This window comes from Lepidochelys olivacea (assembly GCF_965140295.1).
Source record: "Lepidochelys olivacea isolate rLepOli2 genome assembly, chromosome: 6".
Taxonomy (NCBI): Eukaryota; Metazoa; Chordata; order Testudines; family Cheloniidae; genus Lepidochelys; species Lepidochelys olivacea.
Window position 1 is genome coordinate 8231196 of NC_140416.1, and position 64428 is coordinate 8295623.

A 64428-nucleotide genomic window follows, 5' to 3' on the forward strand; every position below is an offset into this window, starting at 1 on the left:
GTTATTACCCTGATTATGGGAACTGTGCTTGGAACTGTACGTGGCCTTTTGTTACGATGGAGGGATTCACCATCATCTAAGTAGCACTCGCTAGGCAAGGGTCATGGGTTCCAAAACTGTGTGAATGGAGAGAGGCTGGGGACAAGTATTAATACTTGGTGGCATGGGCCCCTTGGTGAGGGCCTTACATGCTAATTGCACTTCCTCCTCTCTCCACTGTGGAATATCAGAGCTAATTTTGATTTCATTAGAAGTCTAGTTACAGGCTGCTGAGCTCACTTTGGGCTGACAGTGCACCAGCACTGGGGCTCCCCTATTATAAGCTGAATTCACCTAAGCGCTGAAATCACTGAGTGTTGTGTTAAGTAGTGGGGGAGCCTGAAGATATATTGTGGAGCAGTTTGCGGGCCGGCTGGCGAAGCAGTTCGACACGGAGCAGTGTGTGGATGGCAGGAGCTGCTTGTGGGCCGTGGAGCTGAGCGAAGGAGTTCGTGGGGCGGCTGGCGGAGCGGAGCGCAGCTGAGTGAAGGAGTTCGTGGGGCGGCTGGTGGAGCGGAGTGCAGCTGCGCGAAGGAGTTTTGTGGGGCGGCTGGCGGAGCGGAGCGGAGCGCCGCTATGGAGCTATGGGGCGGTCAGCTTCAGATCACGTAAGGTGCCTCTTACCCCCGTCCCATTTCCACCCAGGTTGGGAGGTAAAGCTCCGCCGATAAACTTTCGAACTCTGGGGCTGCCCTGACCAGGGACAGAGACTTTTGGGGCATTGGACTTTTGGGGTTGCTGGACTCAAGAACCAAAGGGAAAAGGGCATGCCCCAATTTGCCTGGGGTGGGGTTGTTTTTGCTCATGGGTTGTGTTATGAATCCGGTTGGTGGTGTTTCCCCAACATAATGCCACATTGTTTCTCTCTGTTATTAAAAGACTTTTGCTACACTCAGACTATGTGCTTGCGAGAGGGGAAGTATTGCCTCTTGGAGGCGCCCAGCGGGGGTGGTATATATTTGTCCCAGGTCACTGGGTGGGGGCTCGAGCCGGTTTGCATTGTGTTATTGGAATGGAACCCCTAGATATTGAACCCGGCCCTTGTTGCTGCCAACTCTGACGGGCAGAAGGGTTACATATGCTTAATCTGTTGGGGGCAGGAGATTTACACAAACTGGGACTTGTACTGAATTTAGCCAATTGGGTGTGTTTACTGGGGCAGACCCAGGATGGACAGGGCTATACCATTCCTATGGGGATAGCCACTATGACCATTAAAGCAGCACATGCCCTCCCACCACCCCTGGCAGGCTGGGAACACATTCCTGTGTGGGCTAAGAATAACCTGGATTGTGGTATGGGCAGCATGGAAGTACTGCTTGAGGGCGGGGACCCTCCCCCACAGAAACAACATCCTATTCCTCGGGAGGCATTGTCAGAGGTGGGGGCAACTACTGGGGAATTGTAACAGAGGGGATTGATTAGAGCAGTTGCATCCCCTTGTAATGCTGCTATGTGGCCAGTGAGAAAGACAAATGGTACCTGGTGCCTCACTGTGGATTACAGGGCACTAAATGCTCTGGCCAATTCACCAGCCTCAGTGGTGGCAGTGTACCCTGAAATGTTGGCCCGTATTGGACCCCAATTTCAAATTTTCACTGTTTTGGACATAGCTAATGGGTTTTGGTCTCTGCCACTAGCTACCTCGTGTCAGTATACAACTGCATTCACGTGGGAGGGCAGACAATTCTGCTGGACAGTCCTACCCCAGGGATATCGGGGTGCCCCTGCAATTTTTCACAGATACATGAGACAGGTTCTGGAGGGGGTGGATTCAGCAAGGTGCATACAATATATAGACAACCTGTTACTAATGTCAGGGACAGAGGAGGAAGACAGGAAACTAACCGAGCAGGTCCTGCAAGCTTTGGCAAGAGCAGGGTTGAAAGTCAATGGGAAAAAGGCTCAGATGGGACAGACAAGAGTGACCTACTTAGGAGTGGAAGTGTCCCAGATGGTAAGGGAAATCGATAAGGGACGGGTGCAATTGCCACTGCCTACGGATGTTAAAAGCTTACAAAGTTTTCTGGGTCTAACTGGATTTTGCAGGGATTTTGTGGCCAATTATGCAGAAATAGCCCAGCCTCTATTTGACCTAACCCGAGCCTCAATGTGGGAATGGTCAAAAGAGCGTACTGAGGCAGTGAGAGTGCCAAAGGAAAACCTAGCCAGTGCTCCAGTGCTGGCCTCCCTGAATGGGGAGAAACTCTTTTATCTGTACCCTTTGGTATCGGATGCTACCATTGGTTGTGTGTTAACACAGGAGTATGGAGCAAAGGACAGACCTGTGGCCTTTGCCTCTCGACTTTTGAGTGCTGTGGAACTGAAGTGTGGATGGTGTGAAAAGGTGCTCTTGTGCACCTACTGGGGGGCAGGGAAATTCAAATGCCTCCCGGGAATGCAGAAAGTAATAGTCAGATCTCATGGTGACCCCTGCGGCTGTTACATATGCATATGTAACGTATGTTACATACGTTACTGTCTTACAGGGACCAGTGAGTGGGCAGCGTACTGCCCAATGGTTGCTGGCTCTACAAGCAGAAAACATTAAAGCAGAAGTGTTAAAGGAACCCATAGTCTGGGTAGCTGGATTACATCTGGCTGGCACCCCACACCAATGTGAAGCCAGCCCAAGTAAAACCCAACATCAGGTGTTTCGGGCAGCTAACCCCAATCAGGTAAAGGAGGGGACACTGGTATGGTTTTTGGATGGAAGTTGTAGGTATCGAGGGGGACGGAAAACTGCAGGCTTAGCTGTTGTTGGAATCAGAGGCAATGAGACAATCAGCACCACTGGTTTCTCACTAGAAGCAAGGTCAGCTCAGGAGGCAGAACTGACAACCTTGCTAACAACTTTAAATGAAGTGGATCCCAAATTTGAGCCAGAATGTTGGGTGGTGGTAGATTCAGATTATGTATTTCATGGTGCCACATTAATGCTGAGATGGTGAGTGGATAATCATGTCAGGGCAACAGACAGCTCCACAATCAAGCATGCTACCTGGTGGAAGCGAGTGGAGGAGCTCAGTCACAGGATCAATGTGGTAAAGGTAAAGGTACACAAGAAAACAGGACCCCTAAGCAAAGGGAATAATCTGGCCGATGTAGAGGCCAAGAGGGCTGCAACAGAGGCACCCCCATGGCCCTGGGAGCCAGAAGAGAGCGTGCCTGTCACAGTGTTAACAAGAAGCGGGGTGGATACAGATCGGGGAGGGCGAATTTGAGAGTTGCAAGAATCTGACCCAGGACTGGAAGGCATCATGAAACTTGGGGACAGGTATGTGCCAAAGGTGGAACTAATGGAAGGGATTTGGTGTCTTAACAGCTGAGGGACTAGTAATGCTGTGCCCACAGGGAAGCCAGATGGCTTTCTTAAGCTGGGTGCTTGGGAGCTTGGCAGGGGGACACCTGGGTTTGAGGAGACACTGGAAACTTTAAAAAGGTTTTGCTGGTGGCCAGGAATGGCAGCTGATTTAAAATCACATCTGGAATGTTTGGACTGTGCCAGGCACAGCCCACCTCACAACGTGCTAAGGGGAGAATTAATGAGACAAGCCCCAAGGGGACCTTGGAAAAGAATACAAATTGACTACACAGGACCCTACCACCAGATCACAGAAAAAAACAATTCATGGTGGTGGTGGATGCTTTCAGCAGGTGGGTGAAAGCTTTCCCCACAAAGTATCAAACTGCCAGAGTAACTGCTGAAATACTGGTAAATGAGGTATTTACTCGCTGGGGGGTCCCAAAGGTGATTGACTCAGACCAAGGAGTAGCTTTCCAGTCAGATTTGTTAGGGGAGCTATCGGCCCTCACTGGAATCACACAGTTGTTCCATATTGCTTATCACCCCCAGGCTGCGGGGCAGGTGGAATGCATGAACCGCACCATTAAAAGTGAGCTAAGAAAGGGAGTGGAAATGGGAGGAAAAACTGGTCACAGTTACTGCTCTTTGTCTTAATGAGAATAAGGGCCCGAGAATCAAAGGGCACAGGATTTTCTCCATATGAGGCTCTTATGGTAAGGCCCATGGAACGGTGGGAAAATCTACTTACCCCAGTACCTGGAGAAGTCACTACACACGGCTTAACACAAGAATGGATTTTAACTCTGACCATGTAAAACCGGTACAGCAGGCGGTGGCCTGGCGAGACGATCAAGGAGCAGCAAGAATCAAAGCATGGTATGACTTCCCCGGGGAGTGTGATCTACCCATGGTAGGAGATCTAGTGATGTACAAGATCACAGGTCAACACCATCCATTCCCAGCTCCTAAATGGAACGGCCCCTATCTTGTCCTTGACCAATTAGGGCCCAGTCTGCTATTATTGGGTACAGAGAATGGAGGACGGGAGTAGGTTCACTGCACTCAAATAAAAAGGTACAAACAGGGGATTGGGAAAGGGGACGTGTAAATTTTGTTATGTGTGTATTACAGGTTAATTCAAAAAGGAGAAAAGGATGAAAATTCCCTGGCCCTGGAGGGAACAATTACTAGTGCTAATCACAATCGTCACATTTACAAATTCTATTCAGATCCCACGATGTGAAGTGTCAAAAGGAGGAAACACATGGACGGCTACACATGCAACCTGTGGTAATCAAGCTAATGAAGACTATGGGAATCTACCCATAGAAAGATGTACCACTAATACTCCAACAGGAATTTGGCGTGTTGGTATATGGTTTATGGATTAGATGGGGGAATACAACCCGGTGGAGCATATCAAATTTATCAGGAAATATTGCATGGTACTCCCTGGGTGCTGCCATGATTAATGATAGTGGAAAACACAGTTACCCAGCTATGTGGTTGTTAGGATATAAATAGTCAGGCCTGTCTGTCAAGGCCTATACTCTAAGAATTTAGGTGTATTCTTATCACTTAGCTAGTTGTAGAGGTATAAAAGAAAGAATAAAAATCACTGCCTGCCGGTGTAAGTCCTTCTCTTACTGTGACAGTCTGAGGCCCTGTTCTTAGGCTGAGATCCCTGGCTAAGCAACAGAGGCAGCCATAAACTGGGAAGTCTACGGTCACATCCTCACATTCTAAACTAGTCACATTGAAAGAAGGTGCTATTGGGCTGTTAGGAATACAATCCTGTCCTGATAATGCCTATCACCTCCAGAGAAAGGGAAGTGCCTAGAAGATGTAAAAGGAAACTTAGTTTGATAGCATCCTATCTGGCAAGAACTCACTTATCAATAGCTGGGATGTGAAATCCTCATTTCTGTGTTTGTTCTATCACTGTAGTCCCCATTTCCCCATTGTTTGTCTGTATAATCTCTGTCTGGTTCTGTGATTGTTCCTGTCTGCTGTATAATTAATTTTGCTGGGTGTAAACTAATTAAGGCGGTGGGATATAATTGGTTAAATAATCATGTTACAATATGTTAGGATTGGTTAGTTAAATTTCAGGAAAATGATTGGTTAAGGTATAGCTAAGCAGAACTCAAGTTTTACTATATAGTCTGCAGTCAATCAGGAAGTGTGTGTGTGTGTGTGTGTGGGAAATGGGAACAGGGAATGGGGGTGGGGAAATTGGAATCATGTTTGGCTAAGGGCAGGAATGGGAACAGGGACACAGGTGTAAGGCTCTGTGGTGTCAGAGCTGGGAAGGGGGACACTAAGGAAGGAAACTGGAATCATGCTTGCTGGAAGTTCACCCCAATAAACATTGAATTGTTTGCACCTTTGGACTTCGGGTATTGTTGCTCTCTGTTCATGCGAGAAGGACCAGGGAAGTAAGTGGGTGAAGGAATAAGCCCCCTAACAGTGGTTTGTTACCGAGGCTCGAAAGAATATAACCCTCTGGTCTCCTGGAGCAAATGAACCCTTTGGGGAAAATAGGGCCTTACATTTAGGGTGTGATGTTACCATATGTAACCCCAATGATACTTCCATGGAAGATAATCCCCGAAGGTGTGATTGTTTTGTACATATTATACTAGGTGTAAAATCCCATTTGGGACACCGGGGGTACGATGAGTTAACCATTTTACAGACTGTAACCCTACAGGTGATCTGGATGCCAAGTTGGAAGAACCCAAATTTAAAGTGGTCACAGCCTGGAGCCGAGAATATTCCCTGATGAGCAAATGTATGGGAGCCATTGTGGGAGTGGGTGCAGCCAGCACTGTTTAATGTGTCCTTTCACTCTATTCCAGGGGTGGGATGCCCCAAGGAATGGTGGGTGGACAAAATTCATCCTAATGGTAGTATATACATCAAAGGATTGAAACAACAATTCAATGGGTGGGTGAGGGGACACACCTGGAATCGTCATTGGAAAAGGGGATTGTGGGCAGCGGGGAACACGATGCTGGGTACATGGAATCTGGGGGATGAGTGAGTAACCAAATGATTAGTAGCCAAAATGTGAGATTTCAACAACAAATTAATAGCACAGCAACAATCAGCAGTTGCCACAGGGTGGAGGACAGCAGTAGAGGTAAACTTGCAGTTAACTCATTGGGCAGGGGACCTGGTGACATGGGTGGGAGATGGCTTCAGAAGACTAACATGGGGAGAAGTGTGCGTAGATATTCAAAATGCTCAGTTAATAATGTTAATGGATATTATGAGAGAGGCTTGGTCAGAACAATGGTCTTCAGTATTAAATCAGGAGGCTAGCCCATATTTATCCAACAATTGCAAAAACATACCCATCTATCTGGAAAATAACATCCCCGACCTGTGGGGACAGTTCTTGTGTAATTGTTACTATGATACCATGGGAAGGAAATGCAAATAAGGTGGTCCCCTTGAACCCTATGGGAGTAACTAGGGAAGGGGGAGCGTATTGGGAGCCACTAGGAAATAGGTGGGAGGTAGGGTGGAATGGGGTAAATTGGACTGTCATCACATTAAGCAGTTGTATATACAGAGGAGGAATATGGATGTGCCCCCTCCTATGACTATGGAGGAGCAGGATCAATGGCCTATTGCAAAGGGTGGGGGGGCATTTAGGAGTAATGTATATGGGGTATGGTGTACTCTGTTGGGAATGTATGCAATCCTGCAATATAACACTAGGAGGCAATATTTTTTCACTATATGACCAAATTATGAACTTCTATACACTGCCACCTGAACTATGGTGCATCAATGGATCAGTGGACTTAATCGTAGTAAACAATCGAACCAGCACCTACTACCCCATGCAGTACCAAGTAGTTGAATTGGTTTGGACAATACCAAATTTCACTGTGGATATTCAATGGACACACAATATGGACAAAAGTACACAAAGATTACAAGAGCAACTTGCTGCAAGCGCCAACAGTTGGACACACTTACAAAACACTACAGGATGGCACTGACAAAATTTTTACCCTATCAAAGAAGGAAAAGCAGTGTTTTTGGTGGTGGCCAGGACTCTCAGTGTTGCTGTGGATTATCATAGCAGCTGGTGTATTGTTCACTGTATTTGTGTTACGTTGCATATGGAAACCATCAAGGGGGGCAAAACCCCCTAGAGAACAGTCAATAATTATAACCTATAAGTAATGTAGTAAGCCCTCCCCCACAGTGTACTATACAACCCGGACCCAACCTTCTCGGGCACACTATAATGGGAAGTCTGGAACACTAATTGGAATAGGTGTGGTGTGCCCATACAAGAGAAGGTGCAGGGCACGGTACTACACAAGGGGCAGTGGGGCAGATGGAGCATCGACGCCTCCACCTTGATGCCTGGCCCTATCAGGAAGTGTGTCACCATATGCCTTATGCTTTTCCAGGGATACTGTTAGCCGACGGCCAAGGATGTTTGGTGAGGTGCCAGCTATGCCCGTTTATACCATCCGTGACTTTAACCGCTAGGACGCACTGTCCCTTCGCGGCGGGCAGCCCGGGCTAGGCTGACGGATGCCCCAAGGTCCTAACCACCCGTGACTTTAACTGCTAGAGCTCAGAGCTCCTTCGCAGCGGGCAGTCAATACTGACTGACAGGTGCCCCAATGGCAGCACTAAGAGCCTCTCCACACCCGTGACTTTAACTGCTAGAGCTCAGAGCTCCTTCGCAGCGGGCAGCCAGGATTGACTGACAGGTGCCCCAAGAGTTTGCCCCGTGGAGGCAGCACAACTCAACGCTAGGCTCTTAGTACTCTCACCTAATGGCCAGGCTTTAGAGCCAAAACGGCTGAGGTTCTTTAATTGTGTTGGCTGCTTTACAGTAAACCAGAGAAAACAAGTCAGGCTTATGCATAAATGGTTACCAAAATTTATTAAGCTAGATTCTAATCATGTGGTTACAAAATTGCTAGTGCCTACTTATTTAAATGTAGAGATGTTACACACACAAACAAGTTACAAAACTGAAGCCACAATCCCAAAGAAAGAAAACAAAGTATAGAGCTCTATTTCAAAATATGTGTACACTAAAGATAGGAGATCAGGTGTGGGTGCTTCTTACCCTCCTTGCATCTCTCGATTCCAGCGGTGCCAAGCCAGGATCGGTCACTCAATTCCGCGGAAAGACGAATAAGGGACAAGGCGTAGGGACCCTCTTAGCTGCAGAAGCCTTGGGAGGCTGTCACTTATCTGACCAGCAGATAGATAGTGAAAAGCACTCAAAAATCATGGTGCTGTAGGTCCCCTACTTATACCTCTGTACTCCTTTATTCTCTTTCTCCTTTCTTATGCCAAATTGAGGCTGGTCTGTCGGGGTGACGCCAGCTTTTGCAAGAGTAGTTTACACTTGCAAAGGAGAGAAACAATAAGTTTCGACTACTGGACATTTCTTTTATCAGGGTAAATATTTTCCCACCTAGGATGTTGGTGTGTGTGCATCACGCTATTTAGTTGGGGCTAAGAGCCATGTCTGTCACAGGGCCTCTGCCTGCTGTGAGCTTAATCGTCGTATCTGTTCCCAGAGGCACATTGTAGCAGCACACCTGTGCTTTCACAGCTTCAAAGGCTGTGCTGGAATATATGTTAAGTGCCCTGTTCCTGCTTCCTCCTGTGTTTCCAGCAATGCTGGTCTGAGGGGGGGCGGGGGCTGGCTGTCTGGCTACAGATACCTGGGCAGGAGGATCCAAAAAGGAAAAAGAAAAAAAGGGGGTGGGGTGGAGTGTTAGGATATAGATATTCAGGCCTGTCTGCAAAGGGCTATACTCTAAGAATTTAGGTATATGTTTATCATTTAGCTAGTTATAGAAGTATAAAAGAAAGAATCAAAATCACTGTCTGCCTGTGTAAGGGCCTTCTCTCACTGTGCCAGTCTGAGGCCCTGTTCTTAAGCTAAGGCCTCTGGCTAAGCAGTGGGAGCAGCCATAAGCTGGGAAGCGACTGGTCACATCCTCACACATTTCAAACCAGTCATATTGAAATAAGGCAATCTGGGGCTGTTAGCAAGGTGATCCGATCTATCATCTCCAGATAAAGGGAAGAACCTAGAAGATGTAAAAGGAAATTTAGTCTGATAGTTTTCTGTTTGGTAAAAACTCACTTATCAATAGACATAGTTGGGAAACCCTTATGTCTTTATAGATGTAGTTGTGAAATCCTCACTTCTGCATTGTTTTGTCATTATAGTTCCTACTTTGCTATTGTTTATTTGCATGGTCTCTGCCTGGTTCTGTGATTGTTTTTGTCTGCTGTATAATTAATTTTGCTGGGTGTAAACTAATTAAGGTGGTGGGATATAACTGGTTAGCTAATCATGTTACAATATGTTAGGATTGGTTAGGTAAATTTCAGTAAAATGACTGGTTAAGGTATAGCTGAGAATATTACTATATAAATTGGGGGCAAACAGGAAGTAAGTTAAGGAGTACTTGTGGCACCTTAGAGACTAACCAATTTATTTGAGCATGAGCTTTCGATGAAGCATCCGATGAAGTGAGCTGTAGCTCACGAAAGCTCATGCTCAAATAAATTGGTTAGTCTCTAAGGTGCCACAAGTACTCCTTTTCTTTTTGCGAATACAGACTAACACGGCTGTTACTCTGAAACAGGAAGTAAGTTGGGATTTGAAAATAAGGAAAAAGGAACTTGGATTTAAACTTGCTGGAAGTTCACCCCAATAAACACTGAATTGTTTGCACCTTCGGATTTTGGGTATTGTTGCTCTCTGTTCACATGAGAAGGACTAGGGAAGTGGGAGGGTGAAGGAATAAGCCCTCTAACACCCCAGCCCCCTAATCATTTTTGTTGCCCTCCGCTGGACTCTCTCCAATTTGTCCACATCCTTTCTGTAGTGGGGGGGGGGGGACCAAAAATGGACACAATACTCCAGGTGTGGCCTCACCAGTGCCAAATAGAGGAGAATAATCACTTCCCTTGATCAGCTGGCAATGCTCCTACTAATACAGCCCAATATGCCATTGGCCTTCTTGGCAACAAGGGTACACTCCTGACTCATGGAGACCCTACTCCATTGAGAAAGCAGGCTGCTTCTGCTACAATTTCTGCATGGCTTTGAAGAGCAGTCCTAAGCAGAGCATGATACAGTAATCTAACCTGGAAGTGACAAAGGCCTTGCACGTTAGTAGAGAAATTTGCATTATTAAGAAAAGGTTGCATCTTTTAACTACATGAAGGTGGATTCACTGGTACCACGTGTGACAGATACCCTCCAGCCTCCAGGGTGCCACCTGATGTACTGGGTACCACTGAGCCCTCCTGCTCCACCAGTCTGAGCACCCTTACACTGTCCTGCTGAGCCAGGCCCTCAAGCCTCCTCCAGCACACACACAGGTAAGGACACACCCAGCTGCAGAAAGACATGGATGCTAAAATCAGCTCTGCATGGAAAGGTCAGCTAGGGACTTGCCCAGCACTCAAGTGCACACTCCCTCTGGAGTGTAAACCCAAAATGGTATCGTCTTGTGCTGCACAGAGAACTGTACAACGTAAGCTCATGAAATTTGCTCCCTCCCTCAATGTGGAGGAAGATATGCACAGCTTTTTGCCCCCAGTTATGAAGTCCACAAACTGGTTTTAGAGAAAACAAAAACAAGTTTATTAACTACAAAAGATAGATTTTAAGTGAATATAAGGGATAGCAAACAAATCAAAGCAGATTAACCAGCAAATGAAAAAATATGCAAGCTAAACTTAATACTAAAGAAACTAGTTATAACTAAGTTTCAGAGGGGTTGCCGTGTTAGTCTGTATCAGCAAAAACAATGAAGAATCCCTGTGGCACCTTAGAGACTAACAAATTTAAGTAATTTTCCCTCTGTTGATATTCACCCCTTCTGGCCAACTTGAGAATAGGCCACTTCCACCTTGACTGAATTGGCCTCGTTAGCACTGACCCCCTACTTGGTAAGGTAACTCCCATCTTTTCATGTGCTGTATATATATACTGCTTATTGTATTTTTCACTCCATGCATCTGATGAAGTGGGTTTTAGCCCACAAAAGCTTATGGCCAAATAAATTTGTTAGTCTCTAAGGTGCACAAGGACTCCTCCTTGTTCTAGGCTATAACTAACAATTTCTCACCCTAAATGTTGTTTTAGGTTGCAGAGTATCTTGAAGGCAAGCTGCTTTTGCTTGCACCTTAAAACTCCCAGTATTTCTTTCACAGGCCAAACACCCTCTCACCTGGGCTCAGTCCTTCTCCCACATCCCCCTGTGTCTTTGTTTCTTATATGTTTTCAGCAGTCTTCCTGGGCAGGGATTGAGTGAATAACGAACCCCAATCATCTCACTCCCCTGTCTTAAAAGTTAGGAATATTGACTATACATCTGTACTACAAAAATGTTTGCATCTGGGGAAGGCCCACCAGACAGAATCCTGCAGTGTCAAAGCAGCCATGAGTCAAAGGAAGGTGGGAGATTAGCATCTTCAAAGACCTATTGTTCTCCTTAATGGTTCATTGATTTGTCCCCAGCTAACCAGCCAGACAGGTTGCATTCTGTCTGGTGGGTGTTCCCCAGATGCAAACATTTCTGCAGTACAGATGTATAGTCAATATTCCTAACTTTAGATACAAAAATTATACATGCCTACAAATAGGATAATCATATTCAGTGAATCATAACCTTTCCAATGATATCTCACAAGAGTCATCTTGCATAAAATACATCTTAAATATGCTTAAATAATATTATAACAATATTTCTATGAAGAATAAGGGGCGTAGTGTCACACCTGGGAATCCAAGGGCAGATTGGTGGCCGAAAAAAGTTCTCTGAAATTGCAGACCTTTCTGGGGAGGTAACTGCTGATGGATGGAGCAGTGCAATCCTTGCCAGTTTCTCTAGTTGCTCCCCTTTGTTAACCTAGTGGTCTCCAAAGTGGGGTACGCGCACCCCAAGGGGTGCGCAAGACCATCCCTGGGGGTGCGTGGCAGGAGGAGCGCCACTGAAGGAGTGCTGTCGGCATGGCGGCAGCAGCGCTCCTGGACCTCTGATTCTTTGGCGGCACACCAGCGGCAGCAGCTTGGCTTTTCCCCGCTCCGTCTTTGGCGGCACACCAGCAGCAGCTCAGCTCTCCCCGCTCCATCTTCGGCGGCACGCCGGCGGCAGCTCGGCTCTCCCCGCTCCGTCTTCGGCGGCACGCCAGCAGCAGTTTAGCTCTCCCCGCTCCGTCTTCGGTGGCATGCCGGTGGCAGCTCTTCTTTTTTTTGCTTCCCTAGAGCTGGCCCTGCGGGTGCGCGATCCAAAAAGTTTGGAGTCCACTGTGCTAACCAATATTTTCATCTTTCCCAAATGAGTGCCTCTTGACTTGTTTGTATCCAACATCTCAGGCAACTTTGCTGCAGAGCCTTATCTCAGCGAGGCACTGGGAAAGCAAGGAAACTGCACGGTCCAGTTCTGATGGAAAGGAGACATAGAGAAGAGCATACTGAAGCCACTGCAGCCCTAAACACCTCCATATCCTTGGGCAGTCTGGAGCAGGAAGGAGCCTTGTGGGGCCTCACCAGAGAGGGCTGGATGAAAAGCTGCCTGATGCTCCCAGAAAGCATCCAGTGCCCCATCCCTCCCTGCTAGATGTCACAGGCTTGTCAGCAACACCTCATGCTGAAAGGTATCAAAGGCTGATGCTAGATCTCTTATAATCTACATGGCCCCATGACCCTTGTTCATCTCCAGAAGGAAATCGGTGATGAAGAAGGCTGATGCTGCCTCTGCACCATGTGTCAGCTGAAAACTAGTTTTGTGCAGATTCCTCCAGCTTTCTGAATGTTTTTAAGCTGGAGCTTCCGTCCCATGACCTAAGCGGTGAACTTCCCCAGAAAGGGTAGGCTTGGGACAAAATAGTAACAGATAAAGATATTAACATTATAGGGTGGTTTCTTGAGCAATTAACAATCCCCATCAATAATGGATCTTTGCTGGCTTTCAACAGCCATGAGGAGTTTTTCACCCATTAACTCCCACCAGAATGGGTTCAGAGAGAGTGTCACTGTGTACAATTGCTCTCCTGGATATAGGGTCAGCAGAGTGCCCTGATCACATGGAAGAAAGCAGCCACATCACCTTTGTGGTACATCTGTAAGACTCTACCTGGGCCAGTCCTCCCTGCTTTCCCTTCTCAGTGATTTGGGTTCATTATGCTTTAGTTGAAACATGTGACTCACGAAAAAAGTCCCCGGCCTCTGAAGAGAGGAAGTGCAGCTGAAGAGAGGAACTGAAAGAGTCTGCAGGAGCCTCTCGCTCATTGCCTCGCTCATTTCCCCTGTGATCCTGCCACCCCATACATCTTGGCTCTCCTCCTTGGAGCAAAGGGGAGAGAGGACTTAGTGCAATGGATGACTTGGGTAAGTGAACCCCCCTTCCAATGGAAGAGCAAGGAGTGGACTCTTGAGTTAGGCCCCCAAACTGGGTTTGATGCTGACACCACCTAGTCCAGCCCTGGATCTGTCGCAGCCAGAGCGGCCCGGCCCTAGGCGCGGCCGGGGTGGCACAGCACAGCCTGACCCCGGAGCGGCCCAGACCCAGGTGTGGCCGGAGCAGGCCAGCCATGCCTGGGGCTGGGCTGCTCAGGCCACAGCTGCTCCAGGCCACAGACTGAGTTGGGGCCAGGGGAGGGGCACCCCTTCTGTGGCAGGTTGGGGCCCCGGTGCTGGTGTGGGGAGAGAGCACTGGGGGGAGTGTTGTGTGTCCTGTGTGGCAGGCGCAGTTTATATTGTTTGTCTCTAACCGGTTTTCTTGTTCAGATGCTTTGCTGGCAGAACTGGAAGAAAGCTCTAAGGAGCCCAAAGGGAACTACTCCCTTCTAACACACGGCTCCAGTGAGCAGAGACCAGCCGCAGCAGTGCCTGAGACAGACGCTGTCCAGAACGAGAAACTAGTCACCTCAGGGACCCATAAGGTATTCCCTTCAGTGCCTGTTGGGGCTGCCTACACACAAGGTACCCGGCAGAAATCCATCCTCTACAACAGGGAGGTTGAGACCCTGCAGAACTCAGCACATGAAGGTTGTCCCATGCAGACAGTTACATCTGTGCCCTAGAGATGTTACAGGCCCATCCAGCCCCTCCTGACTATAATTTAGGAGAATGCCGAGAGTGGAGAAGGGATTTCCAGATGATCAATTAACCACTAATTCTCCTTAATTAGCCATGTTCACAGTAAGGCAGGATCTGGAAATACAGTATAACTGGATTGGGTATAAGGAAATGGGCTGCTTTCTTTGTATATCCCTTGCTCTTTCTGTTTCCAGGTACAGCCTGCATTAAGTACTTGGCTCCAGGAATCAGATGACAAAAATGTCTACAGGTAAATGCTGTACCGGGGAGGGAAAGCTGTTTTATTGATCCTTCCAGTACACCCATCTGTATCTCCTCAGCACTGCTTCCTATAAATGCCTGCTCCCCCATGATGCTTAATGAAAAATTAACCTACCCTGATCCCCCACCATGGCAGGACAGAGCCGGTTTGAGGTGGTACTGCCCATACCAGCCTTTCTCTGGTGGCCTGGTCTAAGCGTGGGTCAAAAAGAAGTTTCCAACCCTTCTGGTTGCGCCCATCTCAGTCTGAACAGGACCCAATTCAGGGCTGAGGCTGCAGGCAGGCAGGGGGTAATAATAAATCATGAATAATGCCCCATCCCAGGGCATAGAAAGGCCTAAACATGGCAGAACTGCCAGCGTGGAGAAGGGGGTTGGTGACAGGGTGGTGCAGAGGAGTTACCTGTGGATCTGCCAGTATGCAAATCAACAGACTTAACACCCCCCACAGGAGGTGGAGAGAATCCACAACCTCTGCTTACAACCAGTGGACTGGTAGTAGTGACCACAGAGCAGCAAAACTGCACCAAGCTACCAGTTGGTGCCTGTGTGCCCAAGTCTCCTCGGCTCCCCTGTGTGCCCAAGTGTCCTCGGCTCCCTGGTGTGAAGTGTGGCACAGGGTGGGCTAGGAGGGGGCTGTACTAGTGGGTTAATTATATATTTGTATTGGGGTAGCAGAGGTTTCAATCAGGATCTCCTCATTGCGCTAACTGCTGTACACATGGCAAAAAGGCCTCTAGCTTGAAGGCCTTACAATCTTTGATTAAAACAGTTGAATCGGGAGCTTAATAATGATTTAAATGTCATATTGTTCTTTACGTCATTGCTGATCGTTGTACAAGAAATATCCAGTTACTGGAAGTCTGTGGGTGGTACTTAGGGTGTGAGAGGGGTTTGGTTAAGGGGGTGGTGGCTGGGGAGTCTGTAGGCCTGGTTGGGCAAAGGGATGGTCTCTGGATTGGTAAGGGGATGGTATCTGGGTGTGTGGGAGTCGCTTGGATAAGGGATTGGTACCTGGGTGTGTGGGCATGGTTTGGCTAAAGGAAGGGCAGCTGGGTGTGTGGGAGTGTCTTGGCTAAGGGGGTAGTACCTGGGTATGTGGGTGTGGCTTGGCTAAGGGGATGGTACCTGGGTGTGTGGGTGTGGCTTGGCTAAGGGGATGGTACCTGGGTGTGTAGGAATGGCTTGGCTAAGGGGGTGGTACCTGGGTAGAATACCCCCGAACCTCTCCACTGACCCTCTCTCCAGTTACTAATCCTTTCCTCTCCTTTGTCCTCCAGTAGTTGCTGGTTATACTCCTCCCACTCCAAACACCCAGATCTGGCTCCACCCCTGCCTCCCTGCCACCAGTTCAGTGGGCCGTTGCTCACTGACTGGCTATTGGGGGAAACCTTCCCTAAACTCCACAGCTCCCTCCCCAGACACATCCCCACCTGCCCTGCCCTCCACTCACAAGTCCCTGACTGTATTTAGTGCCTGTCTACGTGGGGACACTTAGGAAAGCTCATCTAAATGACCTTTTAAAGTGGGTTAGTTAAACCTCATTAAACCCCTGTGTGGATCGTCTCATTCAGAATTAAAGTGCCCTTAATTCAGTTTATCTTAATTCTGTTCCTGAACAGGAACACCCAGCATCTGCTCTGGGGATCAGACGATAACTGATGATGGGGAGATGCGTTTGTTTCCCTTCTCTAGGGGTGTCCCTCACACCCTGCTCTACTTCCATGCTCACTGGGGTGAGCACCATGCTTCCAGTGAACGCTTTGGTGTTCCTGTGGTCTGGTGGTGGCAGGGCGGGTCTGGCTGCTGGGAGCTGGGTAAAGGGGGCTCATGGTGGGGTTGAAGCAGTGACCTACTCTCTTTGACACGGACGTCTCTCTTCTACCCGCAGTGAGGTTCCAACTCCGCAGCTGTCGCTTCTTTCCCCTCCCCCCCCGACGGCTGCTCAGCAGCTGGATGAGCTTTTATCCCATTTGGGCCAGATGCAGTCCAAGGTGAGTCCTGGCCATGCAACCCCCTCCTCCAGAAGAACCAGGGGCACCACTTTGCAAAGCTTCAGTTGAGATGCAGGCCTTGGGCTCTTCCTTGGGAATGGCCCCTGCCCACGGCTGGATTAAACTTCTGTGAGCCCAGCACTGCTGGGCCATGGCCCACCCTCCCATTCTGCCCCTCGCTCTGCCCTGAGACCACACCCCCACTCAAGACTCATCCCCTGAGGCTCCGCCCACCACGTGCACAGGGTGGGAGGGGGTGGAGAGGAATGAGTGGTGGGCGGGGCCTGCGGTGGGGAAGAGGCCAAGTGGGGACAGGGCCTCGGGATGGCACGCAGGTGGAGTGGGGGAGCAGGGTCATGGTCTGGGCGCTGGGGCCCCTTCTGAGTGTGGGCCCAGCACCATGGCACCATTGGTGCCATTGGCAACCTGGCACTGCCCCTGTCCCACGTTCCAGCCGGCAATGGCAAAGCCTGGCGTTCTTCTGTTGGTACAGTAGAAACAACTCCCTAGGTGAGGGGGAAATGGGGAAGCTGTAGGGCCAAGCCCCTGGCGGGAACACGAAGCCAAACATTCTCACGGCGTGGTCTCCTCCTTTCTGGCAGATCTCAGCGGTGGGTTCTGCTGTAGAACCGGAACGTGCCAGGGGGCCATCAGCAGTGGGGCCAAGTCCCGGCAGCACTCTTGAGAGCATGCTGGGGGACCTGACACAAGAGCTGCAGGACCTCGGCATCACGGCCGTGCCTAAGGGCAACTGTGCTTCCTGCCGCAAACCCATCGCTGGAAAGGTGAGAGGGGATGGCATGGACCCTGCAGCTGTCTGTCAGTCTATATGCGTGTTCCTCTGTCTCACCAGGGTTGGCTCCTTCCACTCTTGATTGCTCAGAGCTATAAGATCTGCTTGGTCAGACAGTATGTTTCCCCCAGTCCCTCCTTTAGGTGAGGGGATCTCTTTCTCCCCAAAAAGTCCTATAACAGCTGAGTCTCTTGCTGTCTCAGCCACCATCTCTAGGACCATGCGAGGGTCCCTATTCCTATCATGGCTTCCCCAAACTGCTGGGTCCCCCATGTACCAATGGGCTCAGTGGCAGAGATTCTCTGGGCAAAGACTTCCTGAGTTTTGTCCTGTCTCTAGATGATCACTGCTCTGGGAAAGACGTGGCATCCCGAGCACTTCACCTGCACCCAATGCGGACAGGAGATGGGCTCCAGTGCTTTCTACGAGCGAGGCGGCCTGGCGTACTGCCAGGAGGATTATCACCAGCTCTTCTCCCCCCGCTGTGCCTACTGTGCCGGGCCCATCCTGGAGGTAAATAGAGCTGACTCTGCCCTCCTGGTTCTAACTCCTGCCAGGGAAGGTTCCTGGTTGGATTAACCAGGAGGCTGCTTTTCCTTGCCCCTCTCCTCTCGTAGCTCTCTGCCGATAGTGCACACCCCAGTCACTTCGTTCTCTTTGCAGAAAGTTCTGACGGCCATGGACAAGACTTGGCACCCGGAGCACTTCTTCTGTGCTCACTGTGGGAAGGTGTTCAGCAATGATGGTGCGTCCCCTGCTCTTCTCCTGCCATACGTAGAAAGTCGGGATTCCACGGGGATCTAGGCCTCTGTCTTGACCCACAGTCCCGCTGCTATTCCAGCCCTGGCCTCTCCCCAAAGCTCCCCCCCTCAATTCCAACCTGCAGGCCCCTGTTATCCCCTCCCTCAACTCCCTCTCACCCCCGCCTCCGCTCTGCCCATGCCCCTGAATCCTGACTGCAGCTGCCTACTATCTTAGCTCTGGGCTTCCCCCTACACCTCTGCCAGTTCCCCATATTCCTTACTTGGGTTCCCCACCCTCCTGCTATTCCAACCCTGGGCCTCCAGTCGTGAGTTGTGATTCTGTCAGGTGCACAGATCAGGGACAATTCTGGAAGGGAGCAGTCATTTCGCTGGGCACTCACTGCTAAAGTGCTCAGTCATATGAATAGATTCCCTCCCTCTGAGGCCCTAAGGGATACAGACTTTGGGGCCAGAGCTCCGGCCGTTAGCACCAGTGTGGAGTGCTGGTTACTATTTCCTATAGTTGTCACACAGACAGTGTTTAACTGTGTCATGGTGGCACAGCGGCACCTGTAACAACCCCGGTGACCACTTGCTCACAGCCCAGACAGTGGCACAAAATCCCCACAGTAGCAGCAATTGTCCATCTATGCATTTTGCCATCAGTTCCCCTTTAAGGCCCCATCCTGTCCCTGTGCAGTGTGCGTGTGTGTTAATTGCTTGCTTGCTGGGCCGCCCATGGTAGGTGCTCATTAATTTCCCCAGGCAGCCAGAGCAAAAACACTCCGTTCCTGCCAGGGGATTGGTTTTCTAGGCAGGCACTCAGCGGCTGTGTTCTCGCCAGCCCTGCTCAGTAATTGACACCTGAGAGAGAGCCGGTGCTGAGGGCCTCGCTCATTCCCACTCGCTCATTCCCACGCTGCTAATTATAGCAGTGTTGTGAAAAGTTTAACTGATGAGTTCAGGCCCCAGCCCCTCTTGGGGCCTGTTCTTTCTTTGTCCCCTCCTGCATCCTGTCTTTGTTCTCTGGGGGCCTCTCTCCCCACATCAGTGACTTCTTGTTAGTGCTAAGTTTGAGGAGTTTGGCTAGCGATAGGCTGCTTATTCACTGGAGCAGGGACTGTGCACAGTATTGTATGATGCCCAGTACAGTGGGGCCATGATGCTAACTCGGACCTCTTCCATGATCCCAATACTATTCCTGGCACAGTGATCTTGTCTTATCCCAGCTCAGTCCCTACAGGTGGCAGCCAGTTCTGCCTGCACCCGTCTCTTGTAGCACACTCCGTTGTCACGAGATTGTCTAACTCAGCTCCTTGACTGCTGGGTTGAATTTGAATTCCTGCTTTTAGGGATGTCTGGTTTGTTCTAGGAATCCACCTTCTGCCTTTACTATTATTTATTATTATGGTAACACCTAGAGATTCCAGCTGAGATCAGGGCCCCATCGTGCCAGGCGCTGCCCAGACACACAGGGAGAGACAGGCCCTGCCCTAGCTGAGATCAGGGCCCCATCGTGCCAGGAACTGCCCAGACACAGCGAGAGACAGGCCCTGCCCCAGCTGAGATCAGGGCCCTATCATGCCAGGAACTGCCCAGACACACAGCAAGAGACAGGCCCTGCCCCAGCTGAGATCAGGGCCCTATCATGCCAGGAACTGCCCAGACACATAGCAAGAGACAGGCCCTGCCCCAGCTGAGATCAGGGTCCCATTGCATTGGGCACTGCATAGACACAGTGAGAGAAAGTCCTGGCCCTAAAGAGCTTCTTGGCTAAGTAGACAAGACAAAGGTTGGGAGAATGGAAGGTTCGTTATCTTCATTTTATAGAAGGGTAACTCAGGTCCGTAGAGAAGTGACATGTCAAGGTCACACTGCGAGTCTGTGACAGAGCTGGGCACTGGATCCAAATTTGAGGGCCCAGTGCAAGGCTGTAAGCACAAACCCAGCCTTCCTCTGCAAGACAGGGCAATTCTCTGAGAGAGTTCTCAGCAACGACAGGAAAAGTCATAAAGCAACATCCCATGGGCTCAGATTTTTAAAGGTATTTCAGGCATTGCTGTGCTCAGTGTTCATGGAATCCTAGAAGATCAGGGTTGGAAGAGGCCTCAGGAGGTCATCTAGTCCAACCCCCTGCCAGGGCTGGCCCACAACATTTTGGCACCTGAGGCGGGGAGCTCAAATGATGCCCCCATACCTCCTCGCTTGGGCCAAAACTTTGAAAAGTCTCAATTCTGCCTTCTTCCTGTTCTACTCCTCTCATGGTACTGCTCTGCTACCTACCCTAATAAAGGAGAACTAACAACTTAAAATGCCTTGTTCAAAAATTTTAAGTAACACTTAACTTTCAAATGCCTGAACAGCAAATGTAACTTTTCTTGTCTGCATAGTAAACACTGGCATTTTTATCTGTTTGAATAATCAAAGTGGTGCTTTCCGTGCCTTCTTGGTTGCAAAGATTTGAACTGCTTCCTGAAGGTCCACAGTCTGGGCCAGCTCATGCTCTATTGAGATGGTTGCAAGGCCGACCAGCCTCTCCTGTGTCATTGTGGAGCGTAGATTTGTTTTTATTAACTTTAAGAAGTTCTTCACTGGCAACTGTTACAGGAAGTGTTAGAAGTATGTGCAGAGCAACAAAAGCATTTGGAAAGAGGGTGGTCATCTTATTTGTGCACATATATTCCAGAACAGCCTTTGGAGTTGATCCTGCTGAAATGTATATTGAAAGGGCTTTCAGGTCATCACCTAAATCACTCGCATCAATATCACGCATGTCGTCATGTGTCAACTCTGTCTAGTGCCCTGTATTGCTGGTGTAGGTCTTCTTCAGGTATAGTGAGGAGTTTTGGAATATCATACAATATCCCAAATATACTACTGTGTTCCTTGAGCTGCATGAAACGTTCTTCAACTGACTGTATTGCACAATCTAGCACCTGGTTAAAGAATTCAACTTGGAATTGTTGTTTGGGGTCTCTTATGGGATTATCCCATGCCTCATAATCAAAATGTCGTCTTCTTTGGTGACTGTTGTATTCTTGAATGGGTGGGAAAATAGCTTCAGTGTGAAGTTCCTCTGCCAACTTCTGTGCACTCTTCAGAACATTTTGAAATCCCTCATCTGACTGGTAGGACTGTAGGTATGACTTTGCTTTGTCCAGTTGTTCCATTGCTCCAGATATATCAAGGTCAACACCTTGGAGTTTCTTGCTTACAACATTTATTTTAAACAGTATGTCGTGCCACAACACTAAGCCACACACAAATTTGGAATTATGTGTGTTTCTGGTAATTCCATTCCCCTCTGCCACCGTTCTCCCACAAACAGTTCCTGTCATAGCATTAGCCTCCATAATGGCAACTATGGCGTCATCTATCTTCCCAATTTGGTGTTTGATAGGCTTTATCGCCTCCACTCAACTTTCCCATCATGTGGCACTCAGTGGTTTCAGTGTCAGAGAGGATGTTCCCAGACGTTGCTTCAAAATTTGCCATCGATGAGTTGATGCAGAGAAAAATACATAGATGCTTTGAATTACAGTAAAAAATTCAGCAGCCTCACTAGAAACTGATGCTGCACCACTGACCACCAAGTTCAATGAATGAGAACTGCATGGGACAAAAAAAGTTCGAGGGTTTAACTCTCGGATCTGTGTCTGCACTCCTCTGTTCTTTCCTCTCATATTGGCACCATTATCATAGCCCGGACCTCTCAGCTATCGCAATTCCCTGTCATACCAGATCTTGTAGTATCATCAATGTAAATAAATTCTAGAGAATGCTCTCTGACAGTCACCATTGTAGGGACGTTTTCACTAGGTTCTGTTGTTGTTACAAAACGCACCATTAAAGTAAATTGTTCCGTATGGCTGATGTAAGGTGTGCAGTCCAGAATAACAGAGTAATATCTTGCTGACTTCAGATCTGCCACAATCTTCTGTTTGACTTTTGTTGCCAGTAACTGTGTGATCTCATTTTGAATTGTTTTTTCAAGGTAGTGGTGTGTGTACATTTCTTGGGTGGTGACTCTTCTTAGATGCTCCGGGAGTACAGCATCAAACTCAGCCATCAGCTCCACAATTTTAAGGACGTTTCCATTGTTTGGCACCTACAGCTGATCTGAAGTGCCATGCAGTGCTAGGTTTTTGGTAGCAAGCATTCCCACAATGGCAATGAGCCTTTTCAGAACATTTTGCCAGTAAAGAGACGCTGATGCAATCTTCTCTTGATGCTGATCATCTATGGTGGCCTTTAACCTTAGTCTCATCTCAAGCTCTTTCCACCTATGGAATGCTCTCTGGCAGTTTGCTGCCTTCTCATGGCATGCCAGATTTCTAGCCAGATTTTTCCAGTCCTTTGTTCCTATAGAACCCAATGTGGCTGGAACATTAGACTGGAAGATTAGACTGGAAGAGTTTGCAACAAAAACAGCATGCAGCATTCTGGGCTTTTGAGTACATAAGCCATGGCCCCTCCACTTTGTCACCATTGGGGATTTCACGCCAGTAATGTGTTGGATGGAAACTTCTATTTTCATTGTCTTTGGGGAACATGAAGTTTTTCACTTGCTGTGGCCCATGCAGTACAAGGAAGTCCCTCAGGCTACTGCTCAAGTGGGTCCACAGTCCTGGATCATCTAAACTTAAGAAACTAAACTCAGCAGCAGCTGTTTCTTGCACCTCCTCCACACTCTTCTCTGATCTACACTTTTCTTCAGGAATGTGAATGGTTACATCCATTTGAGATGGAGATATGGATGCTGCAGTAGCTGCCAGGTCACCTGCACTCTGACTAACTGGAAGATCAGGCATCTCCTCACCACTCACATCCTCACTGGGGCCGGAAGGCTCACCGTGAACGTTTGTGTCTATGTATCTCAGGAGAGCTCCTTCCTGCTTAGATAGAAAAGCTTCCTTTGCTTGCTTTATTTTTCTGAATGCTGCCCCAGAGGGGCGTTTTCTTCTTTCATTCTTGACTGCTATTCTGTGCCAACTATAGTGGCTCTCAACACTCAATTGAAGGGGACAAATAAGCAGGCTGGTAGCAGGGCCTGAGTGAGGAAAGTGAGGAAAGTCTTAAGGGCCTAACTGGCTCCTGCTACTTCAGTTGACTGCCTGTTCTCCTCAAGTGGGTTCAGAGAAGCAGCAGGAAACAGGAAACTCCCTGAGAAGGTGGTGTTAATCAGTCCAGGTTCCTGGGGGTGCTAAAGAGATACATAAGAGGCTCCTTCTCCTCTCTCACTCTCTGCAGCTCCTGCTGCTTTCTGTTGTTCCCTCTCACCTTCTCTCTTGCCTGCCTGTTATGCCTCTAGTGCCCTCCTTCCTCCAGCACAGCACTCCACCATCTCTGTGCATCTAGAGCAGAGAGAATACACATTCACCAGCAGCAGACACAATTTTCTACACTCGGGGTCCTAGTGGCACCCTCCCCTCCCCGCCACAGTCTGGCACCTGAGGCAGCCGCCTCAGTTCGCCTCATGGTAAGGCCAGCCCTGCCCCCTGATCAAAGAAGGACCAACACCAACTAAATCATCCCAGCCAAGGCTTTGTTAAGGCGGGCCTTAAAAACCTCGAAGGATGGAGATTCCACCACCTCCCTAAGGAACCCATTCCAGTGCTTCACTACCCTCCTAGTGAAATAGTGTTTCCTAATTTTCAACCTAAACCTCCCCCACTGCAACTTGAGACCATTGCTCCTTGTTCTGGCATCTGCCGCCACTGAGAAAAGCTGAGCTCCATCCTCTTTGGAACCCCCCTTCAGATAGTTGAAGGCTGCTATCAAATCCCCCCTCACTCTTCTCTTCTGCAGACTAAATAACCCCAGTTCCCTCAGCCTCTCCTCGTAAGTCATGTGCTCCAGCCCCCTAATCATTTTGGTTGCCCTCCACTGGACTCTCTCCAATTTGTCCCCATCCCTTCTGTAGTGGGGGCCCAAAACTGGACACAATACTCCAGATGTGACCTCACCAGTGCCGAATAGAGGGGAATAATCACTTCCCTCGATCTGCTGCAATGTTCCTACTAATGCAGCCCAATATGCCGTTTGCCTTCTTGGCAACAAGGGCACACTGCTGACTCATATCCAGCTTCTTGTCCACTGTAATCCCCAGGTCCTTTTCTGCAGAACTGCTGCTTAGCCAGTCGGTCCCCAGCCTGTAGCGGTGCATGGGATTCTTCCGTCCTAAGTGCAGTCCTCTGCACTTGTCCTTGTTGAACCTCAACAGATTTCTTTTGGCCCAATCATCCAATTTGTCTAGGTCACTCTGGATCCTATCCCTACCCTCCAGCATATCTACCTATCCCTCCAGCTTAGTTTCATCTGTGAGCTTGCTGGGGGTGCAATCCATCTCATCATCCAGATCATTAATAAAGATGTTGAACAAAACTGGCCCCACGACTGACCCCTGGGGCACTCCGCTTGATACCGGCTGCCAACTAGACATCGAGCCGTTGATGACTACCTGTTGAGCCCGACAATCTATCCACCTTATAGTCCATTCATCCAATCCATACTTTAACTTGCTGACAAGAATACTGTGGGAGACCGTAACAAAAGCTTTGCTAAAGTCAAGATATATCACGTCCACTGTTTTCCCCATATCCACAGAGCCAGTTATCTCATCATAGAAGGGAATCAGGTTGATCAGGCATGACTTGCCCTTGGTGAATCCATGTTGACTGTTCCTGATCACCTTCCTCTCCTCCAAGTGCTTCAAAATGGATTCCTTGAGGATCTGCTCCATGATTTTTCTAGGGACTGAGGTGAGGCTGACCAGTCTGTAGTTCCCTGGATTCTCCTTCTTCCCTTTTTTAAACATGGGCACTATATTTGCCTTTTTCCAATCATCCGGCACCTCCCCCAATCACCACAAGTTTTCAAATATAATGGCCAATGGCTCTGCAATCATATCGGCCAATTCCCTCGGCACCCGTGGATGCATTATATCTGGACCCATGGACTTCTGCATGTCCAGATTTTCTAAATAGTCCTTAACCTGTTCTTTCACCACTGAGGGCTGCTCACCTCCTCCCCACAGTGTGTTGCCCAGGACAGCAGTGTGGGAGCTGACCTTGTCTGTGAAAACAGAGGCAAAAAAAACATTGAGTACTTCAGCTTTTTCCACATCATCTGTCACTAGGTTGCCTCCCCCATTCATTAAGGTCACTTTCCCTGACCTTTTTCTTGTTGCTAACATACCTGTAGAAACCCTTCTTGTTACGCTTCACATCCCTTGCTAGCTGCAACTCCAGTTGTGTTTTGGCCTTCCTGATTTCACCCCTGCATGCTCAAGCAATATTGTTATACTCCTCCATAGTCATCTGCCCAAGTTTCCACTTCTTGTGTGCTTCCTTTTTGTGTTTAAGCTCACCAAAGATTTCACTGTTAAGCCAGGCTCGTTGCCTGCCATATTTGCTATTCTTTCTGCACATCAGGATGGTTTGTTCCTGCACCCTCAATAAGGCTTCTTTAAAATACAGCCAGCTTTCCTGGACTCCTTTCCCCCTCATATTAGCCCCATAGTGTGCAATGCCTGACTGATTTAGGAACTAAAATCTCATTTTCAAAAGGCATTTAGGCTCCTAAATCAGTTAGTCATCACAACACTGAAGACAACAATGTCTAAATGCCTTTGAAAATCTGGGCCCTAAGGACTAGTGAGAATTTCTCCCTGTAATTCCCAAGTTTGGCCACAGGGGGAGCAAATGAGAAGGAAAGCAGGAGTGTGGCTGTGAGAAATTTGCATCTTAAAGAGGAATATCCGTGCACAGTGTTTGTTGTACAGGCCCAGCATGAATCAGAGTGGGCAGTGTAACTCAGGTACGTTCTCTGGCTCCCTGGGGTAGGTTTGGAGCTTGGCAGGAAGGGTCCCTCTCTGTGTCCTCCCATTGGGATTCAGGTGCACTTCATGGATGTCTTCTCCCTGCTTGCCTCCGCAGGTTTCCATGAGAAGAATGGGAAGCCGTACTGCCAGAAGGACTTCCTGGCCATGTTCTCTCCTAAATGCAGAGCCTGTGAGCGGCCTGTGATGGATAACTACCTGTCCGCGCTCCAGGGCGTCTGGCACCCCGAGTGCTTTGTGTGTGGGGTGAGTGTGCGGAGTCCCATGCAGGGGGCTGGAGGGACACCTGGGCTTTAATCTTCAGGAAGGTGATGCAGAGCATGGCCAGGTGAGGGTCAGGAGGTTCTTCCCTATAGAGCACTAAGAACCTCTATAACAGCTGAGTGTGATTCCAGCTCCCTTATCGGGGATGGCTGGGTGAAGCACCAGGGTAGAGGGGCCAGGGGCTAGATAGGTGAGGGGACTGGGTCCCATATGGTGGCTGGATGGGCAAGGGAGCAGGGCCCATATGGGGGCCAGATGGGTGAGGGGCAGAACACCATATGCAGGTTGGCAAGGTGCTTAGTTAGGGATGAGGTCTCAATGCTCCTTCCCCCTCCCTTAGGACTGTTTCAGCAGCTTCACCACTGGCTCCTTCTTTGAGCTAGATGGACGCCCCTACTGCGAGCTTCACTTCCACCAGCGCCAGGGCTCGGTGTGTCACGGCTGTGGGAAGCCCATCACCGGGCGCTGCATCAGTGCCATGGGGCACCGGTTCCACCCCGAGCACTTCATCTGCGCCTTCTGCCTGAGCCAGCTGCAGAAGGGCACCTTCCGGGACCATGGTGACAAAGCCTACTGCCACGCCTGCTACGGCAAGCTCTTTGTGTGACTTCTGCACTGGCCCAAGGGGAGGGGGCTAAGTACCAAAACTGGCTCTGTGGGACAGCCCCCTCTGGCATCCTTAGCCAGAGGCTGAGATACAGGGAGAGAGACCACAGGCCAGAGTCAACAAAGAGCAGCCTCCTTCAATGGGCCTGAACCACTGATTGTTTAAATCAATAGCATTCCATTGATGTCCTTTCTGTTAAATATTAGCTGAAGGTCTGGCCCAATATGTTTGGAGAGAGCGGGGTTCCCTCCCCAGTGACAGCCACTGCGGTCTCCTTCCCAGGAACCTGCCCCTGCCCCTTGATCATCCCTTCCTGGACGTTCTGCTCCTTCAGGCTGTGCTCTGCTTCTCTCCCCTCCAGTGCACGATTTCACCTGCTCCTCTGTTCTCACCTTTGAGCTATACTCATGGTAAATGTAACTGGATGAGGGCGCTGCCCAGAAATAAACATCTTAGTATTCTCTGTGGTTGGTTCTGCATATAGGTTTGGACAGGGATGTTGTGGGAGGGGAGGGATTGATTCTGAGACTTCCGAAGCGGCATCCCTGGATTTCACCTCAGAGGAGAACAATAAGGATAAAGAACAGTGGGGTCAAGAGGTGGGATAGAACCTTTCAGTTTTGGGGGAGCAGGTTAACATAGAACGAGCTCATTGCTACATGTAAAGGCTTGGGTCCATCCAGCAGCTGACATGTCCCTTTCATTAGCAAAATCCTTCTTTATTTTCTGTTCCCGAGCCATCACATACACATTTCCATTTTGGGCTCCTCTAGAAACGGCCCAACCTGATCAGACTCCCACATCCATCTAGCCCAGTCTCCTGTCTCCAACATTGGCAGTACTAGATGCTGCAAAGGAAAGTGTAAGAACCCTGCAGTAGAAGCTATGGGATAATCTGCCCCTTGCATTAGAATCATAGAAATTAGGGTTGGCAGAGACCTCAGGAGGTCATCTAGTCCAATCCCCTGCTCAAAGCAGGTTTCATTCTGGTCTCTAATAGTCAGAGATCAGCTTAAACCAATGTGTTCCACAATATTTTTGTAATCATGAATTAGTCTAACTCTGGATATTCTTGTTATCTGTGTAAATATCCACTCCCTTTTTTAATCTAATTACGTTCTTGGTATCAGTGACTTCCTATGGCAGTGAGTTCCACCGTCTAATTCCGCATTGTATGAAAAAGTATTTCCCTTTTGAATTTCCCACTTTTCAGTTTCACTGACTGTCCCTTTGTTCTTGTGTTAGGAAACAGGAAGAATAGAAACTCCCAATCTACCTTCTCCAAACCATTGATTATTTTATACAGTTCCATCCAGTCCCCTCTTACCTGGCTCCTCATTAAAGTAACAATCCCCATCTTTTCAGTCTCCCTTCCTAAGAGATTGTTTCCAGGCCCTTGATCATTCTTGTCACCCTTCTCTGAATCCCTCTAATTTGGCAACATCCTTCTGGAGATGGGTTGCCCAGTGCTGCACACAAAAATCAGATGAGACCACCCAGGGCTTTATAGAATGGTGTTATAATGTTCTCCTCACAGGGAAAGACAGAGGTATGGTTTGCATGTGAGCTTTTTTGGGGATATTAAAACAAAACATCCACCTACCAAAATCTGTAGTTCAGGGTATCTCCTGCTCCCATCCTCTTCTACAGACTGGGCTCCTGGTTGGACTTACATCTCCCAAGATCTCCACAATCTCCCCTCTTGGTGAGGGGAGGTGGTTGCATCCTAGCAGTTGCGTTGCCATGGTGCATCATGGGAGATGAAGTCCTGCTTAGGTCCTGCTTTGAGCAAGGAGGGGTTGGACTAGATGACCTCCTGAGGTCTCTTCCAACCCTAATCCTCTATGCCTTGGTCTACACTAGGACTTTAGGTCGAATTTAGCAGCATTAAATCGATGTAAACCTGCACCCGTCCACACAATGAAGTCCTTTATTTCGACTTAAAGGGCTCTTAAAATCGATTTCCTTACTCCACCCCGACAAGTGGATTAGCGCTTAAATCAGCCTTGCCGGCTCGAATTTGGGGTACTGTGGACACAATTCGACAGTATTGGCCTCCGGGAGCTATCCCAGAGTGCTCCATTGTGACCGCTCTGGACAGCACTCTCAACTCACATGCACTGGCCAGGTAGACAGGAAAACAACCGCGAACTTTTGAATCTCATTTCCTGTTTCGCCAGCGTGGCAAGCTGCAGGTGACCATGCAGAGCTCATCAGCAGAGGTGACCATGATGGAGTCCCAGAATCGCAAAAGAGCTCCAGCATGGACCGAATGCGAGGTACGGGATCTGATCGCTGTATGGGGAGATGAATCCGTGCTATCAGAACTCCGTTCCAGTTTTCAAAATGCCAAAACCTTTGTCAAAATCTCCCAGGACATGAAGGACAGAGGCCATAACAGGGACCCGAAGCAGTGTCGCGTGAAACTGAAGGAGCTGAGGCCGGTTTTATTCAATATCTTCATAAATGATCTGGAGGATGGTGTGGATTGCACTCTCAGCAAATTTGCGGATGATACTAAACTGGGAGGAGTGGTAGATACGCTGGAGGGGAGGGATAGGATACAGAAGGACCTAGACCAATTGGAAGATTGGGCCAAAAGGAATCTGATGAGGTTCAATAAGGATAAGTGCAGGGTCCTGCACTTAGGACGGAAGAACCCAATGCACAGCTACAGACTAGGGACCGAATGGCTAGGCAGCAGTTCTGCGGAAAAGGACCTAGGGGTGACAGTGGACGAGAAGCTGGATATGAGTCAGCAGTGTGCCCTTGTTGCCAAGAAGGCCAATGGCATTTTGGGATGTATAAGTAGGGGCATAGCGAGCAGATCGAGGGATGTGATCGTTCCCCTCTATTCGACATTGGTGAGGCCTCATCTGGAGTACTGTGTCCAGTTTTGGGCCCCACACTTCAAGAAGGATGTGGATAAATTGGAGAGAGTCCAGCGAAGAGCAACAAAAATGATTAGGGGACTGGAACACATGAGTTATGAGGAGAGGCTGAGGGAGCTGGGATTGTTTAGCCTGCAGAAGAGAAGAATGAGGGGGGATTTGATAGCTGCTTTCAACTACCTGAAAGGGGGTTCCAAAGAGGATGGCTCTAGACTGTTCTCAATGGTAGCAGATGACAGAACGAGGAGTAATGGTCTCAAGTTGCAGTGGGGGAGGTTTAGATTGGATATTAGGAAAAACTTTTTCACTAAGAGGGTGGTGAAACACTGGAATGCATTACCTAGGGAGGTGGTAGAATCTCCTTCCTTGGAGGTTTTTAAGGTCAGGCTTGACAAAGCCCTGGCTGGGATGATTTAACTGGGAATTGGTCCTGCTTTGAGCAGGGGGTTGGACTAGATGACCTTCTGGGGTCCCTTCCAACCCTGATATTCTATGATTCTATGATAAGCCTACCAGAAAACCAGAGAGGTGAATGGCCGCTCCGGGTCAGAGCCCCAAACATGCCGCTTCTATGATAAGCTGCATGCCATTTTAGGGGGTTCAGCCACCACTACCCCAGCCGTGTTGTTTGACTCCTTCAATGGAGATGGAGGCAATACGGAAGCAGGTTTTGGGGACGAAGAAGATGATGAGGAGGAGGAGGTTGTAGATAGCTCACAGCAAGCAAGCGGAGAAACCGGTTTTCCCGACAGCCAGGAACTGTTTCTCACCCTGGACTTGGAGCCAGTACCCCCCGAACCCACCCAAGGCTGCCTCCTGGACCCAGCAGGTGGAGAAGGGACCTCCGGTGAGTGTACCTTTTAAAATACTACACATGGTTTAAAAGCAAGCATGTGAAAGGATTACTTTGCCCTGGCATTCGCGGTTCTCCTGGATGTACTCCCAAAGCCTTTGCAAAAGGTTTCTGGGGAGGGCAGCCTTATTGCGTCCTTCATGGTAGGACACTTTACCACTCCAGGCCAGTAACACGTACTCGGGAATCATTGTACAACAAAGCAGTGCAGTGTATGTTTGCTGGCATTCAAACAACATCCGTTCTTTATCTCTCTGTGTTATCCTCAGGAGAGTGAGATATAATTCATGGTCACCTGGTTGAAATAGAGTGCTTTTCTTCAGGGGACACTCAGAGGAGCCCATTCCTGCTGGGCTGTTTGCCTGTGGCTGAACAGAAATGTTCCCCGCTGTTAGCCACAGGGAGGGGGGAGGGTTGAGGGGGTAGCCACGTGGTGGGGGGAGGCAAAATGCGACCTTGTAACGAAAGCACATGTGCTATGTATGTAATGTTAACAGCAAGGTTTACCCTGAAAGAGTGTAGCCACTGTTTTATAAAATGTGTCTTTTTAAATACCGCTGTCCCTTTTTTTTTCTCCACCAGCGGCATGTGTTTCAATGATCACAGGATCTTCTCCTTCCCAGAGGCTAATGAAGCTTAGAAAGAAAAAAAAACGCACTCGCGATGAAATGCTCTCTGAGCTCACGCTGTCCTCCCACACTGACAGAGCACAGATGAATGCGTGGAGGCAAATAATGTCAGAGTGCAGGAAAGCACAAAATGACCGGGAGGAGAGGTGGCGGGCTGAAGAGAGTAAGTGGCGGGCTGAAGACAGGGCTGAAGCTCAAATGTGGCGGCAGCGGGATGAGAGGAGGCAGGATTCAATGCTGAGGCTGCTGGAGGACCAAACCAGTATGCTCCAATGTATGGTTGAGCTGCAGCAAAGGCAGCTGGAGCACAGACTGCCACTACAGCCCCTGTGTAACCAACTGCCCTCCTCCCCAAGTTCCATAGCCTCCACACCCAGACGCCCAAGAACGCGGTGGGGGGGCCACTGGCCAACCAGCCACTCCGCCACAGAGGATTGCCCAAAAAAAAGAAGGCTGTCATTCAATAAATTTTAAAGTTGTAAACTTTTAAAGTGCTGTGTGGCATTTTCCTTCCCTCCTCCACCACCGCTCCTGGGCTACCTTGGTAGTCATCCCCCTATTTGTGTGATGAATGAATAAAGAATGCATGAATGTGAAGCAACAATGACTTTATTGCCTCTGCAAGCGGTGATCGAAGGGAGGAGGGGAGGGTGGTTAGCTTACAGGGAAGTAGAGTGAACCAAGGGGCAGGGGGTTTCATCAAGGAGAAACAAACAGAACTTTCACACCGTAGCCTGGCCAGTCATGAAACTGGTTTTCAAAGCTTCTCTGATGCGTACCGCGCCCTCCTGTGCTCTTCTAACCGCCCTGGTGTCTGGCTGCGCATAACCAGCAGCCAGGCGATTTGCCTCAACCTCCCACCCCGCCATAAACATCTCCCCCTTACTCTCACAGATATTGTGGAGCACACAGCAAGCAGTAATAACAGTGGGAATATTGGTTTCGCTGAGGTCTAAGCGAGTCAGTAAACTGCGCCAGCGTGCCTTTAAATGTCCAAATGCACATTCTACCACCATTCTGCACTTGCTCAGCCTGTAGTTGAACAGCTCCTGACTACTGTCCAGGCTGCCTGTGTACGGCTTCATGAGCCATGGCATTAAGGGGTAGGCTGGGTCCCCAAGGAGAACTATAGGCATTTCAACATCTGTAACGGGTTATTTTCTGGTCTGGGAATAAAGTCCCTTCCTGCAGCTTTTGAAACAGACCAGAGTTCCTGAAGATGCGAGCGTCATGTACCTTTCCCGGCCATCCCACGTTGATGTTGGTGAAACGTCCCTTGTGATCCACCAGAGCTTGCAGCACTATTGAAAAGTACCCCTTGCGGTTTATGTACTCACCAGCTTGGTGCTCCAGTGCCAAGATAGGGATATGGGTTCCGTCTATGGCCCCACAACAGTTAGGGAATCCCATTGCAGCAAAGCCATCCACTATGACCTGCACATTTCCCAGGGTCACTACCCTTGATATCAGCAGATCTTTGATTGCGTGGGCTACTTGCATCACAGCAGCCCCCACAGTAGATTTGCCCACTCCAAATTGATTCCCAACTGACCGGTAGCTGTCTGGCATTGCAAGCTTCCACAGAGCTATTGACACTCGCTTCTCAACTGTGAGGGCTGCTCTCATCTTGGTATTCTTGCACCTCAGGGCAGGGGAAAGCAAGTCACAAAGTTCCATGAAAGTGCCCTTACGCATGCGAAAGTTTCGCAGCCACTGGGAATCATCCCAGACCTGCAACACTATGCGGTCCCACCAGTCTGTGCCTGTTTCCCGAGCCCAGAATCGGTGTTCCACGGAATGAACCTGCCCCATTGGCACCATGATGCAAGCATTGGCAGGGCCCATGCTTTCAGAGAAATCTGTGTCAATGTCCTGATCACTCACGTGACCGCGCTGACGTCGCCTCCTCGCCCGGTATCGCTTTGCCAGGTTCTGGTGCTGCATATACTGCTGGATAATGCTTGTGGTGTTTAATGTGGTGTTTAGCAGATGACAGAACAGGAGTAATGGTCTCAAGTTGCAGTGGGGGAGGTTTAGATTGGATATTAGGAAAAACTTTTTCACTAAGAGGGTGGTGAAACACTGGAATGCGTTACCTAGGGAGGTGGTAGAATCTCCTTCCTTAGAGGTTTTTAAGGTCAGGCTTGACAAAGCCCTGGCTGGGATGATTTAACTGGGAATTAGTCCTGCTTCGAGCAGGGGGTTGGACTAGATGACCTTCTGGGGTCCCTTCCAACCCTGATATTCTATGATTCTATGATTCTATGTGCTCCTAATTGCCAAAGTGAGCTGAGCGGCCTCCATGCTTGCCTTAGTATGGCGTCCGCACAGAAAAAAGGCGCGGAACGATTGTCTGCCGTTGCTCTGACGGAGGGAGGGGCGACTGACGACACGGCTTACAGGGTTGGCTTCAGGGAGCTAAAATCAACAAAGGGGGTGTCTTTACATCAAGGAGTATTTCAGGCAGGACTTCACGGAGGGTTCCAATAAGAAATGGTGCACCTAAGTTATTGTTCTTATTGGAACAAGGAGGTTAGCCTGGCCTCTGATTGATACATGGCTAGATTTACCTCGCTGCACCTTCTCTGTGAGTGACTGCAGTGTGACCTAGAGGAATGAGTCCCCTAGACAGGGGAGGGGGGGAAGCAAATGAGTACAAAACAAATCTGGTCTATTTCTTGTTTTGATCCACTCCATCTATCTTTTACATCTTTGGCTGGCAGCAGATGGTGCAGAAGGACTGCATGCCATCCACATCTCATGGCTGCTCGGCAGAAGATGGTACACTACGAGTGCTAGCCATCTTCATCTCTTGCCTGCCCAGCAGAAGATGGTACAATACGACTGCTAGCAATCCTCATCTCTTGCCTGCCTGGCAGAAGATAGTACAAGACGACTGCTAGCAATCCTCATCTCTTGCCTGCCCAGCAGAAGATGGTACAGTACGACTGCTAGCAATCCGTATCGCCTGCCTGCTCACCATAAGACGGTTCAATAGGACTGACTGCAGGACTAAAGAGAATGACCTGGTCAAGTCACTCCAATTTTAGTCCCTGAGCCCATGTCTGCCCAGGCGCTCCCAGCCGACGTGGCCAGGAGCACCTCGGACACGACGAGGACGGCTACCAGTCGTATTGCACCGTCTGCTGCCAGAAGGCAATGGGTTGCTGCTACTGTGTAGCAATGCCGTACCCCGTCTGCCAGCACCCAGGAGACATACGGTGATGGTTACCTTAGTGGGCTCCATGCTTGCCGTGGTATGGCGTCTGCACAGGTAACTGAGGAAAAAAGGCGCAGAACGATTGTCTGCCCTTGCTTTCACGGAGGGAGGGAGGGAGGGAGGGAAGGGGGGACTGACGATATGTACCCAGAAGCACCCGCGACAATGTTTTAGCCCCATCAGGCATTGGGATCTCAACCCAGAATTCCAATGGGCAGCGGAGACTGCGGGAACTGTGGGATAGCTACCCATAGTGCAACAGTTCTGCGGAAAAGGACCTAGGGGTGACAGTGGACGAGAAGCTGGATATGAGTCAGCAGTGTGCCCTTGTTGCCAAGAAGGCCAATGGCATTTTGGGATGTATAAGTAGGGGCATAGCGAGCAGATCGAGGGACGTGATCGTTCCCCTCTATTCGACATTGGTGAGGCCTCATCTGGAGTACTGTGTCCAGTTTTGGGCCCCACACTTCAAGAAGGATGTGGATAAATTGGAGAGAGTCCAGCGAAGGGCAACAAAAATGATTAGGGGACTGGAACACATGAGTTATGAGGAGAGGCTGAGGGAGCTGGGATTGTTTAGCCTGCAGAAGAGAAGAATGAGGGGGGATTTGATAGCTGCTTTCAACTACCTGAAAGGGGGTTCCAAAGAGGATGGCTCTAGACTGTTCTCAATGGTAGCAGATGACAGAACGAGGAGTAATGGTCTCAAGTTGCAGTGGGGGAGGTTTAGATTGGATATTAGGAAAAACTTTTTCACTAAGAGGGTGGTGAAACACTGGAATGCGTTACCTAGGGAGGTGGTAGAATCTCCTTCCTTAGAGGTTTTTAAGGTCAGGCTTGACAAAGCCCTGGCTGGGATGATTTAACTGGGAATTGGTCCTGCTTTGAGCAGGGGGTTGGACTAGATGACCTTCTGGGGTCCCTTCCAACCCTGATATTCTATGATTCTATGATTCTATGAACACTCCGGAAGTCGATGCTTGCCTCGGTACTGTGGAAGCACTCCGCCGAGTTAATGCACTTAATGCACTTAGAGCATTTTCTGTGGGGACACACACACTCGAATATATAAAACCGATTTCTAAAAAACTGACTTCTATAAATTCGACCTTATTCCGTAGTGTAGACATACCCTCTGATTCTATGATGTCCAGCTGGGGAGCCCAACCTGCAGAGAAGAATGGTGGCATGAGGTACCCACTCTACAACTCCCATGAGGCACCACAGCGGCTTTTCAGAATCAAATTATTTGGGGGATTGGAAGTTTTTGGACAAAAAATTGTGAGGAAAGCAAACCCTTGGGGCGGGGAGGGGGGCGGTAAAGGCTAGTTAAAAACCCAAATTTTCATGTTGATGGAAAATTTCTGCCTGTTGTAACTGCCCTGGGTATCAGAGTTCTCTGTAATTGTGTCTTTCTGACACAGCACAACCTGGCCAGCTGCCATCCCACAGGCCTATGCTGCTCATATAAACAGGAAATGTCTTGGTAGGTGTTACCAGCTAGCGCTTGCTGCACCAAACCACAGCAGACTGCCTCCTCCTTGCTGCTAGCCACTTTGCATGCCTCAGAACAACTGTTGTAGCTAGCTGTTCTCCTAGAAGGTGCTGTTTGTGGTCTGGCATGACTAATCCATTCTGGCTGATGGTAATTTAGCAGAATGCAATCAACAGCCGTGGAAGGAGATTGCAGCCAAAATCACTGAGCACAGTTCTCCACTTGCCATGCCCCCTGCATAAGCATTTAGGCACCAGATCCTCCCATGGGAGTGGGGCACCTAAATGCCTTTGAGGATCTGGGCTTCCCCTTGCTGACATTCTGCTCTGGTGGCTTCTCAGCCCTCCTTTGCAGAAGGCTCAGGATTGGAGAATCAGGCCAGATCTAGGCTTGCCCAGTTGGACTAACCATGCTGTGGAGAGAGAAGAACACCCGTAGGTCCAAAATCCCTGAGCAAGGATGGCAATGGCCATTCTGGTTATGGACAGGCCATGTGCCGATGTTACAGCTTCTCAGCACCAGGGCCCCATACCCTCCGTCAGTGAGAACAGCTCTTACTGCTTAGGTTGCAGTAGAACCTCCAGTGGGGGAAAGGGATGGTGCTCTGGGGAAGAGGAGCGGTTCCATCACAGCATGGATGCTTCAGGCTTTTAATGAGATTGGACATGTGGAGAAGGATTGAGCACTCGGGCTGGGGGTGGGGGCATGGGTCTTGGCCCACCATGACAGGGTCTGGGAGCCAAAGCTGGTGGCCACCATGGCTGGGTGGTCAACTCCTTTAGAAGCTACACAAAGACCCTGTCATTTGTTGCATCTCCAGTCCTCCTTCCCTGGGTACCATCCTAGCTGCTGTAACCTTGCTGCCAGAAGCAGCCCAGCAATAAGCACTGGGGCCTCTGCCCATGTGTATACATTGCCTTTTACCAGACTAGCTGCCCTGCAGGTGTCGTAAAACATAAATCCCTGCTCAGGCCTCTCCGGGTCAGGTCACAACAGCTCTGTGGCTACCCACTGTTAGTGCACAAGTGACCATGCCTCAGAGAGGAATTCTGCTGGCAGCCCTGAGCTCCCGTGAGCTGGATTTGAGATTTGGCTGCCTGTAAATAATAGAGGTAACCAAATTAGAAGGTCTAGTTATGATAGGGGCAGCAAATGAGAGACCTGGGAGATCTGGGTTCTAGTTCAGCTCCGCTGCTGACCTGCTGGGTGACTATGGGAAAGTCATTGCATCGCCCTCTGCCTCAGTTTCCCTTTTGTCTGTTTAGACTGTATGCTCTTCAGGGCAGGGAGAGCCTTATACTAGGTGTCTGCACAGTGTCTGGCATAATGGGGGTCCCTGATCGGGTCTGTCCAGCACCTAGTGCCATGGGGACCCAGCCTTGGTGGGGATCTGTGCAGCGCCTGTCACAGTGGGATCTGGATCTCAGCTAGGGCCTTTAGGTGTCCTGTGCTGCAAACAATAAAAGCTGTTAGTTTCATTCCACTGATTGCTGCAGGGGAGGTGGGTCTGGGCTATAAAGGCACAGGCCCAGCCAGCCCATACTGAAATGAGTGCAGTGAACCCTTGTCTTTTCAGAGATCATCTTGAGAGAAGAGTTTCTATGAGCTTCTCATTTGCTGATCTGCATCACAACGGATTCTGATGCCCACGCATCTGCTTCCTGCACCCAGCTAAGGGGAAACAGCTGGTGGAAGCCGCAATAGAAGGCTTGTATCACTGCTGCTCTTCTAGTGCCCACAGTGCTGAACCTTCCTGCCCCATTAGCAGGGAAAGACATGACCTTTCTGTAGCCTGCTGTCTTTGATTCCCTGTGCTCTCGCCACTATTGGACACTAAGCAGCGTGCAGCAACCGCCACAGAGATGTACATAACAGGGACGGGGTGGGGACATCTCCATTGTCCCTGTGTTCCGAAGGCAGATCCCACCACGCGTAGCTGCTGTGGCAGTCAATGAAAAGTCGTTAGCCAGAGCACATTCAGCATTACAACAGAAACATCACCCCTGGTGACTTAGGGAAAGGACCCCATTCTGCCTCAGTGAGATTATTGAGCATTACCCATCATGCATGGACCAAGATCAGCACCCCAGGGCAACCTGCATGAAATCATATAAGAGCATCTTTAATGGAAAAGCTGCTGGACAGCTCATGGGAATGTGCACTACAGCTATGTGAGATCAAGGGCAGCCATGTGGATAGGGGAGTGGCCCGAGAGGCTGAAGAGCTGGCTTCATTTCTGGGCTCTGCCTAGACTCTCTGTATGTCCTTGGTCAAATCCCTTAGCATCAGCTCCCCATCTTTAACTGGGTATAATGATCCTTCCATTGTGTATTTGGAGTGTGAGCTGTTTGGGGAAGGGATTGTCATGTGCTCTGGGTATGTCTAGACTGCAATCATGGCATGTGATGGCAGTTTGAGCTAACGTACCTGAGCTAGTTTTAATATGGATTGTCTAGATCGCAATCACTGGGTGTGACTGCCGCTCAAGCTAGCTTGGGTCCCAAAGCAGTGAAGGTGCAGCAGTGTGGGCTGGGCATACCTGCCTGGACCCCTGGGTAATTACAGATGGGGCCAGCCCATTGCTTGTGTGACGCTGTATAGAAAAGAATGATGTCCAGGTGTACACTACTGTTCCAATCATTAATGTATCACTACTGTTGCATAATTGCACTAAATTTGATACCAAGTATGTCATGTAAGGTATCAATGGAAAAGTTGCAATCTGCTAAATATGACAATCCTGTTTATATGCATGTATCATCTGTGTATCTGAAGTTATGAATACTTGCTATGTATTTGTATCTCAAACATGTGTTGTGTTGCTGGATGACACTCTCCAGGCAAATTTTCATTCAGACTAGCCATCACTGATTGGTGGGCCATCTGTGTGACGATGGGCCATTAAGGGAAATCAGCTCTTCAATGAGCCCTTCCTGAAAATGCCTCAGACAGTGTGGGGCCATTGGCCACCCCTAATGGTAACTTTGTGATTCAGCAAAGCATGTAAGGATATGTGATGAATACATGTGACCTAAGACACCATCTTTTACAAGTAACTTTCCATGATCATGTGACCCTGGACTCCATGTTGGCCAGTAAGTTTCCATGCACATGGGCTGAGTAATAAATTGCAAGCTATGACATCACTGCTTTGTCTTCATTTCTTCTTCTCATCTCTGGACTGTGATTTTCTAAGGAAGCTTTGAACAAAGGACTGGATGACCCCCAATCTCCTTGGGTGAACCAGAGACTTATTACAAGGTAACAGATTTAATATCACTGCTGCTATCCTGACCTGCAAACTCTGAAAATCAATTGTAATGTATATGATTCTTTTAAACATTTAACAACTCTCTTCTTTTTTTCATCGATTCATAGACATTAAGGTCAGAAGGGACCATTATGATCATCTAGTCTGACCTCCTGCACAATGCAGGCCACAGAATCTCACCCACCCACTCCTGCAATAAACCTCTCACCTATGTCTGAGCTATTGAAGTCCTCAAATTGTGGTTTAAAGACTTCAAGGTGCAGACAATCCTCCAGCAAGTGACCCATGCCCCATGCTACAGAGGAAGGCGAAAACCCCCCAGGGCCTCTTCCAATCTGCCCTGGAGGAAAATTCCTTCCCGACCCCTAATATGGCGATCAGCTGAACCCTGAGCATGTGGGCAAGATTCACCAGCCAGATACCCAGGAAAGAATTCTCTGTAGTAGCTCAGATCCCACCCCATCTAACATCCCATCACAGGCCATTGGGCCTATTTACCATGAATAGTTAAAGATCAATTAATTGCCAAAATCATGTTATCCCATCATACCATCTCCTGCATAAATTTATCGAGTTTAAGCTTGAAGCCAGATTGGTCTTTTGCCCCCACTGCTTCCCTTGGAAGGCTATTCCAGAACTTCACTCCTCTGATGGTTAGAAACCTTCATCTAATTTCAAGTCCAAACTTCCCGATGGCCAGTTTATATCCATTTGTTCTTGTGTCCACATTGGTACTGAGATTAAATAATTCCTCTCCCTCTCCAGTATTTATCCCTCTGATATATTTATAGAGAGCAATTATATCTCCCCTCAACCTTCTTTTGGTTAGGCTAAACAAGTCAAGCTCTTTGAGTCTCCTTTCATAAGACAGGTTTCCCATTCCTCGGATCATCCTAGTAGCCCTTCTCTGTACCTGTTCAAGTTTGAATTCATCCTTCTTAAACATCTTTTATGTTATTAAACTTTTAGTTTTTAGTTACTGAAGGATTGGCATCAGTGTGATTTGTGGGTAAGATCTGAGTTATATACTGACCTGGTGAAGTGGCTGATCTTTTGGGATTGGACGAATTCTCTATATGATAAATCTGCTTTTCAGTATCCTCTCATCAGAAAGACCAGATGTCTGGGTGGTGATATAAAGGGCTGGATTGCCTAAGAGGGACTGTATTTTGGCTTCTTCTTAACCAATGTGGTTACAGAAGCTCATTTTGTTATTGGTTTGGTGAATCTAATATTAGAATCACCACCAGTTTGGGGTGTGTCTGCCCAATCTTTAACAGTCTGTCCTGAATTTGGCATTCTCAGCTGTGACCCACATCAGGCACTGGTCCACAGTTTGTGTCAACACAAGTGATAGATCCCAGGAACAATGACTCTTGATTGTCTGTCATATGAGTCAACTCCCTGACTGCTTTAATGCAGCAAACAGTTCCAAAATGTCCATATTTCATGTATGTATTACACCATGCACCTCTGGCTGGACATGCATCATCTCTTGGGAAATGACTTTTTCCACACCTTGTGCACGGAAGCTGGAATTTGTCCCTTCCTTGTGAAGCTTGGTAGCAATGCGAAATCTTACAAAATGTTGTTTCCAGTTTCTCCAGTCTGAATATTTGTCAAAGCTGAAGTTCCCTGGGGCATTGAAGAATGGCATGTTGATGAGATCCTGCAACCTTTGTTGCTTTGTTCCTTCCATTTGCAACCTTCCTTTTTGTTTCTGTTCTTAGCTTACTCCTAACACCTTGTCATGTTCCTGTACCAGAGACAGACTGGCTACAGAGGTTACTTATGCATGCCAGATGTGTTCACCATCAGATCTTTTAATGCTCTGCCACGTATGCTCTGCCTTTAATGCACCGCCTAGTGGCTGAACAGTGTAATACCGATTAGCATTCCATTACAGGATATGTCTACTCAAGCTACAATCACATCCACTGATTGCAGTCTAGACATACTCTGTGTGTGTGTGTGTGTGCACTCATGCATGCGTTCACCACCTGGCACAATGGGGCCCTTGCTAGCATCATAATAACTATCACGCCCCCCACCACTCCATACTCACATGATTGGGGAAACTCTTTATTTCCCCATCTAGTGGGGGTTGGGTCACAGACAGAAGCTAATGAGCCTGCTGCAGCCTCCAGGTATGTCCACACCACTGCTGAAGGTTTAATTTTCAGATCGTACCCTCATTGTGCTAAAAATAGCAGTGCAGTGAGCAGTGGGAAGGGCCAGACATCCTGTGTAGGTGCCAAGAATTTCAGACAGGATTATACTTGTGGCCACTCCCCCGCCCCTGCTTGTGCTACTGTGACTACACTGTTATTTTTATTACACATGTAAGCAGTGTCAGGATGAGCTCCACCCTGACATCTGGTGGTGAGGTGTGGCAAGTTGTGGAAAAGAACTTCAGGGGCCGATCTCATTTGCATAGGCACACCCACCACGCCTAGAAAGAGACCATAGCTGCCCAAATGGTCACTTTGGCTGCTGTGGGATCCCCAGTGTCTCTGTTATTGGGGCAGGAAGAATAAATTGTTATTACCCTGATTATGGGAACTGTGCTTGGAACTGTACGTGGCCTTTTGTTATGATGGAGGGATTCACCATCAACTAAGTAGCACTCGCTAGGCAAGGGTCATGGGTTCCAAAACTGTGTGAATGGAGAGAGGCTGGGGACAAGTAGTAGTACTTGGTAGCATGGGCCCCTTGGTGAGGGCCTTACATGCTGATTGCACTTCCTCCTCTCTCCACTGTGGAATATCAGAGCTAATTTTGATTTCATTAGAAGTCTAGTTATAGGCTGCTGAGCTCACTTTGGGCTGACAGTGCACCAGCACTGGGGCTCCCCTACTATAAGCTGAATTCACCTAAGAGCTGAAATCACTGAGTGTTGTGTTAAGTAGTGGGGGAGCCTGAAGATATATTGTGGAGCAGTTTGCGGGATGGCTGGTGAAGCAGTTCGACGCGGAGCAGTGTGTGGATGGCAGCAGCTGCTTGTGGGCCGTGGAGCTGAGTGAAGGAGCTCGTGGGGCAGCTGGCGGAGCGGAGCGCAGCTGAGCGAAGGAGTTCGTGGGGCGGCTGGCGGAGCGGAGCGCAGCTGAGTGAAGGAGTTCGTGAGGCGGTTGGCGGAGCGGAGCGCCGCTATGGAGCTATGGGGCGGTCAGCTTCAGATCACATAAGGTGCCTCTTACCCCTGTCCCATTTCCACCCAGGTTGGGAGGTAAAGCTCCGCCGATAAACTTTCGAACTCTGGGGCTGCCCTGACCAGGGACAGAGACTTTTGGGGCATTGGACTTTTGGGACTTTGGGTGATTTGGGGTTGCTGGACTCAAGAACCAAAGGGAAAAAGGGCATGCCCCAATTTGCCTGGGGTGGGGTTGTTTTTGCTCATGGGTTGTGTTATGAATCCTGTTGGTGGTGTTTCCCAAACATAATGCCACATTGTTTCTCTCTGTTATTAAAAGACTTTTGCTACACTCAGACTATGTGCTTGCGAGAGGGGAAGTATTGCCTCTTGGAGGCGCCCAGCGGGGGTGGTATATATTTGTCCCAGGTCACTGGGTGGGGGCTCGAGCCGGTTTGCATTGTGTTATTGGAATGGAACCCCTAGATATTGAACCCGGCCCTTGTTGCTGCCAACTCTGACGGGCAGAAGGGTTACACACATATAGTGCTGGCTCATTGTTCATGTTCCCTGCTGAGAGGAACAGAACAGCTTGGAGGGGAGATGAGCAAAGGGGGCCGTGAGTACACAAGCCAGGATGGAGGTCTGTTCTGGTGGGCTGCGATGTTATGACTGCAGACGTCCCTAAAATAACGCTCTGTAGCAACCCCCACATGCGCACACACACACACACGCAGGCATGGGAACTTACACCCACTTGTCTTTAAACATTCCACTGTCAAAATCCCTTTCTAAATGCAAAACAGTGGTTGCAAGAGTTGGTTGACGCAGCCCTGTTATGTGGGCCTGGGGTGCTAAATAGGAAGGGGACGGTTTGCCCAGGGGCTAGGTTTGACACTGCTCCAGCTGCTGTGCTGAGCCAAGAGTTTGTGAGCTAAACAGTAAAGGTCAGAGCCTCAGCTGGTGTAAATCAGCATTGTTCCATTGACTTCAAAAGAGCAGCACTTTACATCAGCGGGGGACCTGGCCCCATTGACCCCAATGAAGTGACACCAATTGACTCCAGCTGGGGATCTGGCTCATTGATTCCAAAGCCGCTATGGTGCATTGATTCCAATGGCATATTGACACCACCTGGGGATCTGTCCCATTGGCTCAAATTTGTCAGTGCATCCAATAACTTTGGGAGCCTCCATAAATACATAGTATGTTTATACAAATAGTAAAAGAAATACTGTGACACTTTTGGGGTTCCCAAGGCTCAGGGGTGAATCACTGCTACTTCCTCACAGCAGAAAGAAGCCATATTTGCGCTCACTGGAGGAAACTCTCCCCAGCTACCAGGTGCTGGCAACACAGATTTTCCATGCCAGGCTCCCTGAGCCCTGTTTTTTCCCAGTTTAGGCTAGCAATTGCCACACCCCACTTTGTTACACTTGGGTGCCCAGTCCCCTGTCTTCTGGACATCCACAATACACACCGATCTGCTGCCTCCCTGGAGACAGTGCACTGGATTTAGTTCAATGCTCTCCTGAGCATAAGGCACGTAGACAGGTTTATAGTAGAACCAAACCAAAGTCTCTTTAACTGAACTTGAGGGAAAGAGTCAAATAAAAGCAAGTAAAAGGGTTTGGTGGTTGTAGGTAAAAGAAAAACATAAAGTGCAATCTAGAGCCTGTACTTATTAACAAATGACTTTCCTCTATACAGTGTTGGTGTAGCCACTTCACCTTGATTGGTCCCTTGAAATGTGTGTTAGCTACTTATGCTAAACAATCTCTCCCACCTTGTATTTAGCTGAGACACTGAGTACCTTTCCCACACGTGAAGAAGAGCTTGGTGTAAGCTCAAAAGCTTGTCTCTCTCACCAACAGAAGTTGGTCTAACAAAAGATATTACCTCACCCACCTTGTCTCACTAAGTGACCTTCACATGTACTAAGGTATATCTCACCCAGTGGTTAGGTCTGGCAGCTCTTGACCAGGGGTGCTGGAACAATTTGTATAGTGGGGGTGCTGAGAGCTACTGAACCAAACTGTAACCCCTGTATATACTGGAAACCACTTCAAGGCAGGGGGTACAGCAGCATCCCTAGTTCTAGCACCTAAGCTCTTGACCAGACCAAAAAGCGGGGACCCACTTTTCACTAATGACCCCTGCTGACAGAGAGCCCCCTCCATGAATAGATCACCAACCTTCTGCTCCTGTGCAATCCTAGAATGCTTGGGTTTTTCTTTGTAACTCTCCCCCCTGCATCTACTCCAGACAGTAAACAGCAGATGTCTCCAGGGGTGTCCCTGGTTATCAAATTGATTGGATCCGTTCTCAGACCTCCCCTCTTCAGGTGTTAATGTAACCCATGTGCCCAATAATTCTTTGAGAAACCCATTTGGGGGGTAAGCGTGAGTTGTGTCTGGGTCATTGTTGCTAGGCAGCTTTAGCACTCCACATCCAGAAGCTTCTGGATGTTGGGTGTGGTAGTTTTGGGTCTGCTCCAATAGGTTCCCTGTTGCTGGGGTCAGATTCCATGAGGGCGAGCAGTCAGGGCAGCTGCTTTACAAAAGGCCATGTGCCCTGTGTGAGCTGGGAGACGCTGAGCCCAGGAACAGAAAGCAGGCTCTTTCCCCTAACTCTGAAGCATTTTGCAACAGGTTAGTGATATTGTTACCCTCCAACAGAGAAGGCTGGGCAATGTTAATTATAGCAAGGGGAAATTGGGAGGGAAAATAACTTCTATTTTAATTGTATGCTTTGAATGTGGTTTTGATTTTAGCCAAACTGTTTTAGTTAAATTGTCTTAACTAGTGCGATTCACCCACTTTTCTTTAAATGTAGTAATGGGGAAAGAGTCATTTATATTTTGCTAGTCTCCGTTCTTGTATTTTCTTGTAACAGGGTTTTAAAAAAATCTACATGGTTAACTGAGGGGTTGGTTACTCAGTTACAGTAGCTGGCTAACAGTGATTTCAGCAAAGGAAGAGGAAGAGTCTTCATGGATTCCAACTAAAGATTCCTACAAGCAAGTGGAGGAAAATTTTTATTTTAGACTCCGCAGACTGTATAGATTTGGTGATCAAAGACTCTAACTGAGGGTATGTCTACACTACGAAATTAGATCGAATTTATAGAAGTCGGTTTTGTAGAAAGCGGTTTTATACAGTTGATTGTGTGTGTCCCCACACAAATGCTCTAAGTGCATGTAGTCGGTGGAGTGTGTCCACAGTACCGAGGCAACCGTTGACTTCTGGAGCGTTGCACTGTGGGTAGCTATCCTACAGTTCCTGCAGTCTCTGCCACCCATCTGAAATCTGGGTAGAAATCCCAGTGCCTGATGGGGCTAAAACATTCTCGCGGGTGGTTCTGGGTACATATCGTCAGGCCCCCATTCCCTCCCTCCCTCCCTCCGTGAAAGCAAGGACAGACAATCGTTTTGAGCCTTTTTTCTTGAGTTACCTGTGCAGACGCCATACCACGGCAAGCATGGAGCCCGTTCAGCTAACCATCACCGTATGTCTCCTGGGTGCTGGCAGATGTGGTACTGCATTGCTACACAGCAGCAGTTAATTGCCTTTTGGCAGCAGACAATGCAGTATGACTGGTAGCCATCATCAACATAGTCCTGGGTGTTCTTTTAATCGAGCGCCTGGTCAAACATGGGAGTGACTCAGCCAGGTCATTTCCCTTTTAAGTTTCATCTCGTGGCGATTCAGTCCTACCGGCAGTGCACTGTCTTTTAACCTCTAGCCAGTAGAAGATGATGGCTAGTCGTCATACTGCACCGTCTTCTGCTAAGCACCCAGGAGATGATGACGGCTAGCGGTCATACTGCACAGTCTGCTGCCAGCAAGATGTATAAAGAGAGATGAAGTGGCTCAAAACAAGAAATAGACCAGATTTGTTTTGTATTCATTTTCTACTCCTTCTCTCTGTGAAATCAATGGCCTGCCAAACCCAGTTTTGAGTTCTATCCTTGAGGTTTTGAATTCTATCCTTGAGGGGGCCATTCAGTTTCTCGCAAAGCCACCCCCTTTGTTGATTTTAATTCCCTGTAAGCCAACCCTGTAAGCCATGTCGTCAGTTGCCCCTCCCTCCATCAGGGCAACGGCAGACAATCGTTCCGCGCCTTTTTTCTGTGCAGACGCCATACCATGGCAAGCATGGAGCCCGCTCAGATCACTTTGGCAGTTAGGAGCACATTAAACACCATGCGCATTATCCTGCAGTATATGCAGCACCGGAACCTGGCAAAGCAAAACTGGGCAAGTAGGCGATGTCAGCGCGGTAACGTGAGTGGTGAGGACATGGACACAGACTTCTCTCAAAGCATGGGCCCTGGCAATGTGCGCATCACGGTGCTAATGGGCCAGGTTCATGCGGTGGAACGCTGATTCTGGGCTCGGGAAACAAGCAAAAACTGGTGAGACCGCATAGTGTTGCAGGTCTGGGACGATTCCCAGTGGTTGCGAAACTTTTGCATGCGTAAGGGCACTTTTATGGAACTTTGTGACTTGCTTTCCCCTGCCCTGAGGTGCAAGAATACCAAGATGAGAGCAACCCTCACAGTTGAGAAGCGAGTGGCAATAGCCCTGTGGAAGCTTGCAACGCCAGACAGCTACCGGTCAGTCGGGAATCAATTTGGAGTGGGCAAATCTACTGTGGGGGCTGCTGTGATACAAGTAGCCAATGCAGTCAAAGATCTGCTGATATCAAGGGTAGTGATCCTGGGAAATGTGCAGGTCATAGTGGATGGCTTTGCTGCAATGAGATTCCCTAACTGTGGTGGGGGCCATAGACAGAACCCATATCCCTATCTTGGCACCGGAGCACCAAGCCGCCGAGTACATAAACCGCAAGGGGTACGTTTCAATAGTGCTGCAAGCTCTGGTGGATCACAAGGGACGTTTCACCAACATCAACGTGGGATGGCCGGGAAAGGTACATGACGCTCGCATCTTCAGGAACTCTGATCTGTTTCAAAAGCTGCAAGAAGGGACTTTATTCCCAGACCAGAAAATAATCGTTGGGGACGTTGAAATGCCTATATGTATCCTTGGGGACCCAGCCTACCCCTTAATGCCATGGCTCATGAAGCCATACACAGGCAGCCTGGACAGTAGTCAGAAGCTGTTCAACTACAGGCTGAGCAAGTGCAGAATGGTGGTAGAATATGCATTTGGATGTTTAAAAGCGTGCTGGCGCAATTTACTGACTTGGTTAGACCTCAGCGAAACCAATATTCCCACTGTTATTACTGCTTGCTGTGCGCTCCACAATATCTGTGAGAGTAAGGGGGAGACGTTTATGGCGGGGTGGGAGGTTGAGGCAAATCGCCTGGCTGCTGGTTTCGCACAGCCAGACACCAGGGCAGTTAGAAGAGCACAGGAGGGCACGGTGCGCATGAGAGAAGCTTTGAAAACCAGTTTCATGACTGGCCAGGCTACGGTGTGAAAGTTCTGTTTGTTTCTCCATGATGAAACCCATCACTCCTTGGTTCACTCTACTTCCCTGTAAGCTAACCACCCTCTCCTCCTCCCTTCGATCACCACTGTCAGAGGTGATAAAGTCATTGTTGCTTCACATTCATGCATTCTTTATTCATTCATCACACAAGTAGGGGGATAACTACCAAGGTAGCCCAGAAGGGGTCGTGGAGGAGAGAAGCACCAGGAGGGGTGGTGGAGGAGGGAAGGACAAGGCCACACAGCACTTTAAAAGTTTAAAACTTATTGAATGCCAGCCTTCTGTTGCTTGGGCAATCCTCTGGGGTGGAGAGACCGGAGGCCCCCACACTGCATTCTTGGGCGTCTGGGTGAGGAGGCTATGGAACTTGGGGAGGAGGGCGGTTGGTTACACAGGGGCTGTAGCGGCGGTTTGTGCTCCTGCTGCCTTTTCTGCAGCTCAACCATATGCTGGAGCATATTGGTTCGATCCTCCAGCAGCCTCAGCATTGAATCCTGCCTCCTCTCATCACACTGCCGCCACATTTGAGCTTCAGCTCTCTCTTCAGCCCACCACTTATTCTCTTCAGCCCGCCACCTCTTCTCCCAGTCATATTGTGCTTTCCTGCACTCTGACATTGTCTGCCTCCACGCAGTCGTCTGTGCTATGTCAGTGTGGGAGGACACCCTGAGCTCAGAGAACATTTCATCACTAGTGCGTTTTTTTCATCTTCTACTCTTCATTAGCCTCTGGGAAGGAGAAGATCCTGTGATCATTGAAACACATGCAGCTGGTGGAGAAAAAAAAAGAGGCAGTGGTATTTAAAAAGACACATTTTCTAGAACAATGGCTACACTCTTTCATGGTAAACCTTGCTGTTAACATTACATACACAGCACATGTGCTTTCATTCCAAGGTCGCATTTTGCCTCCCCCCACCACGTGGCTAGCCCCTCACCCACCCACCCCTCCCCCGGCTAACAGTGGGGAACATTTCTGTTCAGCCACAGGCAAACAGCCCAGCAGGAACAGGCACCTCTGCATGTCCCCTTAAGAAAAGCACCCTATTTCAACCAGGTGACCATGAATGATATCACTCTCCTGAGGATAACACAGAGAGATAAAGAAAGGATGTTGTTTGAATGCCAGCAAACATATACTGCAATGCTTTGTTCTACAATGATTCCCGAGTACGTGCTACTGGCCTGGTGTGGTAAAGTGTCCTACCATGGTGGGTGGAATAAGGCTGCCCTCCCCAGAAAGCTTTTGCAAAGGCTTTGGGAGTACATCCTGGAGAGCTGCAAATGCCAGGGCACATTAATTATTAAACATGCTTTCTTTTAAACCATGTATAGTATTTTAAGAGGTACACTCACCAGAGGTCCCTTCTCCGCCTGGCGGGTCCGGGAGGCAGCCTTGGGTGGGTCCGGGGGGGACTGCCTCCAGGTCCAGGGTGAGAAACAGTTCCTGGCTGTCAGGAAAACCGGTTTCTCTGCTTGCTTGCTGTGAGCTATCTACAACTTCATCATCATCTTCCTCGTCCCCAAAACCTGCTTCTGTGTTGCCTCCATCTCCACTGAAGGAGTCAAACAACACGGCTGGGGCAGTGGTGGCTGAACCCCCTAAAATGGCATGTAGCTCATCATAGAAGCGGCATGTTTGGGGCTCTGACCTGTAGCGGCTGTTTGCCTCTCTGGTTTTCTGGTAGGCTTGCCTCAGCTCCTTAACTTTCACGCGGCACTGCTTCGGGTCCCTGTTATGGCCTCTGTCCTTCATGCCCTGGGAGATTTTGACAAAGGTTTTGGCATTTCAAAAACTGGAATGGAGTTCTGATAGCACGGATTCCTCTCCCCATACAGCGATCAGATCCCGTACTTCCCGTTCGGTCCATGCTGGAGCTCTTTTGTGATTCTGGGACTCCATCATGGTCACCTCTGCTGATGAGCTCTGGCCAGCGTGGCAAGCTGCAGGTGACCACGCAAACAGGAAATTGAAATTCAAAAGTTTGCGGGCCTTTTCCTGTCTACCTGGCCAGTGCATCTGAGTTGAGAGTGCTGGCCAGAGCGGTCACAATAGAGCACTCTGGGATAGCTCCCGGAGGTCAATACCGTCTAATTGCATCCACAGTACCCCAAATTCGACCCGGCAAGGCTGATTTAAGTGCTAATCCACTTGTCAGAGGTGGATTAAGGAAATTGATTTTAAGAGCCCTTTAAGTCGAAAAAAAGGGCTTCATCATGTGGATGGGTTCAGGTTTACATTGATTTGATGCTGCTAAATTCGACCTAAACTCCTAGTGTAGACCAGGGCTGAGACTCAGGCAAACTCAACCTAAGCTTTTGGGAACTTTGAGTTTCTTCTCACTGTGTTTCTGTGGGGACTGACCTGGTTAGATTTAATTTGTTTTCTTTATTTGTGTATAACTGTAAAGATAATGTATGTGGATTATAAGGTAACCATGTTACGTTGTAAACATAAGAATGGCCACACTGGGTCAGACCAAAGGTCCATCTAGCCCAGTATCCTGTCTTCCGACAGTGGCCTATGCCAGGTACTTCAAAGGAAATGAACAGAACAGGTAAAATCATCAAGTGATGCATTTCCTGTCACCCATTCCCAGCTTCTGGCAACAGAGGCTAGGGACACCATCCCTGCCCATCCTGGCTAGTAGACATTGATGGACCTATCCTCCATGAACTTATCTAGTTCCTTTTTTAACCCTGTTATGGTCTTGGCCTTCACAACATCCTCTGGCAAAGAGTTCCCCCAGGTTGACTGTGCATTATGTGAAGAAATACTTCCTTTTGTAACCCTTCTGCCCGTCAGAGTTGGCAGCAACAAGGGCCGGGTTCAATATCTAGGGGATCCATTCCAATAATACAATGCAAACCGGCTCGAGCCCCCACCCAGTGACCTGGGACAAATATATACCACCCCCGCTGGGCGCCTCCAAGAGGCAATACTTCCCCTCTCGCAAGCACCTAGTCTGAGTGTAGCAAAAAGCCTTTTAATAACAGAGAGAAACAATGTGGCATTATGTTTGGGAAACACCACCAACAGGATTCAAACACAACCCATGAGCAAAAAACCCACCCCAAGCAAATTGGGGCATGCCCTTTCCCTTTGGTTCTTGAGTCCAGCAACCCCAAATCACCCAAAGTCCCAAAAGTCCAATGACCGAAAAGTCTCTGTCCCTGGTCAGGGCAGCCCCAGAGTTCAAAAGTTTATCTGCAGAGCTTTACTTCCCAACCTGGGTGGAGATGGGGGCAGGGGTAAAAGGCACCTTTCATGATCTGAAGCTGAGCGCCCCACAGCTCCATAGGCCTTCGCTCCGCTCCGCTCCACCAGCCGCTCCACGAACTGCTTTGCTCAGCAGCCCACCAGCAGCTCCCACCGTCCTATGAACTGCTCCACCAGCCTGTTCACAAGGCACTCCAGCCGTCCCGCAAACTGCTCCACAATATATCTTCAGGCTCCCCCACTACTTAACACAACGCTCAGTGATTTCAGCTCTTAGTCAGTTCAGCTCTTTGGTGAATTCAGCTTGTAGTAGGGGAGCCTCAGTGCTGGTGCACCATTAGCCCCAAGTGAGCTCAGCAGCCTATAACTAGACTCCTGATTAAATCAAAATTAGCTCTGATATTCCACAGTGCTACTCAGTTGATGGTGAGTCCCTCCATCATAACAAAAGGCCAAGTACAGTTCCAAGCACAGTTCCCATAATCAGGGTAATAACAATTTATTCTTCCTGCCCCAATAACAGAGACACTGGGGATCCCACAGCAGCCAAAGTGACCATTTGGGCAGCTATGGCCTCATTCTAGGCAGGGTGGGTGTGCCTATGCAAATGAGATCAGCCCCTGAAGTTCTTTTCCACAACTTGCCACACCTCACCACCAGATGTCAGGGTGGAGCTCATCCTGACACTGCTTACATCTTTGTTTGTTTAAACCTACCTCCTATTAATTTCATTGGGTGATCCCTAGTTCTTGTGTTATGAGAAGGAGTAAATAACACTTCCTTCCTTACTTTCTCCACACCAGTCATGACTTTATAGACCTCTATCATATGGCCCCTTAGTCATCTCTTTTCCAAGCTGAAAAGTCCCAGTCTTCTAATCTTTCCCCATATAGAAGCTGTTCCAAACCCTTAATCATTTTTGTTAAAAATTAAATTATTATAGAATCATAGAATCACAGAATCATAGAATATCAGGGTTGGAAGGGACCTCAGGAGGTCATCAGGTCCAACCCCCTGCTCAAAGCAGGACCAATTCCCAATTAAATCATCCCAGCCAGGGCTTTGTCAAGCCTGACCTTAAAAACTTCTAAGGAAGGAGATTCTACCACCTCCCTAGGTAACGCATTCCAGTGAAATTCCACCACCCTCCTAGTGAAAAAGTTTTTCCTAATATCCAACCTAAACCTCCCCCACTGCATCTTGAGACCATTACTCCTTGTCCTGTCCTCTTCTACCACTGAGAATACTCTAGAACCATCCTCTTTGGAACCACCTCTCAGGTAGTTGAAAGCAGCTATCAAATCCCCTCTCATTCTTCTCTTCTGCAGACTAAACAATCCCAGTTCCCTCAGCCTCTCCTCATAACTCATGTGTTCCAGACCCCTAATCATTTTTGTTGCCCTTCGCTGGACTCTCTCCAATTTATCCACATCCTTCTTGTAGTGTGGGGCCCAAAGCTGGACACAGTACTCCAGATGAGGCCTCACCAATGCCGAATAGAAAGGGACGAACACGTCCCTCGATCTGCTCGCTATGCCCCTACTTATACATCCCAAAATGCCATTGGCCTTCTTGGCAACAAGGGCACACTGCTGACTCATATCCAGCTTCTCGTCCACTGTCACTCCTAGGTCCTTTTCTGCAGAACTGCTGCCTAGCCATTCGGTCCCTAGTCTGTAGCGGTGCATTGGGTTCTTCCGTCCTAAGTGCAGGACCCTGCACTTATCCTTATTGAACCTCATCAGATTTCTTTTGGCCCAATCCTCCAATTTGTCTAGGTCCCTCTGTATCCTATCCCTGCCCTCTAGCGTATCTACCACTCCTCCTAGTTTAGTATCATCCGCAAATTTGCTGAGAGTGCAATCCACACCATCCTCCAGATCATTTATGAAGATATTGAACAAAACCGGTCCAAGGACCGACCCCTGGGGCACTCCACTTGACACCGGCTGCCAACTAGACATGAAGCCATTGATCACTACCCGTTGAGCCCGATAATCTAGCCAACTTTCAACTCACCTTATAGTGCATTCATCAAGCCCATACTTCTTTAACTTGCTGACAAGAATACTGTGGGAGACCGTGTCAAAAGCTTTGCTAAAGTCAAGAAACAATACATCCATTGCTTTCCCTTCATCCACAGAACCAGTAATCTCATCATAGAAGGCGATTAGATTAGTCAGGCATGACCTTCCCTTGGTGAATCCATGCTGACTGTTCCTGATCACTTTCCTCCCATGTAAGTGCTTCAGGATTGATTCCTTGAGGACCTGCTCCATGATTTTTTCGGGGACTGAGGTGAGGCTGACTGGCCTGTAGTTCCCAGGATCCGCCACCTTCCCTTTTTTAAAGATTGGCACTACATTAGCCTTTTTCCAGTCATCTTGGACTTCCCCCGTTCGCCACGAGTTTTCAAAGATAATGGCCAATGGCTCTGCAATCACAGCCGCCAATTCCTTTAGCACTCTCGGATGCAACTCGTCCGGCCCCATGGACTTGTGCACGTCCAGCTTTTCTAAATAGTCCCTAACCACCTCTTTCTCCACAGAGGGCTGGCCATCTACTCCCCATGCTGTGATGCCCAGCGCAGCAGTCTGGGAGCTGACCTTGTTAGTGAAGACAGAGGCAAAAAAAGCATTGAGTACATTAGCTTTTCCCACATCCTCTGTCACTAGGTTGCCTCCCTCATTCAGTAAGGGACCCACACTTTCCTTGGCTTTCTTCTTGTTGCCAATATACCTGAAGAAACCCTTCTTGTTACTCTTGACATCTCTGGCTAGCTGCAGCTCCAGGTGCGATTTGGCCCTCCTGATATCATTCCTACATGCCCGAGCAATATTTTTATACTCATCCCTGGTCATATGTCCAATCTTCCACTTCTTGTAAGCTTCTTTTTTATGTTTAAGATCCGCTAGGATTTCACCGTTAAGCCAAGCTGGTCGCCTGCCATATTTACTATTCTTTCGACTCATCGGGATGGTTTGTCCCTGTAACCTCAACAGGGATTCCTTGAAATACAGCCAGCTCTCCTGGACTCCTTTCCCCTTCATGTTAGTCCCCCAGGGGATCCTACCCATCCGTTCCCTGAGGGAGTCGAAGTCTGCTTTCCTGAAGTCCAGGGTCCGTATCCTGCTGCTTACCTTTCTTCCCTGTGTCAGGATCCTGAACTCAACCAACTCATGGTCACTGCCTCCCAAATTCCCATCCACTTTTGCTTCCCCCACTAATTCTTCCCGGTTTGTGAGCAGCAGGTCAAGAAAAGCTCCCCCCCTAGTTGGCTCCTCTAGCACTTGCACCAGGAAATTGTCCCCTACGTTTTCCAAAAACTTTCTGGATTGTCTATGCACTGCTGTATTGCTCTCCCAGCAGATATCAGGAAAATTAAAGTCACCCATGAGAACCAGGGCGTGCGATCTAGTAGCTTCTGCGAGTTGCCGGAAGAAAGCCTCATCCACCTCATCCTCCTGGTCCGGTGGTCTATAGCAGACTCCCACCACTACATCACTCTTGTTGCTCACACTTCTAAACTTAATCCAGAGACACTCAGGTTTTTCTGCAGTTTCGTACCGGAGCTCTGAGCAGTCATACTGCTCCCTTACATACAGTGCTACTCCCCCACCTTTTCTGCCCTGCCTGTCCTTCCTGAACAGTTTATAACCATCCATGACAGTACTCCAGTCATGTGAGTTATCCCACCAAGTCTCTGTTATTCCAGTCACGTCATAATTCCTTGACATCATCAGGACCTCCAGTTCTCCCTGCTTGTTTCCAAGGCTTTGTGCATTTGTATATAAGCACTTGAGATAACCTGCTGATCGCCCCTCATTCTCAGTATGAGGCAGGAGCCCTCCCCTCACAGACGTTCCTGCCTGTGCTTCCTCCCGGTATCCCGCTTTCCCACTTACCTCAGGGCTTTGGTCTCCTTCCCCCGGTGCACCTAATTTAAAGCCCTCCTCACTAGGTTAGCCAGCCTGCTCGCAAAGATGCTCTTCCCTCTCTTCGTAGGGTGGAGCCCATCTCTGCCCAGCACTCCTCCTTCATGGAACACCATCCCATGGTCAAAGAATCCAAAGCCTTCTCTCTGACACCACGTGCATAGCCATTCGTTGACTTCCACGATTCGACGGTCCCTACCCAGGCCTTTTCCTTCCACGGGGAGGATGGATGAGAACACCACTTGCACCTCAAACTCCTTTATCCTTCTTCCCAGAGCCACGTAGTTCCTTAACTATCCCCCAGCTCTCCTGGTCCCTTTCCTTAAACATTTCTTTCAAAATTGTGAAATCACCACAATATCACTCACAAAAAATACTATATTGCCCAAACTCCTATATCCTTCAGAGTTTGGTTTAACAGAGCAAGATCTGTTTAAAAGTAGTAATCTCTTGAACAAAGTATCATCCTTGGATTGTTCCTTTTACACATTTCCTACAGAGGTGCTACCACTATTTGCCCACACTCCTGTGTCCTTCAGAGTTGGGTCTCATATAGAAAATACCGCCTGAACATATTTCTTTTTAAATCTCTTTTACCTTTGTAACTCTTCCGTGCTCATGCTTGTACAAAACACAAAAGTCTATACCAATCCCACAGCTGCCCCCAAGTTTTTACCCTTGTGCCTTTCACACTCGGCATACAGGTCTAACAAATCCTGCCAAGTGTGCACAAGTTTCTGAAGCTCCGCAACGGAATCCCAGGGATTATGTCCCAACTTGGTGAGAGCCCTCTCCAACTGGGAGAGGTCCTCATTCCCCTTTGAAAGACGCAACAGGGTCCTGTCCCTTTTTGTCACCCCTTCCGTGACTTGGGCATCAGGTCCACCAGCCTCCCATGACACCAGCGGGCCAGGAAGCGGGACTCCCATGTCTGCACTACCTAATGCCCGTGTGTCCAGCCTTGAACCCATTGTGGATGCCGTCGCCCACGACTGTGGGACTCCCAAGTCCGCAATCATTAACATTCGTTTCCTGAACATGCCGACATAATTCATCAATACAGCCGGTTAGAACAGTTGGTACGCTCTCACAACCCCTCCCCACGCACTTCTCCACCAAAAATGTGACAGATTTATGTTACCAATCTGCCTGGGGCTTCAGGTGATCAGGCTGAGGCCACAGGATCTTTAGGGGAGGAGATGAGGGACCACACCAAGTAACTAAGTTTAAAGCTTTATTAACCAAATAACAGCTGTGAGTGCTGGGCGTGCTCCACGTCACTCAGAGGGAGGAAGAAAGCGTTAGTGCCCAAGCCCTAACCCACTTTCATACTTACACATGCACAACCAAAGGCTGGCCAAGTCTGGGTGTAACGTAAGAAGAAGAGCAGGGGAAGGGTAGACGAGAGTTCTGTCCTGTGCACAGGTCATCTAGGGTCTGTTGTAAATCTCCAACTTGCTTCAGCTCTCAGGAGGGTTTTAAGCCCTGGGTTCTTCTAGGGGCATTTTCATCCAGGGACTCTCGTCCCCCATGCTCTCGGTACCAGTCCAAACCGGCCTTCCGCAGCTCCCTTAATTTCCTCAAAACACACCGGTTTCTGTTGTTTTTCCACTCACCGACTTTTTCAATCTTACTAGTTTTGCAACCCCTTCAATTCTGTCTGGCTCAGGTCTCCTTTTTCATGGCTGGCTGGGGTTGAGACACAGGCATCTGGCTGTTTGGCAGCAGAGAGCTTATTTGTGTGCACTCGCCTTGCGCTGCAGTTTCGTTTCTTATCTTCGGGCCTAGCTGGATCATTGAGTTAACCTGTTCCTTTCTTCCTTCCTCCCCCTTCGGCCTCTCGTAACATCCAAAGGAATCTTTCACTCCACACTCATACCTTCAACCCTTTCCAAGATACTTTCCAATGCATATAAAGGCGTTAGCAATATACAACGCTGGTGCTTACCCAGGGGACCCTGGGGGGGGGGCATTTTATTGTGACAGCATCATAGGAGCTATATTGCTGTGATGCATCATGGGAGTTGTAGTCCAGCTGGGGAGCCCAGCCCAAAGAAGAGAAAAAAATTGATTTTCAGCCAAAATTTCTCAGTTTTTGCAAAAATATTTTGTTGAGATAAACCAAAGTTGCCTTCAAAAACAGTTTTGACAGAATTTTTTTGATATTTTTATGGCTATCAAGAATATTATCATAGTTAATACTAAAAAACTTGTGGCAGGATAGTAAACCTACTGCTTCAGGACTTAAGCTGATCTCTACTAGACACCAGGATGAGACTTGATGCTGGCTGATTAGTGTTGCCCCTCAACCTCAGCAGTTTGCCAATATTTGGGATTTTGCTGCATTGTTTCCCTCCTCCTTGTAGTTGTAACAAGCTTTTATGTATTTGAAAACTGTTACCATGTCCCCTCTCAGTCTTCTCTTCTCTAGACTAAACAAACCCTATTTTTTCAATCTTCCCTCATAGGTCACATTCTAGACCTTTAACCATGTTTGTTGTTCTTCTCTGGACTTTCTCCAATTCGTCCACATCTTTCCTGAAATGTGGTGCCCAGAACTGGACACAATACTCCAGCTGAGGCCTAATCAGTGCAGAGTAGAGCAGAAGAATTACTTCTCGTGTCTTGCTTACAACACTCTTGCTAATACATCCCAGAATGATGTTTGCTTTTTTTTCAACAGTGTTACACTGTTGACTCATATTTGGCTTGTGATCCACTATAGCCCCCAGATCCCTTCTGCAGTACTCCTTCCAAGGCAGTCGTTTCCCATTTTGTCTGCGTTCAATTGATTGTTCCCTCCTAAGTGGAGTACTTTGCATTTGTCCTATTGAATTTCATCCAATTTACTTCAGACCATTTCTCCCAGTTTGTCCAGATCATTACGAATTTTAATCCTATCCTCCAAAGCACTTGCAACCCCTCCCAGCTTGGTACCATCTGCAAACTTTAAAATTGTATTCTCTATGTCATTATCTAAATCATCAGTGAAGATATTGAACAGAGCCAGATGCAGAACTGATCCTTGCGGGACCCCACTCAATATGCCCTTCCAGCTTGACTGTGAACCACTGTTAACTACTCTCTGGGAACGGTTTTCCACCCACTTATGCATCCACCTTATAGTAGCTCCATTGGTCCGTCCATCCAGTGGTTGGTCCATCCATTGGTCCATCCATCCATCCATCCACTCATTCATCCATTGGTCCACCCATCCATACAGTGGTTCATCTGGTGTCCATATTTACAGTCATAAATGTTAAGACCAGAAGGGTACCTTCCTTTGTATCCATCCTTTCATCGAAACTTATTCACCCAGAGCAATGATTTGTTCTCTCTCCTTCCAGTCCATTGCCTCTGTCTTCTAGAGTTGTTTGGAAAATGGGCTTTTATTCCCCCAGAAAATTTCAAGGAAAATGGGGAAAAATTGTCAAAATTTTCAGCTGAAAATTTCAACTTTTTGGTAACCCTTATCCCCCCCAAAAAACCCCTTCCAAATTGAATTTTTAGAAAATTGCAGTCCCACTTCCTTGCACTCCCAGGCTCCATGGCTGCACACCCAGTGAACTGGAGAGGAGTTAGGGCTTCCAGGCTCTCAGCTCCTGGGACAGTCTTGGCCTCACCTGTCTGATAACAGCATGGTTTTTCAAGCAGACCCTTTTCCATAATTCTGACAGAGTAGAGGGGCCTTAAAGTCTCTCTGAGAATCCCCCAGAGCAGGGGCCTCTCTGGCTGGTGTGGAATTGACATAAGAACCTGCATCAGCCCTGTTCTCAGCCTCCAGCATAAGGGATGTATCAGTGGCATGGCCGGAGTGCATGGAGCTCTAGGTCTTCTCTGCTCCCCACGGCCTGCAGAGCAGAGACTAAGTTGGAGCAGTCCCGACACTGCTCTAACTCATATTCTTTGCATTCGGGAATGGAGAGCTTGTGTTGTTAACAACAGCAGTTGCCCCATCCAGCAGGGGCTGGGCAGTGCCATGGATGGCCATGGAAGGAAGGGAGGTCATAGGTGGCTTAGTACTACCTCTGTCCTGGGCACAGGAACAGGGCAGCTGAGAACATGGCTCAGGGTCTGACCTTAGAGCATCTGGAACAGCCATCTACCTTGGCCAATATGGTTCTGGTGGAGAGCAGGGGGTGCCAAGGTGCTGGGTGGCAGACGGGGGGAGTGACCAATAAAAAGGCAGTGGAGCTGCTATCTGGAGCACTGTTAGAGACACATGAAGACTGATATGATTCAGGAAATAGCCCTAATGTCCAGCCTGGGTGAGTAGTGCTCATTGTGGTGGGTGACATGAGAATAGCATGTTGCAGTGGCTGGAGGGGATGGACTGGTTGTGACTGGCACAGCCTGACACAGGAGCTACCTGGGATTGGCTGCTAGGGGACAGATTCTATCTGGCATAAAATACCCTGAAATCCAACACAGGGCAGATTTATGGATGTAGGGACCCCTCCACTCCCAATGCAACCAGGCCCCCATGATTTCTATTGGGGTTAAATGTTGCCAGCAGTCCCTGAAGTGCCTATGGGTGGCAGAGGATCAGAGGATTCTGAGGCCCAATGGAGATACCCAGTGCCATTCATTTGCATATTCTACTACTATTGCCAACTCTTGGCTAGGGAGCTGAGTGGGACTAAGGAATTTGGATACCAAATGGGGATGCCCACGTGCTGCTCATTTGCATATACCCTACCCATAATGCTTTGCCTACTCACAGCTAGGGAGCTCAGGGGAACTAGGAGAAATGAATTCAGTTGCCAAATTGGAGGGCCTGCCATGTGATGCTCATTTGAATATACCATGACCCACAATGCTCTGGTGGCACACAGCAAGTGCACTGAGAGAGCTTAGGACCGCACTGGAGATTCAGAAGAAAGCATTGGTTGTACAGAGAAGGTGGGGAGGGGGTGTAGAGGTTTTGCTCGGATCGGAGCTGTAGCATCCAGTGACTGTGGAGATTTAGGTGGTGAGTAGCCAATAGACGCACTTCCATGAAGAAGGCGCTGGTTAGCCTAAGAGGGCACTGGCAAAGATTCCTTGAGTAGTTGGTGCCCATCAAAGGCAAAGGTGTGGTGTGGGCAATCTGAGGCCCCTGTCAAATTTCTGATCCATTGAGCCTTGTTGTTGGGTACTCCACAGTGAGAAGAGCTTAAGAGCTGACACACTAGGTCAGACCACGGTCTCATCCAGTATCCTGTCTCCAACTGTGGCCCATACCAGAGCTCCAGGGCAAGTGTACAGAGCAGGGCAGTTAGACCGATCCCCTTCTGGCAGGCAGAGGTTTCAGTTCACCCTGGGCATGGGATTGCATCCTGACCACTGTGGCTAACAGCCATGGGTGGACCTATACTCCATGAAATTATCCAGCTCTTCTTTGAACCCAGAGTGAGTCCCTGGCAGAGACCCTGCTGGGGGGCAGGTGGGGGGTGGATGTGTGGGCTCCATACCCAGAATGGAACAGGTAGTCTGGCACCAGGATCAATTGCTTCTGACTGAGGAAGTGCATGTCAGTGCTGGATGAGGTGGGGGGGGGGGGATGGCAGCCCCCCTAGGGACAGATCTTGGGGAGGAAGCTAAATACCCCAGCTGCATCAGGGTGGAGGTGGAGGCAGCCACGGGAGAGGGGGACACTTTGATGTTGTCTCCTGTTGCTGCTAGAGAAAGACACTCCCCCTTTCTAAGATCCCTATACCGGCTCCCTCTGCAGCCAGAGCCCGTTGTCAAGGAGCCTTTGGACACTGCCAGACTCACTAGCTCTCTGCCCTCCATTGTCCAATAGTCTCCGAGGCCTCAGCTGGGCCATGAGTCATCCTCAGCCTTTGGGACTGACCTCCTAGCCAGGTGACAGCATGCAGCTCAGCCCCTCACCACCCCAAGCGGCTCCAGGAACCTGACAGGACTCGGCAGGGTAAGGACATCATTTCAACCCCTGTGCTTAGCCAGCAAACACCTGCTTCAGCGTCCCATGGAGCCCCGGAGGCTGGAATTAGGAAGCCCAGAATGTCTGTGGGGGGAGATGCTCAGCATGCTCATTTGCATATGTATTTACCCAGAATGTACCAGTTTCGTGGTGGTGTCTTAGCTTGGGGTGGGGGTGGGGTGGACAATGACTTAGTGGCAGTCCCTCCCCACCCCCCATTTCTTGTCTCTGGGCTTTGCTGGCTGTGATTGGAACGGATGGGGGCTCTCTCCCCATGGCTGCTCCATCCAGCTCCAGGCTGTACTGTGATGTTTAATATAAGCCTCTCCCCAGTCTTAGTGGGTGGTAGGAAAATGCCCTAAGCCTCAGCACAGAGGGCACTGGGAGTAGGTCAGGGCTGGCTTGTTTCAGTACAACTGCAGCAGCACTGCTGGCCAAGTGGTGTCTGACTAGCATGGGGTGAGCTCGCTCAGAAATTTTCTAGCTGGAGCAGAGCAATGATCTCTATGGTCTTATAATTTGACTCAGTCAGTAGCTGCAGCCTGGATGCTTCTGTAACCCTGGCTTACTCCATGTAGCACTCTGTCCTCTGCTAGCGACCGCACCACTGAGAGATTGATGAGTCTGCTGGAACCTTGGGGGGCAGAGCTGGGTCCCTGGGCTCAGGTCTTTGGATCCTGGGTTTGATCTCCATGATGACAACCCATCCAGGGGGAAAGGGGTCCCTAACTACTCACCCACCCTCCTTCCCTGAAAGGCTGTATGTACCATGGGTTCCTGTGAGTGAAGCCCACTGGGTCCCGCAGAGCCAGTTTGGGGTTCCTCTCTAAGGTGCGTTCCCAAATCTCACCCTGCCATGGCTGATGTCTCCCCTGTTAGCTTTCTGGGATTCTCTGCTGATATCAAAGAGCTGCACTGACTGACAGGGTGAAGGGAAGGGGGCCACAGCAACTGCCAGCCTGGATCAGACCATCTGGCCAGGTGTCCAACAGCAGCTGATGCAGGACTCCTCCCCGCTCGGCTTGAGTGCTGAAGCACGCGGCTGGAGACTCACTGACCCCGTGCCACGGTCAGCTGCCCACACTGGAGAAGAAGAGGCGGCCAGGGATAGAGATTTCCTTGAGAACTGATTTATCGCTGTCGTTTATTGGACCAATGCCGTGGCTCACTACCCCAGGATGGTCAATCCTGCAGCACCTCCATCCGTTCCCTTCAGCCAGCTATCACGGGCACTTAGCCACCCCCAGAGAATGTGGGTGCCTCTCAGATCCCTTGTGCAGTAGGGCAGTTATCCCCCTTGGGCAGAGGAGGTAGTGAAGCCCAGAGAGACTGTGGGCACACCTATGTTTGAGCTGGGAGGGGTGAGTCACACCCGTGCTAGCTCTGCTCATGCTAGTGCCTAAAGATAGCAGCGAGTGCACAGTGGCTTGGTCAGATGCTCCGAGTACAATCCAGCCCCGCCCCCTGGGTGTATAACTCGGGCCACTAGCCCATGCGACAGCAGACATGCAACCATTTCTAGGCACTAGCTCGAGCAGGTACAGCTACTCAAGGTGGGAATCGCACCTCCTTGCTCAAAGGCGGACGTACCCTGAGTGACTTGGGCAGGATGGGTGTGGCAGAATGGGGACTGGAAGCCAGGCTAGGGGTCTAACCACTGGGCCATCCTCCTTCCCTACAAGGGTGGATGTACCATCCGCTCTTGTAGGTGAACCCCACTGGGTTTCCCCCTAGCTAGTTCAGGGCTGCTGCCTACAGTGCATTCCCCAGCTCTCGCCCCATCATGGTAACCGTTGGGTTACTGGAGCCCTCCACTGGTGTCAACGAGCTGCATCACTGTTGTGGTGATTTAGACCAACCCAGCGTCTGTTGGTGAGATTGGGGACTGGGGCGTCCGGCCTGCAGACGTGCCTTGTGCTGCCCAGAGATGGGGATAATAATGAGGAGGCAGGTAACTCTGTCCTGGCCGCTAGGACACCGTGCCCCTGCTTACCTGTGCCCTCAGTGATGGGAATGGGCACAACACCAACCACAAGGCTCCCCCATAGGGCTGGAGGGGAGTCAGGCCATGTGTTAGGCAAGGTTGGCCCTCACTGTGGGCTGGGTGTCCTGAGAGGAACTAAACCTGCCAGGGATGGTCCCTCCTGGCAGCTGGGATTCCTGCGTATGTGTGCACATGCATGAGAGTGTGTATATGTGTATGTGCATGCATGTGGGCCTCCATGTGTGCATTTATATGCGTGTGTACATGTGCAGGTCTTTGTATCCACGTGTGTGTATACACCGATATGTGTATATTCATGTGCATGCATGTGTGTTCCATGCCTGTTCCCATGACGCTCATCCAAGGGGATGGTTGGTTGTGTCCTATCCTGTCCTCTCTCCACTGCAGGCCTGGAGGGGAGGGATCCAGGCAGAAAGCTGGCTGAACCCAGGCATCTGTGACTCTGTCTCTTCCCACAGGGATCAGGGGTACTGTGCCAACCTGCCCCGATCTGTGTGCCCTGCAAACACTCCCTGCCCTCGTCTGGGGACTGAACTGTTGGATCCACTGGCCAGTATACCCTGCAGACAGAACCTGACTGATCTCCAGTGTGAACCCACTGACTTCCCTGGAGTCACTCTTGATTCTCACCAGGGTGCGTGAGAACAGGGACAGGCCCAGGGCAGGCAATGGCCCGTGGGGCTGCAATAACTACTAGGCAGCAGCTTCACTGCTGCTCTTCAATCTAGGGGGGCAAAGACACCTCCCCAGCCTCCAGGATGTGGGGGGATACAAGCAACCTGGCCATTCCAATCAGGATCCAGGGCTTAGAGACAAGAGGGGGGGCAATCCATCAGAAGGAACTGCCCTTCTGGTCTGAACCCAGCTGCAACAAAAGGCCCCATCACTGCCCTCACGTGTGAGACTGGCTAATTTCCATAAACTCCCAGATCTGGGGTGCTTGCTTCAGGCTAGCTAGCTCCATACACCCCATCTAATCTAATCTAATCTATCTATCTATCTATCTGTATATCCATCCATGACAACAGTGCTTGGGCACGACTGATCTAGAGTCCTGGTTTCCATTCTAACCCCATATTTCCAGATACTCTGAATTTCTCCAGATCCCTGCGGGAGGCGATCATTCCATTTGCTGGGAACATGATCGTTTTAGGAGCGTGGGAGCCCCTTCAGAACACCACGAGGGTGGAGCGACGCACTGATTCCTTCCCACATTGTAAGTGGCATCTGCACTCAGCTAACTCACCCACGGAAGAAGCTGGGCCACTTTTGAGTTCCGCTGGCCTTGTAGCCCTGCCCCGGAACGGTAAAAACCAAGCCAAGGTGAAAGACAGGTCAGGAAATATCAAAATGATGGGATCCACATTTTCAAAGTGACTTGTGATTTTGGGTGCCCAGTCTGGGACAGCACAAGCGAGGGTGAT

General features: G+C 49.1%; 1 protein-coding gene across 1 annotated transcript; it reads left to right on the forward strand.

The window, feature by feature from the left end:
- Nucleotides 1-13655: 13655 nt before the first annotated feature.
- On the forward strand, nt 13656-27420 carry LPXN (leupaxin). Its single transcript, XM_084632233.1, has 9 exons — nt 13656-13757; nt 14157-14311; nt 14663-14718; nt 16621-16723; nt 17326-17508; nt 17856-18029; nt 18180-18261; nt 26197-26345; nt 26704-27420. Exons 1-9 carry the CDS (start codon nt 13745-13747, stop codon nt 26968-26970), a joined length of 1182 nt encoding a protein of 393 aa, XP_084488359.1. The 5' UTR covers nt 13656-13744; the 3' UTR covers nt 26971-27420.
- Nucleotides 27421-64428: the final 37008 nt, after the last annotated feature.

What these genes read in the sequence shown, in the direction of transcription:
- LPXN (XM_084632233.1), top strand. An exon ending in TGGGCCAGATGCAGTCCAAG is followed by an intron (nt 16,724 to 17,325) that starts GTGAGTCCTGGC and finishes CCTTTCTGGCAG; the next exon opens with ATCTCAGCGGTGGGTTCTGC. An exon ending in GTGCCGGGCCCATCCTGGAG is followed by an intron (nt 18,030 to 18,179) that starts GTAAATAGAGCT and finishes TTCTCTTTGCAG; the next exon opens with AAAGTTCTGACGGCCATGGA.